The following is a 72,089-nucleotide window of genomic DNA, read 5'->3' as shown; positions in this document are numbered from 1 at the left end:
CAGATATAGAGGCACAGAAATAGTGAAATCTTAACACCGAGAGACTGAGAGGTTTAAAGACAGAAACAGAGAGTCATTCAAGTATACACATGTACACACGTATGCACACACACTCACACACCAGCCAGCATTCTAGTTCTAGGGCTAACGCTGTGAATGTGTTCTTTGAAATAACCTTTCCATGTGTTTTTTCCCCCCAGTTTTCTTTTAGAGAGAGAGAGGGTGAGAAGCATCAACTTATAGTTGCTTTCACTTTAGTTGTGCACTGATTGTTTCTCTTATGTGCCTTGACCAGGGCCAAACCAACGTCCCCTGTTCAAGCCAGTGACTTTGGGGCTCAAGCTGGTGAACTTTGGGATCGTGTGGACAATTCCCTTGTTGAAGCCAGTGACCCCACCCTGATGAGCCTTGCTCAGAGTTTGTGACTTGAGGGCTTCTAACCAGTTACCCCAGCATTCTGGGTCCATGTTTACCCACTGGGTCACCACCTATCAGGCTCACCAGCTTTTTAAAAAAGAGATATCTCCCTGTGCTATTTTTACAGAAATACTTTTAAAATTATTTACTTAAAAAATAAATACCCTGACAAACACTATGAGCTCCTCAGAGACAGTAATCAGGGCTTCCACATATAAAGTGCTTACTTACAATTATTATAAGGGTTAAATAGTGGTAAGAGAGGAGAACATCCAGATAGAGTCTGGTCACTTATATGCCAAATAAGCAACCATCAACTGCTAGATGCACTGCTTTTTTATTTCAGTTCTTCCTCTATCACTCACCTTCAGCTACTTCTTGTGACTCTCCTTAAAAAGTTCTTTATGAAAGAAGTGAGGGTGGGAGGAGGCCAGGCCATAAAAAGAATAGATTTCATTTATAATACAGATTTACAAGGAATATAAAGTGTTTTTGTTTTGTTTTATTTAGAAAATTAAATTTAACAGGGTGACATTGATCAAGAATACGTAGATTTTGGGTAAACATCACATCATTTGAACTGTTGATTATGTTGTACACCCATCACCCAAAGTCAAATCATTTTCTGTTACATTATATTTGTCCCTCTTTGTATCCTTCCCTCAACCTCTCCCCCACATCTTTCTCTTTCTAGTAACCACCACACTCTATGTCCATGAGTCTCAGTTTTGCATCATACTTCTGTGTGAAATCATACAATTTTTAGCTTTTTCTGATTTACTTATATATATGTACCACATCTTCTTTATCCAGTCCTGTATTGAGGGGCACTTTGGTTGTTTCCATGTCTTGGCTACTGTGAATAATGCTGCGATGAACATGGGGGTGCATGTGTCTTTACATACCAATGTTTTTGAGTTTTGGGGGTAGATACGCAACAGAAGGATTGCTGGGTCATATGATAGTTCTATTCTTAATTTTTTGAGGAACCACCATACTTTCTTTCATAATGGTTGTACTAATTTATATTCACACCAGCAGTGAATGAGGGTTCCTTTTTCTGCACAGCCTCTCCAACACTTGTTATTACCTATCCTGTTGATAATGCCAATCTAACAGGTGCGAAGTGGTATCTCATTGTAGTTTTGATTTCCATTTCTAGCTAGTAAAGATGAGCATTTTTTTTTTCATATATCTGCTGGTCATTTGTACTTCTTCTTGGGAAAAGTGTCTGTTCAGATAATCTCCCCATTTTTTTTTTATTGGATTGCTTGCTTGTTTGTTGCTGAGCTTTGTGAGTTCTTTATATATTTTGGATATTAACCTCTTATCAGAGCTGTTGTTTGCAAATATCATCTTCCAATTATTGGCTGCCAATTTGTTTTGGTATCAGTTTCTTTTGCTGTGCAGAAGGTTTTTAGTTTGATATAATCTGATTCATTTATTTTTGCCTTTACTTCCCTTGGCTTTGGGGTCAAATTAATAAATTGTTCTCTATGGCCAAGGTCTGTGAGTTTAGTATCTATATTTTCTTCTATGTAATTTATTGTTTTAGGTTTTATATTTAGGTCTTTGATCCATTTGGAATTAACTTTTGTACAAGGATAAAAACTGTGGTCAAGTTTCATTCTTTTGCATGTGGCTTTCCAATTCTCTAGCACCATTTATTGAAGAGGTTTTCTTTTCTGCATCATGTGTTTTTGGATCCTTTGTTGAAGATGATTTGCCCATATCTATGTGGTTTTATTTCTGAGCTCTCAATTATGTTTTATTGTTCTGTGCCACTATTTTTGTGCTAATATCATGCTGTTTTGATTATCGTGGTTCTGTAGTATATTTTGAAGTCAGGTACTGTGATGCCTCTGGATTGTTTCTCTCTGTAATATCTCAGATTGCCTGTCTTCAATGTCACCAAATTTCTCCTCTATCTGGCCTGCTCTATCACTTAAACTTGCTACCTCATATTTTAGTTCATTTATTGAGTTCTTCATCTCTGTTTGGTTCTTTTTAAAAATTTCAATCTACTTGGTAAAGTACTCTTTTTGTTTATTAATTTGTGTGTTTTCTTTTCAGCTCATTAAATTGCCTATCAGTGTTTTCTCCCACCCCACTGAGTACTTTTAGAACTTAAATTTTGAATTCTCTTCTTTTAATTCCGAGGTTTTATGTAATTGAGATTTTTTTCTGGAGATTTTTTTTATTACCTATCTGAACTATGTCTCTCTCTTGTGTATCCATGATATTTTATTTCTTCTTTATTGATGGTATTTGAGAGTTATATTTTTAAAAACTCTAACAAGAGACAAGTAAATAATGAAAAATAAAAATTGAAAAAATACAGTGAAAAAACAAAAATTCTAAAAATAATGATAAGTAGAAAAGAAAAACTACAGAAAACAAAGAGCAAAAACCAATAAAAAGGAAATAAATGAAATAAAAACCAAAACACCACAAATAATTAAGAGTAAAAAATCTAAAAACTTGAAGAAAAATGAAATTCATATGAGAAGAAAAGAAAAAGAAGAAAAGGAGAGAAAGAAAAAAGGTCAAAAAATAGTATAAAAAATAAAACATTCACAAAAATAAGAATAAAAAATATAAAGATTAAGGATGAATAAAATTCAACTGGGAAAAAGAGAAAAAAGAAAAAGGAAAAAAAGAAAAAGAAAAATTTTCTTTTTTCAGTTTTGAGAGGTTTCTCTTTTCTTTTTCCAGTTGGTATTGCTGTACTACAAGTTTTGGCTCTGTGAAATTCTTAGGCAGAACCCTGCTGAGATGTTGCTGTCATAATGATGTAGGCAGGACCACAGTTGCATTGGTTGTTGGGGTGTGTTGTGAGGGCTTTAAAGTTTCAGCTTTATGGCTTTGTGGCTTCATGGCTTTGCACATACAGCTCTAGCAATGATGATTTCAGTTCTCTGGGCACTCCTCTCCATGTCTCAACAGATCAGGGGATCAGACATGGAGCTCCTCAGCCTCTCAGGTGAGAGAGAGAGACCCCAGAGAGTCAGCTGTGGGGGGTCTGCCACTGGCACTCATTAGATCACAAGGGGAGTGAAGTGGGATCTGGGAGGCTATGGGGTTGCACTTTGGTCTTCTCTGACACTGTGCAGAGCATGGGCCATGAGTAGAGCACAGCGTGTGCACTGTGAGCCAAATATGCTGAGTGCTGCATGGGCTAGACTCCTGAAGCCAAGTGTGTGTCAAGAAAGCACACAACAAACTCCTTGTGAGCTGAGCACCATGGGTCCAGTGCATGCCGATCCAGGGAGCACTGCAAGCTGTGCATACACTAAGCACTGGCTGATCGCAAGTCAATGGACATGGGCCTACCATGGGAACTGGGTCTGACCTTGCTCTCAGTTGCAGCTGCCTTAGTTCAGCTACTTCTTCTTTGCCTCTCAATCTCTCTGCTTCTCTTGGTTCAAACGACAACAACAACAACAACAAACCCAAGCTGAATGAGCCTCCCTCTCTCAGTCCAGCAAGGAAAAAGAAAAACCTGGTCCTCTGGTCTCTCTCCTTTCCAGAGGCCACTGTGAAAGCATTTTATTTTCTGCCCCCCTCTTCAAACTATCCTACTTTCAGTCCCTTCCATGCACAGATCTTTCAGGCACAGTTGTGAACCCAGCTGGGGTTCCTTCACTGTGCTATAGTTGCTCAATTTGCTGATATTTTAAGGGGAGAGACCAGGAATATCTCTCATGCCATCACTTCTCTGACGTCACTGGAATATAACTTTTAATAAAACTTTATTTAAGGATAAAAAGATTCATTGACATATATGAAATGTGAGTCATGCATAAGTGAATAAACAATGACATGTGGCTGCTCTGGCTAAGAATATCATCATCTATAATAGAAAAAGGAAAACTTACTGTTTGCAAATAGGTTCTTATGTGTGATTTTAAAGTTTTATTACTAAGTACTTATAGGAAAAGAATGTTAGGACTCATTTTAGAAATTTTATTTCAATCAACTTTATAATTGACTAAATTTTCTTATATTTAACACAAATACTTTATTGGAATAAACAAAGAACATGTGAGCAAATGCACAAAAACCAGTAAATTCTGTAATACCCACTATAACAAACATATTATCACGTTAGTTTTTCCTAGAGGATTACCAAATCTTCATTTTAAATTATTTTGACTATAATTCTTTTCATGTAAATGAGGAATTCTCTAACTTTAAGTGATCCTTCCACCACTATCAGAACTAATATGCATCTTCTTAATGTCCTCTTCAAACATTTGGTGGCATGATTTGAGAAGGAGAAAAGCAAGTTGTCCCATATGTCCTTTAGAAATGGTATAAAATCACAATTGGAATACAGTGACCCATAATTTGTAATTTATTGCAATTTTTAATAAATGAGGAAAAGTCAAATTAGAGATTTTACCATCATCAGTAGACACATGGGACACTTCCTATGAGTTTTTAAAGCAATTACTGGTATCAAAATATGTCCCTGGGAGTCAATCCATTTTCAACTTGTATCTCGCTTGCTATGTCACCATCTTTGTTACTGTTCAGTTAATTCATGTTAATAGTCTTGGCAAAGAGGCACTGAAATGCCCTCCAACACTCACACCCTTCACACACACAAACACAGACACATATATCCTAACAATCATTGGTTCAAATTTTTACTAATTTGTGTGTTTTACATGCCATTGAGTTGGTTCTTCTCTTGACGACCCTGTTAATGAATGATGTCTACATGTCCTGTCCTCAACAAACTTGCTTAGCTCCTGTAGATTCTTGTCTGTGGTTGCTTTTATGGTGTAACTCTATCTCATATTTGTTTTTTCTCTTTTCCTGATGCTTTCTATTTTTTTTACAACATTATTGTCTTTTCCAAAGAACCTAGACTTCTCATGATGTACTGAAGTAAGATTGATTCAGTTTTGTCATTTTTGCCTTCAGCTATGTCTCAGGTTTAATTTGCTCTAGGACCTACCTGTTTATCTTTCTGACAATCCAGGGTATCTGCAGAGTTCTCCTCAAACACCATATTTCAAATGAATCAATTTATTTTTCTATCAGCTTTTTTCACTGTCCTACTTTTGAACTTGTACATAGTAGCTGGAAATAAGAGGGTGTGGATGATCTTATCCTAATTCAAGGTTCAGAATTTTTTATATTTGAAAAATATTGTATTATCTCAGACTATACTAAGTCTATTAAAGCAAGAATGGTGGTTATTATAATTTAGAAACTTTACAAACAAGAGTATCCAAATAAAAAAATTCCAGGCATCCCTTAGTCAGTCTTAAATATACAAATGCACCATTTTGTAAAAATTGAGGTTTTATTTGATTTCAAAACCTTCTCGTTTAGTTACAAAATAAGACGCAAACAGAAGTAGTAGCAGTATCAAGAGCTACCACTTTTAGGGTGTTTACCACATGTACACATACCATGTCATTTTCACACTATGCCTGTGAAGTTGGAACTACTAATTTGATTCTACAGATGAAGTCAGACCCAAGGAGGAGCAGAGCTGAATTTGAATTTAGCTCCATTTTGCTTTCAGCCTGTGCTATCACAGTTTCAGTCATGCCCTATTTACTAGAATACTTGTGTTTTAGCCAAGTTTGTTATAAAGTGCATTTTTCTGAAGAAAACTCTACTTTGCCCATGATTTGTATTATATAATTTGAGAGTTTTACCAGTATATAAGTTTTATGAAGACTAGAACCAAATTATTTTTTTACTAGCAGACACAGTACCGGGCAGATAAAAGGCATTCAATAAGTATTTGTCAAATGAATTAACTGTGGAAGAAATTGTATTGTAGATACAATAAAGGCATAGTTAAGAATTCAGAAAAAAATATTAATGTGCATTTTAAAATTAAAAGAAAGTTTTTAATAAAATTAGTATTATTCTGGGCCCTGGCCAGTTTGCTCAGCAGTAGAGTGTTGGCCTGATGTATGGAAGTCCCGGGTTCGAATCCCGGCTGGGGCACACAGGAGAAGCACCTATCTGCTTCTCCACCCCTCCCCCTCTCCTTTCTCTCTGTCTCTCTCTTCCCCTCCACCAGCCAAGGCTCTATTGTAGCAAAGTTGGCCTGGGCGCTGAGGATGGCTCCATGGTCTCACCTTAGGTGCTGGAATGGATCTGATTGCAGCGGAGCAATGCCCCAGATGAGCTGAGCATTGCCCCCATGGTGAGCATCCCGGGTGGATCCCAGTCCAGCGCATGCAGAAGTCTGTTTGCCTGCCTCCCCCTACCCCCACTTCTCACTACAAAAAAATACAAAAAAATTTAATATTATTATTTTATGCTAGTAATAAAGTATTTCTGATAATCAAATATTGTGTATTTCTTAAATTTGGATATCATGACTACCTATTTTACGATTTTCTCCCAGTATAAGGTAGTTGTGCCTGGCATGTAGCATAGTCAGTGGTCTCTAGCTTAAAGGCTATAGAAATGTTCACTGAAACCCTATGTACTCTTGTTGATCAATGTTATCCTATTAAACTTAATTTAAAGAAATAATAAAATAAAAGTGTCATCTAGAAAAAAACGGATTGAGTGATTTCAGTAAGTTTTAATCAGCTTCAATTTATTTTAACATATATATAACCTCAAATTCAGAATAAATTTCTTTACTTTTTGTTCCCATTGGAACTTGCTGACTTTTTTTTTTACTCTGGTAATATTTTATAACCTCCTCAATGACTTATGCTCTGAATTTCATCTTTTTTTATGTTGTGCCACCTTCATTTTCTGTAAGAGTCTTAAATTCATCTTTAGGGTATAGTATGGGATCTGGGCTATTATAAAGACTCAAGAAATTCTTGTGGAAAGAATAGAAAGGAAATGAGAGAGGAGAGTGAAGGAAGAAGAAAAGGAGGAGAGAAGATAAAAGAGGAAGAAAAGAGGGAGAGGGAGAGAGAGAGAGAGAAGAGAGAAAGTATATCAGTTCTTAGATTATAACAGCTAAAGTCAAGATCAATAATGCTGATTCCTTGCTTAGAGATAGAGATCTATTCCAACAACTACTAAGATGTTTACATGTTAAATAACTTCCCATGAGTCAACAAAAGTAGTCCATTAATAATTGCCACTTTTGACTAAGATCTGTGTTCTTACTGATAACTTTATAAAAATTTTATTGAACCTATGCAAATGCTTTTCATTGTTTGACATTTCCTGACAATCCATAAATTGCAGGATTAGCCAAATCATTCAGAAGACTGTTGCTACAAGAATACATTTATTAACCGGTAGTGATATCCTGCAGATTCTTCAGATTCTAGGGGATATAGTGAAATTTTTTTTTTTTCTTTTTTCTGGAGCTGGAAACGGGGAGAGACAGTCAGACAGAGTCCCGCATGCGCCCGACCAGGATCCACCTGGCACGCCCACCAGGGGCTACGCTCTGCCCACCAGGGGGCGATGCTCTGCCCCTCCGGGGGGTCGCTTTGCCATGACCAGAGCCACTCCAGCACCTGGGGCAGAGGCCAAGGAGCCATCCCCAGTGCCCGGGCCATCTTTGCTCCAATGGAGCCTCGGCTGCGGGAGGGGAAGAGAGAGACAGAGAGGAAGGAGGGGGGGGGGTGGAGAAGCAAATGGGCGCTTCTCCTATGTGCCCTGGCCGGGAATCGAACCGGGGTCCCCCGCACGCCAGGCCGACGCTCTATCGCTGAGCCAACCGGCCAGGGCCTATAGTGAATTTTTGACCAGTTCTTGTTACACTAATTTTGACTCAGTATCATAGTTTCACACTACGTGCAATTTGTTACTATTTCGTTTATGTTCACCTTAAGTACTTTTATCTTTTCAAACCTGAACTTCTGTGTTTCTTATATTGCTGATACGAGCAAATATAAGGCAGTTCCTAAGAAAAAAAATAAAAAAGGGAATAAAAGCAGATCAGAGGGTTTGTGAAAACCAGTTCTAATATTTCCCACTAGTTAGAGAATTTTTCTACTCCTCAAAGTCAATCAGACAGCAAGCATTTATTGAACATCCAAGTATAAACTGTATAAAAATCTTAAATAAGAATAATCTTTAGGATTATAGTGTACCAGCCAAATGCTTATTTTTTATGTCACTCGAAAAGGGATATATATGATGCCTTTTTGAATAGCTGATTAAAATACATAAACCAATTTACTTTTTATCTAAAATAAAATAAGTTGAATGGGTAATTACTCAAGAGCTCACCTCAGGTTTAGATTATGCAAATGTCTAGTATTCTTATTGTTATTGTCAATCAGGGTAAAAACAAAACAAGAAATGATCGAAGAATCCCTTTCTAGAAAAAAATTGAACTACTATGAACATTCTATAGTATTTTTTTATTCAAAAGTCATCTATGGAGTGCCTATTCTATTGAATAAGAATGTGAGACAGGGACATTGCAAATTTCATAAAATTGGCTGATACCCCTATGAGTATGATCATGTTTTTGAACACATCTGTTCAAAAGGTGTAATGGATTTTCCTAATAGAGGGGAAAACTGCCTTATCTCCTGCGTCAGTCCATGTCTAGTCAATCTGTTAAGCTTATTATTGATTGTTTACCAAGTACAAGATGCTTCAAACATTATGTTTTATAAATTTTTAATCCATTCCAATCAGGAATGACCTGATATTCCTAAACTAACCATGGCGTGTGATGGTGAGAGAAACATAATTTTTGGAATCACATAGATTGCATTTTAAATTCCAGCTCTGTTACTACTTAACTTCTTGGGAAAATTACTTAATTCCTCTAAGCCTCAGTTTTCTCATCAATAAAATAGAACATCCCCTTTCCTTTTTTTCCCTTCATAGGCTTAACTAAAGAATTAAAATGGCCTGACTAGGTGGTAGTGCAGTGGATAGAGTGTCGGACTGGGATGCGGAGGACCCAGGTTCGACCCGGAGCTCACCAGCTTGGACCCAAGGTTGCTGGCTTGAGCAGGAGGTCACTCTGTCTGCTGTAGCCCCACAGTCAAGGCACATATGAGAAAGCAATCAATGAACAACTAATGTGTCACAACAAAAAACTAATGATTGATGCTTCTCATCTCTCTCCGTTCTTGTCTGTCTGTCCCTATCTCTCTCTCTCTCTGTAAAAAAATAAAAAAAAATAAATAAAAAAATAAAAGACTTTCTCTGATTTCTTAAAAAAGAAATTAAAATGAAGTAAGATATGTAAAGTACATAGTCTAATATTTGCTTACTGATAACTCAACAAATGGCTATATCCTCATGGTTTATCCCTACATTTGGGGAGGGGAGGGCCAGGAGGAAAATGAAACTCAGGAGGAATAAAAGGGAGAAACTTAAGTCATTGGGAACTGCTAACATCCCTGCTCTGGCTCTGGGGTCACTGTATTTATCACATAGAGCAGTTATTCCCTAACGAACATGATAATTAAAATCCCTTAGAAATGGACCTGCACCTCCAGCTCATACTCTGATATAAAATCACATTTAGATTCTGATTTGGAAGATTGCAGGGAAAGCCCAGAAATCTTGTTTCTATAATACTCTAGATTTTGATCAATGTTGGGAACTGCTGAACTAAGGCAATATCAAAAGCCATAGAACAAGAGGGGACTGCCCAGTTCCCAAAGAACTCATGTTTCTGGGATAAATCCTTGGGACTTAAGGAATCAGAAGCATCTGTGATTTTGTTAATGGGATAGTTAATTTTGTGTCAACTTGGTTGGGACACAGTGTGCTCTCAGATATTTGGTTAAGCATTATGCTAAGATCTGGGAGGGTGTTTCTGGAGGAGATTCACATTTGTATCAGCAGAATGAGCAAAACAGTTTGCCCTGCCCAGTGTGGGTGGGCATCATCCAATCCCCTGAAGGCCTCAGTAGAACAAAAGACAGGGTGAGGGGAAATTTTCTCTGTAAACTGAGACATTGGCTTCCTGCATTTGGACTGGAACTTGTCAGTTCTTCTGGTTGTCAAACTTTCAGACTTGAATAATTGTGGGAAAGATGGCTATTATTGGCAAAGTTTGAGTTCTGAGACCTGTCTCAGAAGTTGAAGTTTGCAAGTACAGGGTTGGGAAATGTGATGGGAGTCTGGAAGGTGAATTGTCTTGACCCCTTATATAAAGAAGTTATATAAGTCAGGGCCCTGCATGACCCCTGACTTCATCTTACATGTGGATGGTGGAGATCCTTGTAGAGAAGAATGAAATCAGGAAAAACCACTGACATTTGGAGCATGGCTGAGGAAGGACCAGCAAGTTACAATGAGCACCTCATAATTTATTTAAGGAGATGATAAAGGTCTCAACTGTTCCTAGCCTGGTGCTACAGGGAGATGAGGGGTAGGATGCAGAGGAGACTCCCACTTAACTTCTCTACCCACTTAGATTACTTGCTCATCTAATAAAAGGCTACTTTACCTAATGTCTTCCTTTTCAATGAGTCTCTGAAGTACTGCTGAGATCAAACATAGCAATCACTTTACACTTTTGACAACTCTTTCCTCCGTGACCTAGAAAAGTATCACATCCCAGAATGTGCTCAGTGAAACAGATGTTCATAGGTGTTGGTTAAAAGGAGGATCTATCCTCCACCAAGTTTGAGAAACAATGGGTTAACAAAGATAAACACATTTCTTATAGCAGATTTCCCAGATCTTTTAGTAAGTTAGGGCATGTTGTAAATCGGGAAGGAACAGATAAAGTTTGAAGCCTTTCCCCAAACCTTAGACCACAGTCCCTGTATTAGTCAGGATTTTCTCAGTTTTTAAATGACAGAAATCCAGCTTCACCAGGGATAAGCCACAAAAGAAATTTATTGGCTCAGAGTACTAAGAAGCTCAAGCATGGTTGAATCCGTGGGCCTCCAATGATGTCACTAGTGTCTCTCTCCATCTCTTTGACCCAGCTTTCCTCTGGGTTGGCTTTGTTTTCAAGAAGTTTTCCTCTCTGCAGTGGTCCCTGCTTACATTATACTTGTAGTTACAAATTCCACTTTGGGAAAATCTCTGTGAGAGAACAGAACCTAAGTGAATTGTTTTTGAATTTAGAAGTGTTTAAATCATAAGCAATTAAGTTACAATTATGAGATTATAAAATATAACTTCTAAGACTCTGTTTTTTATAAAAGTTCTAGTGACAACCTCTGGTATTTGTTATGCTGATTTAAGATATCATGACACCACCTAAGGGAAATTGCTCCTCAGAAGTTAATGTGTTTGGGCACTTGATTTGCTTCCGAATTCCCTGATACTCCTGTGCCTTAAATTAGTGCTTTATAATTCATGCAGTGTTTTATTATTGCTTCCAAGGTTTATAAAAGGAAGAGGATATCCACACATTAAGGTGAACATATGATTTTTTTTTTTTTTAGTGAGACCAAGAGAGTAAGAGAGAGAGAGAAGAGAGAGAGGGACAGACAGAGAGAAAAGGAAGAGATGAGAAACATCAACTTTGTTGTTATAGCACTTTAGTTGTTTATTGATTGTTTTCTCTTAAGTCCCTTGACTGGGGGTGGGGGCTTCAGCCAAGCCAGTGACCCCTTGCTCAAGCCAGAGACCTTTGGCTCAAGTCAGCGATCATAGGGTGATGTCTATGATTCCATGCTCAAGCCAGAAGAGCCTGTACTCAAGTTGGTGATCTTGAGGTTTTGAACCTGGGTCCTCACTGTCCCAGGTTGACCCTCTATTCAATGTGCTACTACCTGGTCAGGCTGACCATATGATTTTATAAACTATATTCTATACTATATATTTAAAATAGAACCTTAAAAAAAATCTTAAGCTCTTACTCTCTACAATCTCTGACCATGAATCTATTTTTTTTTTTTTTTTTGGTATTTTTCTGAAGTGAGAAGCAGGGAGGCAGACAGACACACTCCTGCATCTGCCTGACCGGGATCCACCCGGCATGCCCACCAGGAGGCGATGCTCTACCCATCTGGGCATTGCTCCACTGTGACTGGAGCCATCCTCAGTATCTGAGACAGAGGCCATGGAGCCATCATCGGCACCCAGGCCAACTTTGCTCTAATGGATCCTTGGCTGCGGGAGGGGAACAGAGAGATAGATAGAAAGGAGAGGGGGAAGGGTGGGGAAGCAGATGGGTGCTTCTCCTATGTGCCTTGACTGGGAATCGAACCTGGGACTTCCACATGCTGGGCTGACACTCAACTGCTGAGCCAACCAGCCAGGGCCATGAACCTATTTTAATTGAACTTTGTTGGAAAGCTACAGAAGATACACCCATTTAAAAACTTTTATTAGTTCTCAACTTTAGTGTAAATTTATCACTAGACTCAAGATATATTTGACTGTGACAAACAGAATTTTTCATTAGTGTCCCAAATTGGTTCTAAATCATCAACATCACATCACCACACTGGCAGGAAATGCTGAACAGTCAAGATGCAAGAAGCTTCTCTTTAATTGGTCAAATAGTAATCATTTCCATTTTGAAATGTATAACGTTAATGACTTTATTTTTACATATGTGATATTTTGGAGGATTTTGATTTTTCTAACCTAAGGAAATTATTCCTGCAAGTTAGAAATTGAATGTCCTGGATATGCTCATTTCTCTTTATATATATTTATATATTTGTGACAGAGTCAGAGAGAGGGACAGATAGGGACAGACAGGAAGGGAGAGAGATGAAAAGCATCAATTCTTCATGTCTATGATCCTACACTCAAGCCAGCAATCCTGTCTCAGGCTGGAGAATCTGTGCTCAAGTCAGCAACCTCGGGGTTTTGAACCTGGGTCCTCCACATCCCAGTCTGATGCTCTATCCACTGTGCCACAGCTTGGTCAGGCTCTTTCTGTATATTTACTATGTCCTCATAGTCAGCTAGGAAGAAGACTGTAATGAAATTGTAACCATTTTGGATTCTTTATAACTGTTAAATTCTTTGGTTAGTTCATTCCCTGACATTACTTGATATTATCGATGATAACATCTTAAGATTCCTCAGCAGTTTCTGAATTGCCAGAGAAATCGTAGTATACCTAACAATACAATGACAACTGAATATTATATTTTTACTATTTTTAAACTATTCACATAATATACGTATGTGTACCTTCTTTGAATTATTTGATTAAGGAGATCACCCTGCAAATAATAGTGTTTCTGTAAGGCCAGTGGCCACCGCCATTGTGGCCATGCAGGTTCTCATTTGATCCAGGCAGACAGTAAAGAAACTGTGGACACAGAAAATGGTGGGCCATTCCATTTATTAAAGTCTCATAATGGTGGACAAGCAAACAAGCAGGGAAACTGCTCTGGTTCCATAACCTGGACTCATTCTCTGGACTCACCCTCTGGACTTTCAGCCCCCCCCCCCCCCCCCACACACACACACACCTTAGCAGGGTTCCTAAGCCCCTCTGTACTCTTCAGCAAAACAGTCTGGGTGGAAATACCCATTCTTCTGCAAAATATAGCAATAGCAAACAATCACCTTCCCCATGGAGGCAGGCAATCCACAATTTGCAATCTGCCTTCCTGAGGGCAAGCGCCACAGCCTTCCATTGACTATACACACAGGGCGTTGCCTCAATACAAGCGAGCAAACCTAAAAAACACTTGTTTAATTAACAGTTTCCAACAGAATTCTTTGTTTCAACCTTTGGAATGAAATGCTTCACAAGTTTTCCTCATCAAAAGATCCTTTTAGGCAATAGTGACATTGATTGACTAGTGCTCTACTCAGATGATCATTTAATACTCACACAACGACTTTATGAAAGAGGTAGCATTTTTGAAATCCTGATTTTACAGAGGAGGAACTGAGGCGTGGGAAGGTTAAGCACCTAATGTTACACAGCTTGTAAATGGCCACGCTGACCATACAATCTAATTCTGGAACCAGTGATACTGAGGACCACTGTTAATATAATGGTTGATCTTTTTACCTGTGAGCAGATTACTTGACAATTCTATGTAATAAGGCACCATAAAAAAGGGAACATCCAGATTCCTCTCTAATACAGGAAAGCCTTATATTAAGTGCATGTGCACATGCACACACACACTAAAGCCTGCCTGAGGGTTTACCACATTTTGGTTATTGCATGACCGTTTTCTTGACTTGGATTAAAAAGACTTTAACAAAGCTCCCATAAATAAGAGACCAAGTAAATAAAAATCTCATATTTATACTGTTACACTAATAAGCTTAATAACAATAATCCCCAAACATCTGCCATCATAAAATAAAAACTTCATTACCATCTCAATGCAGTCACTGCAAACCCTCAGGTTAGCCGGTACACCAGCTGTATTCTGGTGCTCCCCAACACAAAACAGCAATTCATTCCAAATTACCACTCTCTGTTAGTGACTCTTGCTCTCTGGCTCCCATCCCAAACACTCCTGCTGTTCAGGTCTATTGTTTCCTCTCACTAGAACAGCCTTTTATTTTCTGGGAAAGCTTGAAGGATTGTCTCTGAGAAAAACTAGGCTAATCTTTTAACTTCTGATTTCCCACAGCCTGTCCTCCAGCGTTCTGGGTGAACTTCGCTTTCCTTTCCCTCTATCCAGTGGCATGTAATCCAAGTTTCTATAAGATGTGTAGAATACTTTATCCAAAGAATGAACCTGAAGGAGTTAACAAAGCTGAAGCTAGACTGTGGCTTTGTAAAATGAACTACTCCAAGATTCAGATAATGAGCTTTCGTCTCTTCAGGGTAACTGTGGAGTTGAGAAAACTCCCTCTCCATTGTTCCTGCCATGGGCCTCCAAACCATCTGATTCCATATAAAATTACAGAGGACTTCCTTCTGAGAGTTTATGGCCTCAGAACAGCAGGTTAAAAACCAGACTGGTGGAAAATGAACAGTGGTTTTTGAGCCACATGTAACACATAACTGCTTATAGAAATTTTATACTACTTGAGAGATCATACTTAACAGGCAGTTTATTTTTATGCTACAAAGTACTTATCTATTTCCTTTCATCTGGAGTTTAAACTTTTTTTTTTTGCAATCCTGAATATAACTGAAGAGGGAGAATGAGGATATTTGATCTTCGCCCTACTGAAGATATATAAGATTTCATGAAAATATTGTCTTTGGATTAACTCTTTGAGGGCAGAAGCAAACCAAGAATTTATTTTTCCTAGACTATGAAAATTCAAGTTTGTTAATGATCAAAATAGGGGTCACTTAGATATTTCTTTTATTTATAATTTCTAAGCAGATGTTGGAAACAATTGGGGGAACATATGCATTTTTTTTTCATTATATTCTGTTTTGTTGTCATAACCCAGTATGTTGAACAGATGACCTCAAGTTATTTTCCTGGGGATTAGAAAGCTTTTTCAGGTCTTTATCTGGGAGCCTTTTATGAGTAGGTGGATACCCAGCTGAAGCCATGAGCTTACTTCAGAGACTGCCTTTCTCTCAGAATATGGCAGCTGATTGAAAATGAAATGAACTCTAATAGCATATTAACTTAACTCCTTGGTGGTGTCTGTTTTGACTCCATCAATAACAGAGGACCACTTCGCATGCTAACATAGAATTGAACTCCGCTGAGATGAAACGTGTCAGTTTTTCCTAACACCACTCATTCTTCCCCAAGCAGCCTGTTAAACAAATGAAACATTGCTCTTACATGGCAAATTTACAAAGGCAGAAGGTAAAAGGGTAGAAGAATCTGTCTGCAAGGTTTTTTTTTTTCACCTTATAGAGATAACGATTGGGGAAAAATTGATAACAAATATGGGAATGCATTCATATTCAGATACTAAGCTCATTAATCTTCTCAAGGGTGGCTTTTAAATCTTGGCAAGAAATTTGCCACAAAAAAGTATAGGCATTGTGATATGAAAAGTGTAAATGGGATACTCTGAAAAACAGATTTGTTTTAAATACAAAAGCTAAGGGTGAGCTAACCTATTACTTACCACTTCTATGTAATCCGCTCTTTGGCAACTGACAAACAGTTTTTGATGAATTTTTCATGACAGAAAAATAAAGTGACGTCTGTTTGTGGAGTTCAATGGCAGATCCACACATTGTGGGTTATTTTGACAATTGACTTCCTAAAAATAGATTTCGGACAAATGCAGGTATTCTTTGGCATGGTTACAGTCATCACAGAATGCCTATATGATCAATGCCTGGCACCTGAATGCTTGTTTTTAGGAGAACACAGGAATGAGTTGTAGAAATTTTGGAAACATCTAAAAAGCCCCTGGAATTCTTGGATGATGGGTTTTCATTATGAACCTGAACTCTCAGAAACAAGATTCCCTTGAAGAACTGAATACATTTATTCTGAAAGCATACCCTGAACCTTGTTTCACCATTCTAAGATGTTTTTGTTAGAACACACTATTGCACATTTACTATACTCACATTGATGGCTTGTACAGACTGGGTTCCAAATGTACCTCTCTTGAAAAGGGCTAGGAAAGTTTACCGACTCTAAACACTCGCAGTCAGGTGGCTGGCTGTGCGTGTGTCAGTGACAGTATGCGATAGGAGAGGTCATATTCTGGGAAGCAAGATAAGTTAGAACAGGAGTTTACTCACACTGTTTGATGGCTTCCATTTATTACGGGGCATGATATTCAGTATGTTGTGTAGACACTGGATAGACATAGGGGGTAGCTGGATAATTTTTTTCTGGGATAGTTAGAATACTGAATTAAAAGCTGACAATCCCTTAAAGAATACAGAACCTTCAACCAAATGCTTCAAAAGGAGAATATATATATAATTTATATATTCATTTTATTTGTATTTTTATTATACTTCACAGATGTTGTTTTATTTTATTTTATTTTACCAATTGAAGGCAAGATTCTAAACCAGCAGAAATATTACAATTCACTTTGTTGCAGTACTTACTTTATTGAGATTGTCTGGAACCGAACCTCTCTGGGCATGTCTATGTGCATGTATATATCTGTATATGTACACACGCAATGTATAAAAATTTTGTTTAGAAAATATCTATATGCTTGAACTATATTAAATATCTCCATGTGCATGATAATCATCTAGGAATAGTACCTAGTAAACCAACCTACTACATTATGTATTAATTAGAAATATGTGATTTAATTTAGAGGACAGGATACTGTTAGACAAAAATAAATAAGACATTAATCCTTTTTAAAAGAAAATACTGATTTTAATAAGCAAATAATGTTGATGTTTTATGCACAATAGGATTAGATTCAAATTTGTTATCTATAGAGTAACCTCTTATAAGTCTTTCTGTAGTTTGATGCTTGCATCAATGCTTACTTTTTTCTCTTCACATGCTGTCTTAACTTATATCCTTGGTATGGTGATGGAGACCCTCTGAAGGCTTTACTTTTTTTTTTTTTACAGAGATAGAGAGAGAGAGTCAGAGAGAGGGAAAGGTAGGGACAGACAGACAGGAACGGAGAGAGATGAGAAGCATCAATCATCAGTTTTTCATTGTGACACCTTAGTTGTTCATTGATTGCTTTCTCATATATATGTGCCTTGACCATGGGCCTTCAGCAGACCATGTAACCCCTTGCTCAAACCAGCGACCTTGGGTTCAAGCTGGTGAGCTTTTGCTCAAACCAGATGAGCTGTGCTCAAGCTGGCGACCTCGGGGTCTCAAACCTGGGTCCAACGCATCAAAGTCTGACACTCTATCCACTGTGCCACCGCTTGGTCAGGCCTGAAGGCTTTACATTTTGTCTTCTTGGTCATTGGATATCTTCAGATTGATCTGATTTTCCAAAGGCCAGGTAAGTTACTCTGTCATTAAAATGTCTTTTAAATTCTAGAGATGATTATTTTTGTGAACAAGTCCTACTGGGGGTGAGGATGACCGAGATGCAGAGACCTGACTCCAGGGACCAGGTTCAGTGATGCAGATCCGCTTTATTCAGGAAGTAAGCTAGCTTATATACATGGGTTCAGCCAATAGGATGTTATGGCAGGGCATATGGCCAAAAAAGGTCAGAGGGCTGCCCGGCTGGTGCTGAGTCATTTCTGCAATGTGGGCACGCATCCTTCCTGGGTGTGCCCAGGAGGGTTCTGGGAGCTAGAGTATTCTTACAGCATTGCGTCAGCCACAGCTGCTAGGTAAATGCTCTGTGCTCTACCTACATATTTTAATTTCAATTTTTTTTTCAACTTCTCAACTACTCATAGGTAAACTAAATGAAAGGAATTATATAAAGGAAAATGGATTAAATTTTTGTTACAGATGACTTGGAAGTTAGGGGTAAAGGCAGAACTGAAAGTGGTTGTCAGAGGAAGGGGATAATTAAAACCATTCTTTTTTATTTTTATTTTTTTTAATAAATAAATTTTTATTAATTTTAATGGGGTGACATCAATAAATCTGGGTACATATATTCAAAGAAAACATGTCCAGGTTATCTTGTCATTCAATTCTGTTGCATACCCATCACCCAAAGTCAGATTGTCCTCTGTCACCTTCTATCTAGTTTTCTTTGTGCCCCTCCCCCTCCCCTTCCCCCTCTCCCTCCTTCCCTCCCCCTGCCCCCCGTAACCTCCACACTCTTGTCCATGTCTCTTAGTCTCGTTTTTATGTCCCACCAATGTATGGAATCCTGCAGTTCTTGTTTTTTTCTGATTTACTCCATATAATGTTATCAAGATCCCACCATTTTGTTGTAAGTGATCCGATGTCATCATTTCTTATGGCTGAATAGTATATCATGGTGTGTATGTGCCACATCTTCTTCTATTTTTTTTTTACTGTGATTAAAGCCTTTAAGCAAACTCTTGGCCAATACAGCAAGAATACATAAAAGAGTAGTGTCCTTAACATGTTCACCAAGTCCAAGTTGGCCCCAACACCATGCCAAATCCCTGAAAAATGCAACCCAACCCCAGTTCAGTCTGTTAGGAGCTGTCACAAGGAGCAGGAGTCCAGGAAAAGTCCACATCCAGGAAAAGTCCGTATGGCACTAGAATTGTTGTCACAATTTTATACTTTGCAGCTAACATCCAAGTCCCAATGACTGCTGCTTCTATTGTAGCTGGTAATGTGTGGAGATGGAGCTTCTGTTCTCCTCTGCCTGGAGAGATGAGACCAGGTTGCTTTTCCCTGGAGCTCTGCTACTGTGGCTTGGTAAAGAGAACCTTGGGATACACTAAGCTGGGTGGCAAAGGTAGATTCATAATAGAAGTTGGCAAAAGGGGGAAAGACAGCTCTAAATTAGGAGTAGGTCCCAGCCTGAAATATGAGTGGGGCATTGAGGTAGGAGGAATAAAGGAAACACTATATATTAAGAAAAGCAGCAGAAAATAGGACTATCAACACCCACAACAGAGATCTTCGAGGGAAGAATAAAAAACCTGACTATTCAGGCAAGACATAGTTAAGTGGCCCTTGTGCAAATGAGATCAGTTTACCTGCTTCTTGGAAGAAATACCCTAGGCTCATTTACAGTGTCGTAGATGGGGCCAATGGCCCTGGGCATCTTCAGCCTGCAGTGGCAAACCCCAGCATTCTGGGCAAGGTTAAGTCATAGGTGGCTGGAGCAGGGCTGGAAGAGACTGAACCTTCCCTTAGAGGAGCGAGGGGGAAGCCTACCTTCCAGTGTCCCTGTTTCCTCACAGCAAAGGCATCTAAGTCTGGCAGGCTTTTAGCTCAATGACCTTCCTTTCCACTATTGAAGCAGGACCCAAATGGCATCCTATGAGACCCCTTTGGGGCGCTGGAGAACCTTGGGAGAACCTTTAAGGGTGTATCCTAAAAGCTGATAGTTCCCCTGATCTCTATTGGGCTTTTTCTGCCTCTTGGTATCTTAAAAGCCATGCTCAGAAGATCTTTCTGAGGGGTTTGAGGATCCCCATCTGCCTATATAAATCTTTTCCATATATCTGGAGCTATTTGGAAAAAGACAAAACAGTGTTATTAGCTGGATCAAATAAAGAAGGTAGTAGTTTGAAGGTGAAAAAGATTTGGCGTCTCCTGTTCATCAGCATTCAAAAGAAATTTAAAAAATTTTAAGTAAAAAGCATGATATGGTAGACCCATAGTAGTTCCAAGATATGACTCCCCCCTTTTAAATTTTTTTAAATTGACCTTAAAATATTTGCTGGGTACACTTTAATAATACCTTGACTTTAAAGATTGTAAGAAATACACATAATCTGAAAGGTTTTACAAAATACAATAAATGCTTTTGCTCCATATGCAGGAGCATTGTCAGTTAACCAGTTTAGGAAATCCAATAATAGAACAATGCATACAGAAAAACCATTCTGATTAAATTCAGCTTATTGAAATAATTCAACTAAATGGGAATGATCATTCACACCCTGGGGGAAAATTGCCATTCCATTCTGGATGGAATTCCTATTTTTGAGAACTGCAAATTTGCTAAAGTTGTGGATTCATCCAAAATTAGCTTGTAAAATGCTTGCAATAAGCACCATCTACAAACCACAGTCAAATGGCATTTTGTACAGATATTCTGTGACAGAATACCTTACATAGGTTCAAATACAATTACAAAAATGCTTTCTATTTTTTCAGGGTTTTATTTCCATGGTTTGTAAATTTAACCTTATACTCTGAGCTGATTGGAAGCAAAAAATAACAACATATATATTTCTATGTCTGGTGAGCCTCTGTATTTGAGAACCAAAGGAGTCTATTCTAAAAAATATGTGAGAATTTTGACCCTGTGAAACTTTGTAAATGTCATGGTTGGTCACTGGCTTCATAACTTATCTCAGCAAATCAAATGACACCTATCAATTAAATGCCTTTAGTGTATAAAAAACCTGTACAGTAATGATTAAATAACACAATATTTGTTTAACAAAAGAGACAAGAATAAAACTCTAGTACAGTACTTGACACTTAGTAAGATCAATAACAATTAGTTTCTTTCTTGACTTTTAATGTGATAAAGAGAAACAGAAAGAAGTTAAGTTGTATTCAAGGTAAGGCCCTGTGGATTGAGATGTTTTCAGGGTCAAGGGTGGGGTAGCACTGATCTGTGCCCTCTCTTTCAGATCCAGTGGTGAGAGAATCAAGTGGCAGTAGGTTTACAACATGACTAATTTGGCTTACAGGTATGGTGGAAGCAAAGTTGACTTCTGTCGTGGGAACTGAATCCACAATCTTATCCTCTCTAGCTTTATATTCTAATAGAGCTAAAAGACAATACAAATAAGTGATGATTTTAGAATCATGTCTAAATGTAACACTTTGACAGACAAATCTGTGTGGTTCTCTTCTTCCTAACAATTATACCTAAATGGCCCACTAGGCTTCTATTTGGCAGAATCTATTGAAAAATTACTTAGATTATTTTTACATTTATGCAGCTCAAGGTAAATCTCAACAGGGTTATAAATCACAGCAAATTTCAAGCTCACATAGCTCCTGACCTTTTAAATAGCTTCAAGGGGTCCTAGGCTCCCTTGAAGTCGGAATCCAATCCAAGTGAAAAATTCTTACTTTATTCTTGCCTTGAAGAAGATCCAAAAGCAGAGAACAGTTTCTCTGGACCTTGTTGGGATTGAGTGTACCAAGGGAAGTTTCTTGATAAACAACAATGGGATTAGTGCCCCAACAATAAAACCTTTGATTTTTTTTTTTCTCCATAGATATGATGGATTCAGACAGGGTTATAAATCATAGGAAATTTTAAGCCCACACAACTCTTGACCTTTTAAATAGCCTTAAACTGAGTTGTTCTTGACATGTTTTGGCAATAGGAGGTGGTAGAAATGATGCTCTGGAATGACACTTCTTGGAGTCCTGTGGGAAGCCCAAGCAACATGGAGAGGCCATGTGGCGGAGAACCCAGGTGCTCTAGCAACATGTGAGTGAGCCATCATGGATCCTAGCCCAGTCTGGCCTCTGGAATGACAGCCCCAGGTGACAACATATGAAGTAGAATTGCCTCGCTGAGCCCAGTTAACTTCTAGTATCTTTAGGGATAAAATAAATTGTGGTTGTTTTAAAAACTAAGTTTTAAGGTGGTTTGTTATGTACCAAAACCCTTGTAGCCATTAACACTCTCTCCAACTGTGCTTTGAGTCCAATGACACTTATTTGAAGAATGTCTTTTTAGGGAGATATCTATGTTTTTGAAATATATATTTTTTAAATGCAATTGTTTAGAGTGCATAAGAATTAGTGTTGGGGTCATGGTGGCAAAATCATGATGGACAAACCATTAAATCACTGGAAAAGGAGTGGAGCCAAATATTGTAAAGACAATGGTTCCTGCTGAGGAAGAAGCGTCTGTGTCAGGGGAGGCTGTGTCAGTGTCATCTGGTCCCTGCAACATGCCAGTACCACCTAGGGGAAGCTCTTAGAAGCAAAACTCTGCCCAGATTTGTTTGCGTTGCACGAGTGAAGCTTCATTCTTTTATTATTTTCATATTGAATTAGAAGCTCTTTTACATCTGTTGATTTTTTTGGATCATGAATTTAGCAGGAAATTAAAAGCATGAACACTTGCATGGCATAATGCTGAGTTGTGCAAGTTTGAAATAAAATTTTATCTAATTCTGTCACAGAATCTGTTTGTTTTTAAAAGCATAAGGTCTGACAAACTCATATTACTCACTTTCACATTTGTGAATGCCACCTCACTCTCTTCCTGAGATGACTGTGTGCTTACCAGTTTGATGGGCCAGTAGAAAATGTGTTTGCCAGTAGCCTGGGTCAGGTGCCAACTGCTTTGGCCTTCTTTGATTGCCATGTCCCTTCTGGAGATGACAGGTTGCCAAAGAGACAGAACAGAGTCAAGGTCAGGAGACAACAGACATAGCATCAACACTAGTAGAAATTAGCAGAATTCACTGTGGGATATGGACATTAAGTACAAGGCCAACAATTTGACCAGAACCAAGCAAGCTGGTGTAGAATTTCAGGACCCTCCATTCTCTCATTTACCCTATGGCAAAACAAAGTCTGAGGAAAGAAATTGGTTAGAAAGTGGGTAAGTTTATTTTCGTGCCCACTTAGAAGAGTAAAAGCCCAGGTTCAATTAAGGGTGCTGGCTTTTGGTATGGGGCATTGTGCCAATATTGGTGTTAAAATACTAGATGGCTAAAGAATAGGTAATACAGAGAGGTGTTAAGTGTCAAGCCCAAGGGAGTAGGCAGAGAGAAAGAATGCAGTCGATAATGAAGAGAGGGAAGCAGAGCTTGTAAAGATTCCTAAATGCAAATTGATATAAATGGTGGGAGATTTTAAAATGTTATCCATAGTCAAAACTGTAGGAAAGGAGGGAGAAATAATAAGCAAAAGAAAGATCACTGGATTAAGAATTGTGAGATCTTCACCAAAAACTTAATTCAAAAGCTAACTAGCTGAGTGACCTTTAGTAAGTCAATTCATACCAAGAAATAAATAGCAAAATGACAGGTTTAGTATGATCAAGGGATGCATGGTACGAACAACTGGCTTTGCGTGTCCACTTACTACGAGAGTACATGCTGCGATCCGTCGGGTTGAGGTTATGAGAGGACTAGACTATGTATTCAGCTTGTAAACATTGTCTCCTTTTGTTGTCATTGGAATTTTTCTATATCTAAGATCCCATTTCACTGTGACTCTATACTCTTATTTCAGTCTTAAACTTCTGAGTAGGAGTTTATTTTCATGGTTGGGTTGGCTGTCAACCTTCAGTCTATCAGAAACTTTTAGAAAACCAGGTCTCTGTGGTTACTGATGTTAGAAATGTGGGAGCAACTCTTGTTTTCACTGTGAACCCAATTTGGGGAAAAACTTGGGTGTCGAGCGAGTTCCATGTTTTTTTTTTTTTTTTAAACCACCCTTTATGAACCCAAATGAGGGCCACAGTGAGTGTGGGCCAGAGGTGGGGGTCTACAGATTTAAGAGTGGACCTCAACTCTATCTCTTGTCACTCGCAGTAAAGGGATTTTGTTGGAGGCTAACGGACTGTTAATCTTTTGCTAAAAAGCACAAATGTCTAGGACAGAGGCCTTGGTTTGTTAGAGTTCTTGAGTAGTTCCATGAAATAGACATGGAACATAGAGGGCAGTTGTCTTCTATGGATTAGAAATATATCATCCTGCATAAATCATAGCATTAGCCTTGATAGTTATTTGTCCACTGAGAGGCCAAAAAATATTTTGCCTTTCTCTCCCAAATGCTTCGTAACAGTGTTCTGGGATGCCTATCAAAATATAATAGCAGAGTCTCACTTTTCTTTTCCTGTCCATGGGGAGGAAAGAAAAATAGGCTCTGGATACAGATTCAAATTTGCTTTTATAGTTAACAAATATACCATCTGTTTCCAAATATATATTTCTGACTAAATTACTAAGTATCATCCCATTCATCACGACCATTATTACAACTCCAGTTAAACGTGCCTGCTTCATACCAGGCCCTGTGCCAAGTACCGACATACTGTAACTCATTGAATTCTCCCAAGAATGGTCTGACATTGGTATTTTAGTCCCTATTTCATATATGAGGATTCCTTAGGCTAGTTAGTAAATGTAAACTATTTAACAACCAGATCCCATAAGGTCAGTGATGGGTCTGAAGTGACGCACAGATGACTTAGTAATAACAGGTTGAATACTGGCTTTCATGTTCCACCTACTCCTTTCCTGGTTGAGATCAATTCTTTCACAAGTCTCAGTTTAAATATTACTTCCATAAAAGCATATCTATCCCCTAAGGGTCTGGCTCATGCTCCCTCTGCTCTGCCTTTATAACACTTCCTCTAAAGCTCATCACAGCTATAATAGCTTACTTAAACACATTGTGCTATCCTCAACAGGGCCATGTTCTTCTGATCAATTTTTTTATCTGACCTCTCCTTGCAAAAGTCATGAACAGAGGTATTCTTTTGTGTGGAATGTCTATCATTTATTATCCAGATCAGTTAAATTTTATATTTTTATTATGATTATAATCTAATATACATTATATATACATATGTTCAATGATGTTAGCACCAAGTAGTTGGTACTTTAATTGTCAAGGGTAAATGACATAGAATAGAGGCTAACCAAACATGTAAATCATACATGGTGTCAAGTGGATCAAACAGTGTCACCGTGTGCCGCATCAGTGATTTCTAGGTCTCATACAGAAGATACATACGGGATATATAGCACACTTTGCTATAGGACTGGAGCATGTGTGAGTCACTGTTGGTTTGAGAAAATGTCTTTCAGAATACTCATTTAATAATGCTGATCTGAATTATACTGATATTAAAGGTCTGCTTGCATTTATTTTATAATTTTAATATGTTTTATAACTGTATGAGGTAGGTGCATAGAATATTTATATATTTAGTTTGTGTTTATAAATTATGTACCATTGTAATACAATTAACTTAAGTCAACACTAGCAGTCTGGGAGAATTTTTTTCCCATTAGAAGGAAACCTTTATGTTGCTTACTTGTGAGAATCCCTGAAAGAGAGTCATTTCCATGGAGGCAGGATTTGTATTTCTCTTGTTCACAGTTGTGTCTCCACACCTGGTTGTCTGCTCACTACCCAGCACACAGTATGTCCTTAACAAATATTTGGTGAATAAATGGTAAGCTAAATCTTTCATCCTACTGATGGACTCTGTCTTTCCCTAATCTGTTCTTCTGTGTGAGTTCCATTTTATGGACTTCACAACGATTGAGCCTCGACTTATCCATCTCTCTGCTGACTGAATGCTATGCCCGGTGCTTTCTGTTTCTTACAGCACCTGTGGCAATCCCCACATGGCTGTCAGTCTTTCTGCACCAGTCCTGCAGAATCCCTAACAAGCAGAGACATGTCATTTTGTTAAATGAGTCTTCTCCAGTCTCCTTTTCATACCAGGCATTTTTAGAGCACTTTGTAATATGATCCGATTTTCCAAAAATTTCCAGAAACTTTTAGGAGCACACCTTTGCATGAACATATGTAAAATATTGTATATGATGGAAACAGAATTTACTAACATATTTCTTTGACAAGTCATTTAAACCCAAAAATCATAGATAAAACAAAGTAGTCTTAAAGTCTTTTAAGTGCATTAATATTGAGGTACATTTCAAAAATATTTTACCAGGAAACAAAATGTTAAGAGAGACACAATAAAAAAAATGCTTTCTCCTCTATTAAATTGCTAAACAAATCCACATTAAAATAATTAAATGTTTGTGTCTTTATAGAGATAAAAGAATGTAGAGACAAAAATTCAGTAAATTTGATTAAAGATCATATCCTACTTATTTCTAAGCACTTATTCTTTAAGTCATTTACTTAATTCTCACAGGATTGTTATGAGATGATACACATGAGAAACTTTTTTTCTTGAATGGAAAAGACTGTATTTATCATACATGTTTTGAAAAGAATTGGTCAAAGTCACTTGAATAGCTAGCTTGTGACCAGACCTGCTATTAATTTGTTCCTTTAAAAGTAATCCTTTGGCCTGACCAGGCGGTGGCACGGTGGATAGAGCGTTCGACTGGGATGCAGAGGACCCAGGTCCGAGACCCCGAGGTTGCCAGCTTGAGCGCGGGCTCATCTGGTTTGAGCAAAAGCCCACCAGCTTGAACCCAAGGTTGCTGGCTCCAGCAAGGGGTTACTAGATCTGCTGAAGGCCCGCGGTCAAGGCACATAAGAGAAAGCAATCAATGAACAACTAAGGTGTTGCAACACGCAATGAAAAACTAATGATTAATGCTTCTCATCTCTCTCTGTTCCTGTCTGTCTGTCCCTGTCTATCCCTCTCTCTGACTTACTCTCTGTCTCTGTAAAAAATAAAAAAAATAAAAAATAAAATAAAATTAATTCTTTGAATTACTTTATTATCACCTTCAAATAGATTTAATATTTCTACCAAGCTTGAATGACTATCACAGAGGTGGCCAGTAGGTGAAGTGTACTATGGTGCCCGCTTCACTTGGCTTTACCAGTTAGTTAGAGTATTACACATACAGTTGTGTACTTGCCCATTAGGTTACTCATTAAAATTGTTTTAAAATTAGTTTTACTGTATGAAATAATCTAGGTTATGACTATATTAAAAGTACAGATTAAAATATCAATGAAATAATGCGACAGAACATACTATCGCATATAAAGGACTTTTTCTGAAATGTGTTATTTCTTGTTCTCTGTGAATCAGGTTTGTGACAGATGGGAGATAACATGGGTCATCTGGTGGTAGGAGGCTGCCATTATAACAGACACCTGTTCTGGGGTGTTATCCTCCCCCTTTCTCTTCATAGTGGTAGAGAAATCAGTTCAAAGGAAATATCTCAAAAGAAATTAAACAATAACCACAAGAGAAATTCAGGAACAGTGAAATTCATCACTGTATTTTTCTGTGGTTCTTCTTGTACTACCTAAATCACAGCTTTGGGGCAGTGAGACCAATAAGAGCAATAGGGTCTTTTGACAAAGGAGAGTCAAGAGAATTGTGTTCCAGATCACTCTGCCTTTTACTACCAGAGATCTTAGGCAATCAATTTTTTTATACCTCAATGTTCTTAACTGTGCTTTGCGTTATACTGAGCAAATGTATACGAACTTTACAAAGCAATGTACAAACCTATCAAAGTTAAAGAATTTAATTGAAATAAGATTCCCTAGAATGTATCCCATGCTGGTAATATATTGTATATTATGAACATCAAAGACAACATAGGGTTGAGTATTTCTTGAATTTATTTGCCCCAGGAACTTTCTTATTTATTAAAATTCAGTTTAATTGTGTTCAACTGAGACTACATATCAAAGTAGCTTAAGAACGCATGGTGGGGCTTGTCTGGATCCTTCCCACACCTCCTAAAGCAAAACGGCTAGTGCAGAGCTTGGGGCGGGCAAGTCACGTCTCTTTGTTTGATATTTGCCCTAATTATGGATGGCTGCTTCAAAGCAGAGGATTTTTAAAACTCTGTGTAAGAAGAAATTACCTGGGGAGTTTATTACATACTTAGATGTCCAGTTCAGAAAAATTCTAAGTTGATATGAAATGAGGGTCCAGGAATCTGCATTTTTACATAGCATGCCAGTTGATTCTGATGCATAAGTTTATGGATTGAATACTGAGAAACATGGGCTTATAGTTCTCATTTGTGGTTACACAGCAGATTCATTCAGGGAGTGCTTACAGTCTACTTATACTCAGGCATTACCCACAGAGATTCTAATGTACTTGGCCCAGTGTCATGCTGAGCATCACCAGGTAAAAGTGCTATTCATCAAGGCTGAGAACCACTGACTGATCCAGGGGTCCCAAACATGCAAGGTGATAAGGTTCACAAGGGCATGCTATGCTGTGCAGGAGGTACCATACAGAGGTGCAAGTACTCACACGTGGCTTTTAGGGGAAAATTTATTATGATTAATAATACTAAATAAAAAATGATAAAAGTAAAATCAAAAGAATTTTGAATTTATGTAACCTAATGTAGAATAAAGATAAAGAATCAACACAACAATAAGCTACACACTATCACCAGGCAGAAAAACATCAGTCTCGGTTCTAGAGATCCATAATGCTAGTTAAAGCAATAGACTGAGAAAAAGAGAATCATGAGTATGTGCAAATCTTACCAAACCATGAAGGAACACATCCCCAGACTGGGAAGTGTGAGCCTGGGCTCCCAAGTCGGCCACCCTCAGCGCGCATCCACGAGGAAGAGTTCTCTAGAGCTTCAGGGGCGCTCTGAGACCCAAGGTTCGTGTCAATTTATAGGAAAATTTTGGCTGGAGGTTATTACGTGAAGGCCCTTCATGCATAATCTCTGAAAACAAAGATAGATCACCACACTCTGAAATTATTAACTTAGGCTGTCAATCAAGTGGTAAGACCACCCTCCCTGGCTTCAGGGGAAACTGCAAGAGGACGTCTCATCCCACTCTTGAGAAAATGACTCAGGCAACCCTACAGTCATTTTTTGTGACCCTTTTTGTTCATGTTCAATTGAGCTCAAATTTATATATATAATTTTATACACGGTTCCTCCCCACATATCTGACTAAATTACATATTGGTCGACCTGGCTCCTGGAGAGTCTGATTGAGAGGTCTCGGTGGGAGAATCCATGTTTTTAATAAGCTGGTGAGTTGATATGCATCATTAGTAAGTTTGGGAGAAAAGAGGTCAAATATCATCAATAAGTTTATCAGATGATTCACTATTATAGTATAACTTGATACAGAGTTTTCTCGGGGTGATGAGATGTAGGTTAAGGAAGATTTGATAAGAAAGAGGGAAGACCAGAGCTCTGACAGGAAAGACAAGCATGTAAGCTTGGGCATTGGGAGAGCGTTTCAGGGGCTGGCGGGTATCAAAAACCATGAAAGGAAGACCAAACAAGAATTAAGAGAGATTCTTACACATATTTTTTCCATTTTGATATTTGGGCATAACCCTGGCGCTTCAATGGAAAGAGTTTGAAATTCAGCTGAAGTAATGTAGAATGTATGATGCAATCAAACAGTTTTTACAAGTATATGGTTTTTAAATTAAAAAAAATTAAAATAAAAACATTAATAAAAATTGAAGCATTGTGTGGAGTGTCTTTTCCCTGAGAATCCGTAGTTTTCCTCAGGTGTCAAATAGCATTTATGGATGTGGGTTTAGTGTAGAACTTTGTGGTCCTCTTTACTATCTTTCATGGTTGTGAGAATTAAAGCTTTTTAAAAATTTTTATTTATTCATTTTTATTAGAGAGGAGAGAGGAGAGAAAGAGAGAGAGAGAGATAGAGGAAAGAGAGAGAGAGAAGGGGGAGGAGCAGGAAGCATCAACTCCCATATGTGCCTTGACCAGGCAAGTCCAGGGTTTTGAACCGGTGACCTCAGCATTCCAGGTTGACGCTCTATCCATTGCACCACCACAGGTCAGGCAAGAATGAAAACTTTTTATGTGTATGTGCACATCTCTTTAATTCTTTACCCTCTTAGCAAGTTTTACTATGGTTTTGGCATTTTTGTATTTTTTGACCTATTGTACCATAAACTAGATCCAATAATCAGCAATGTGCCTCTATCTGTGTAGTTCCAAAACCTTATTGAAATGGCAATAGACATTCTCTATCTTGGTATATTTGAGTCAAACATTTAATTTTTAGAAATATTTAATAATATTGATGTTAAGCTCATTTGTTTAAAGATATCTTAGTAAGCATTCTCAGAAGAATTAATAAAGTTACATTTATCTGATATGGGATTGTTTATGATAAATTCTGCATTTGTGAAGTAACAAAATGGGTAGCCAAAGTATGAAGTCGTTAAATCAGCGATTCAGTTGTGAAGATGTTTCAAATGTTCTTTTTTAACTTTGAATGATTCCACTGATTTGGCCATGTCATCCTACTGTAAGAGAGCACCTCCAATTTAAGCAGCCTTACCTGGCTTTTCCTCCCCCTTAATCTTTATCCACAGGCTGCCAGCTCCCCCCTCCCCAGTGCCCTGTTTCCCTTCCCTTCCCTTGGCTCCTAAATTTATTTTCTGATCAACTAGTGGCAAGAAATGATAGACAGTGGTGGCCCAACAAAATGCTGTGCAAAGTTCATCAGGAATGCACCTTAATAAACTGAACTGATAGTTAAGTAAATATAGGCCATGTTATGTGTTTAGTGTCAAGTATTTACTGTGAATCCAAGGAGAAGGGACCACTGAATTGAATGGAATATTTTCAGGGGAGAGGGATTCAATCACAAAAGCTGTCCTTGTTCCTGACCATGCTTTCGTCTTTGGAACTTAGACACACGCTTCCTGTTGGCCACTCTAGTCCGCATCCCCTCCCCTGCTTCTACTTCTGTCGCTCCCCCCCCCCCCCCACACACACACATACAAAGAGTGCTGTCCAAACCTTTCAAAGGGTTTGGATCAAAATGGTTCAATCTGTGACACCCTGAAGTCATAGGCTTATTAGAAAAGGATCATCTCACAGATGGCCTCTGCAGGGGCCCTGAGTGCTATTTTCATAAGTTATTTAGACCTAGTTCTATTTATATCAGTTATGTGGTCTGTGTAATGTTTGGAAAACATTAGTGGAACCTGCCAGGCCCACCATTATTAGAAATGTGAAGGGCTGGAAAATTAGGCTTTTTTTTAAAAAATTATTTTTTGGTCTCTAAGGAGTCCCCATGTGAATATTTTCCAATTTGAGGGTGGAGGAAAAGGATAAATGTAGAAAAATTTTCCTGCATAGTTTTATCCAGTCTTTGGGTCACTAATCATAATGCAGATTATATAGTAGTAATCTCCCCTGCCCCATTCCTCCAAAATTTCCAGGGTAATGCCCTCAATCAGTGCATTTTATTTTTAAGGATGGCAGTGTTAGCTTAGGTCTGTGGTTTCAGGGCAAAAAGCTGTTTTTAGAAATACTAGATTCAGCTTTTATGTTGGTTGACAGGAAATATGCTTAGAGATTTTGTTACTTCTGACAAAACAGCTGGCTACAGCTGTAGACTAATTTATATAGACAGACAAACCAGTTGAGAAAATGCCAGGTTAACAGTTGAGCCTTGTTGAAAAAGAAGGCACAAGACACTAGGAAAATTTCTCTGTCCCTCTGCTCACTGGGTGACCTTATTCCAGTCACTTTTCAGAGAACACACTGGTTTTCCTTCCCGTTACTGATCTTTTATGGCTATCCATAATTATCAAATATGGTGCACAAATTCCTTGTTGGCCTTTTACTCTGTTTTGTAAAAATTGATTTTAGAGAAAGAAGGAAAGAGAGAGAAAGAGAAACATTGACTTGTTGATCCACTTATTTATGCATTCATTAGTTGTTTCTTGTATATGCCCTGACCGGGGATAGAACCTATAACCTTGGTATATTGGGACAACACTCTAACCAACTGAACTACCTGGCCAGGGCTTACTCTGTTTTCTGTTTTCTCCATCTTTACTTACTCTTGTGCTACACAAATTATTTAAAGGCATAACACTTCAAAATTGAGAAGAGTCTTAACAATTATCTACTTCGATATGTGAACTTTAGAAAAAAAGAAAACCAGATACAAGATGTTCAGTGACTTGCCCAATGTCACACAGTTTGTGGAAGGATCAGGACTTGACACCCTGAAATGAATCCTTGTCTCACATATAAAAGCCTTTGTCACATTGAGACGGCACCGGAGTCTAATTCTGCATCCTCTCACACTGTGTCTACCTCCTGCTGGGAGCAGACACCAGAGAGAGCATGCAGAGTGAATGATAGAGGAAGGAAGGTTATAAGTAACAAGGCAATTGCCATTTACCCAACTGTAATAAGGGCTCCCTTTTCTTATCAGTCTTAAAAAAAGAACAAAGGTTTCTTTCAGTAGGAGTTGTGTATAGAACTCTGATGGCTTTGCCAATTAGAACGGGGAGGAGGCCCCAGAATTGAGTTTCCCTCATTCCTTTCCCCCTCTCCCAAATTCTAAAAATGGACTCTATGTGTATAATATGGTAATTCATATGGCTTCAATGTGGGTGTGGAGCTGATAGAAAAGTGGGAAATACAGGTCACAGAAGCGATGACATTAGGAGAAATGTAGGTCATACAAACAGAGTACATAGCTGTCTCCAGGGAATGTCGAACTGGAATGTAAGGTTCTTGGGAGTGGGGACTTTGTTCACTGCTGCATCTTTGGAATGCTGCCCTGGTACATAGTGGATGTTAACAAATATCTGTTGAGTGAATGAATGGAAGAAATGGTTCAGGTATGAGGATATTCATATAACACTCCGAAACAAACCCAAAACACACCCAGGCCATACACTCCTCTCCCACCACAACTAGTCTTCTCTTTCCTTCAATTACTCAGGTGATAATATGACAAGATGAGGATGATGATTAAGAGCATACTTTCCGTGGTCATTGAGATGCCTTCAGTTTCTCTGTCATGCTTCTCTACTTACATTTTAATTAAAATTAGAATTCCTCTACAGGGGAATTGCAGTGACAGCTGATGAGGCCCTACCTTTCATCAGTATGCTGTTACATTTTACCCTCTACTGCTCACTGAGTCTCTGACTTTCTTCCCTTTGGATCATTGTTGCATTGCTTTGATAGGAAGCTGATAATTTCCTCTATGTTCAATAGCAACAACAACAAGATAAACAGGTGATTAGATTTCCATTACGGTTTTGGTTAACATAGTAGTTAGTGCTTTGTGAAAGTATCTATGAGTATGAAGTGCAGAGAGCTCATGTGGAACAGTTCTGAAAGTAGCCAACACAGAACACCACTGCTTCAGTTGCATTTAAGAGAGTGCTAGTAAAATGAGAAGCTTAACTTTTGTTATTATTATATCAGCATTTGGGATGTTAATTGTGTATATTTAAAGCAACAGCAAAGATACTTTTCTACTGAATTAAAAACAATTTTAAACTCATAATAGTCATTATAGGTATTGCCAAAAGCCAAGAAGGGAGTAGAGACATTTAATTAGTGAGCAATAAGATGAAGAACAAGTGTACTTCGGGCTAACTTAGTTGGTTTTCACGGTATCTCCTTTGCCTCTATTATTTATCAGCCTCCTTAGAAATGTAACGTTAGTACCCATAGTATGTAATAGCATAAACTCTCCACCCCCATTTTGCAGTAGGGTTGGAAAAGCCATCTGACCTGTTCCTTCATAAAGTATTCTTGGCACCAAGACCCATAGTAACATGTTTTTAAAGGCATGAGAAGTTGAGAGTCTTTTTCTAGATCAGTAAACATAGTGAGTCAAAAATGTGATTTAAATATTCAAATAGCCATGTTAAAAATGTAAAAAGAATTAGGTAAAATTAATTTTAATAATATACAAAGTGTGGCAAATGTAGGTTTACAGTTGTGAATATGCAAAACACAGAGTTTATTCTTATATTATTGTAAAGCCAGTAGCTGCAGCCACCATCACAGCTGCCTGGCCCATGCAGGTTTGCATTTGATTTGGAGAGCCGGTAATGAAACAATGGAGCCAAAAACTGGTGGGCCATTACCTTTAATCCTAGCTTGCACCCGGTGGGCAAGTAAAAACATGCACTGGGCTCCAAAATTCAGTGCTCACAAAGCCACTGACTTATCTGAGTTTCCTAGAATCAAATGTTTCTAGCTCATTAGGCTTATTCACCTCTGTTCCCCATCTCTTTCTTTCTACACAAACTCTGCACAAACTGGCTTCTCCTTCAGCACTCTGCCATCTTGGCTACCTCTTCTCTCCTCCACGTGGCCTTACTCTGCTCTCCTACAGAACAGGCTCCTCCTAGAACGTGATCTCTCTTCCTCCCCCCCCCCTTCCTTTTAAAACCTTTTGGCATGAAAGCCCTCCCCCAACACATATTAACATAATCATATCCATCCCAAGCAATCACCTGGGCAACGGGCTTCCACATGGGCAGCACCATCTTCAACAAAGTGAGCATAGTATATTTTATCTGCCCAACAACTATTATTTATTAATTAATATGCTATTTTCTCTATGAACAATTGCAAGCCTACTTTTGTCCCCTCCTGTATTTTATTTAGTCCATGATATCTAAAATACCATAACTTCAGTATATTCTCAAAATATAAAGAAAATTATTAATGAGATGTTTTGTTTTTCTTTTTTTATACAAAGTCTTTGGAATCTGTTGTGCATTTCACACATACAGCACATCTTATGTTGGACTAATTGCAGTTCAAGTGCTCAGAGGCTATTCTTACTGCATAGTGCGATGCTGCATTGTCAAGAGTCATTATGGCTGGTGTAAATACACTGCTCACAAGAATTAGGGAATCAGGGAACGTGCAGATACTCCAGTGGTTTAAGCCTTTTGTACAGTGCATTTTCACCAATGAAATAAAAGTTGGTTTTGCACCTCATTTGCATAATCAAACAACTTTCTTTGACTTGTTTACTTTTCTGATGTTCTTGTTTAATAAAAAAAATCAAATGCTTCTTTTTTTATCGCTTCATATTCATTTTGAAATATTTCTTAATTTTTGTGAGCAGTATATTGACATTTCGGCAGAGTTATTACCCCTGTTATTCCACTTGAATTGCACAACAACTCTGGGAGTGGTTTTATAAGTGAAGAGGCCAAGTTTAGATATGATAAGAGAATTACCCAAATCCTGGTGAAGACATTTTCCTTCAGTCATACTGCCTTCCTGTTACTCATATCCAACAGAACTGCCATTTCACCTTAGGGCCTCTTTGACACAATAGGGAAAATGTCGCATTGGTATTATTGACAGATAAAGATGATTTTTATATAAGCTCATTGTCAGAACTTGTAACAGCCTTAGTTAAAAAAGATGAAATATGGGTTCTATAAGAGGAATAAATATAAATAATTTGTGAGTGTTTGGGATATATAACCCTTTAGACAAAGAGAAAGCTATGAACATAATTTTACTTATTCATAGAACATGCTGATCACACAATAACAGACACTGTGATAGATACACAAAATTAACTATGAACTAGGTTCTATGAGAGCACAGAGGAAGAAGTTCTTGTCTTTGTTTTGAAATGGAGAAAAGATACGTGAATGATATCTTTTTTTTTTTTTTTTTTACAGAGACAGAGAGTCAGAGAGAGAGATAGACAGGGACAGACAGATAGGAACAGAAAGAGATGAGAAGCATCAATCATTAGTTTTTCATTGCGTGTTGCAACACCTTAGTTGTTCATTGATTGCTTTCTCATATGTGCCCTGACCGTGGGCCTTCAGCAGACTGAGTAACCCCTTTCTGGAGCCAGCAACCTTGGGTTTAAGCTGGTGGGCTTTTTTTGCTCAAACCAGATGAGCCCGCGCTCAAGCTGGCGACCTCGGGGTCTCGAACCTGGGTCCTCTGCATTCCAGTCTGACGCTCTATCCACTGCCTGGTCAGGCATGTGAACTGTATCTTAAAGAAGGTACATTTTACTAAGACAAGGTGAGAGAAGGTTGTTTCAGGCAGAGAGAACAGCAAATAATGAGGCAAACACTTTATTTAGTGTTTATATGTTCCAGGCACTGTTCTAAGCTCTTTACAAATATAATCTAATTCTATTCTCAAAGCAACTCTATTATAAAAGCAGTAGGAAGCACTGGACAATTGTGAATATTATCTCTTTACATATTAAAGAAAGATCATCCTGATTGCTATGTATGTTATAGAGCAGAAAGAGTTCACTGGCAGAGACAATCTCTAAACACCGAGAATTGTGGTGGAGAAATATTGGCTCTTTTATTATAACTGGCGCCATGCAGAAGAATGGAAAGCTAATGCTTAAAAGTGCAAACTTGCCAATGAAGTGTAAGTTACAGAACTTAGAGTGCAAAACCACGAAGCACCCTGTGTTAGAGGTTGGGGTCGTGCTGGGAACTGATGGGTCAGAGTGCGGTAAGAATGATGAATCATTTCTTCAGGTCTTCAGGACAGCTCTGAGGTCTTTTCCAGAGTCCTTCTGTCTGGTCTCATGAGTAAGTAGCCAGGGGGTCATTCCACTTTAGGTCTCAGAAACTGAAACATAACTTAGGTCCAGATGTTAATTTTAACTTAGCCAGAGAACTGGACTCTGACAATTAGTCAGGTTCTGGCTACTGTCTTTTGCTGATTATCTTGGGGAAAAGCTAGGTCTCTAAAGGGTTAGAGAGAAAGAGAAAGAGGAAGAGAATTTCTAGATCTAGGATTTAGGACTAAATTTAATCAATATCATAAGGACCTGTGGTTTCATGTAGAGACTAGACTGAAGTGGACAAGAACGAAACTAAAGAGGCATACTGGTGTGCAGTTCTCATGGTCTAGTCGAGAGATGATGATGTTTGATAGGGAGCTTCCCGAACAATGTCTAAATTTGCTCTTTGGAGCAAGAAAAACAGAGCTACGCTGCATAGCTTAATAAAAGGGGGAAGGGAAACTGGTGGATAAAATTAATTGTAGGCTGACTAAGCTAAATTAATAAATTAGGGGAAGAATCAGATTCTAAGACTTTGAGCTTTAACCTATGTTCTAGAAAAGAGAATACACTGTTCTTTCATGTTCCCAAAAGCCCATATGAGGAAAAAAAATTAAAACCAAACCAAATACAAAACACTTATATTGGATTTTAAATGGCCTCAATAAATCTGCTAGAAATAAGGCCTGGAGTGTGGGTTGCTAAAGCATTACATTTCCCAGTCATTCATTAGCTGACTGCTGTCTTGCTCTGTCACCATCATTTTACTGAGACAGCCTCTGCCAAGATATGTACCAGTTTGGATGCTTCCTGCTGAAAGCATTAGCAGGTTTGACTTAAATGGTTTCATGAAATTCAACGGCCAGTGGTTAACTTTAGGAAAGGCTAGATCCAGTGGCCTATTAAGGTGACCAATGACCTGGCTTTCTGTCTTGAGATGGCCACCAACAGCTCCCAAGGCCATCCAATAAAATCCTAAGAGTCACTTAGACCATCTTTATGTGCCCAGCAGGGTGCTAAGGAAATGCCATCCTCTGGAACGAGGGCTGGGGTCCTTCCCACAGAATTCGCATGGCTGAGAATGTGTGAGGGGACTGATTTCTCAGAAAAAAACGTAGAATTGTCTTTCCAGAAGGCAGAAGAATGAAAACTGGTCAACAAACAGCAAATGTCTGCTAATGCCCAAATCTAAATTATACCTTTTGATCATCATGTTACTTTGTCTTTCTGCAGTGTGTGACCCCAAATTCTCTTTGAAAGAATTTCATAGCTAGATTTAATGAGACCACTCAGGCCCATTCCTGATGACCTCTATGACTTACTGCACTTATCATTCTTTGGGAGATCATCTCTCTGTCTGCCTTTTTAAAAGTTGGTATTCCCCCAGGCTCTCTTTTTACTCTATCCCCAAGTGTGTAGGCCTAACTTAAAACTCAATTATCACTGGTCTAAAGATTTTTGGTCTGGATTCTGCACATTCTTAAAAGATCCAAGTAAGACTTCAGGAGGTTAATGAACCTCTTAGAAATTGTATGCACTTAGTGAGATACCGGGAAAAAAACCAGCTTTCATAACTTTTTCAAATGGTTCATACGCAAAAGTTTAAAAACCACTTTTAGTTATATCATTGTCACCTTAAAGTATAATCTTTCTTCAGACCTCTCTCCACATCTCTGCCTCTGCCTTTCCTGCCCACTATCTTCTTCTGGATAGCCAGTAGCTACTTTAGTTCTTTTTTTGATATGCATAATGAGTACAGGACAAAGTATATTTTTCCTTATTTAGAAGCAAATTTCTGCATCCTGAAATTTAAAGTAGAATTACAAAACATGATCATATAACTGACATCAAACATTTTTTTTTTCTTATCAACTTTAAACTCTGAAGGATTTACAGAAGGCTATTTCTCTTGATCTGACACTTTAAGAGTCAGGAACAGACCAACACATGTTTTTTGTTTGTTTAATTTTAGTTTAAAAATTGACTTTTAGGTATGGGCCAGTGGCTCACTGTTTTAGTTTATTCAGGGCTAATGAATGGGCCTTGTTGTCCAGTCGTTTACAATTTAGTGAATCATACTGATTCACTTTAAACTCAATATTTGCTTCCCTAGACCTCTTTTCTTGTATTCTTTATTTCATTTAAGCAGTGAACTTGACTTTTCTGCCCAAGCTAAAAACCCAGGGGCCATCCTAGCACATTGACTATAGTATGGTCGGGGTTAGGGGATTAGTCCCTTTAGATTATTCTGTATATTACATATTTCTATTTCACATTAAAATACAATTTTATATTTTAAAAAATGTCTTACTCTTTGGTAGTACAAATTGTAAAAGTAAAGTTTGACAAACAGTTTCTTGGTGAGTAGGGATCAACCAGGAGAAGTTTTTACGTGTGTTGGGTAGAGCATGTGAAGTTTTTATGTGTGTTAAAAAGGGATCATGGATTTAAAAATGGAGAAACACTCCCCGAGGACATAGCTCTACTTCTTGAAAAGTATATGCAACTTTCCACTAAAACTTCTTCCTTCCAGATCTTTTTCAAGTTTTCTCCCATGCTTCCATGTCCATGGCTGCTGCTAGAGTCCTCAGTCGCCTGCAGTGTCATCTTGCTGGTCAGTTGTACTATTGGCAAATAGCACCCTCTCTTCTTTTGGCATCCTGCCTCACTCTTTCCTTTCCCCTTTCTCAATCCCATAGGAAACCAGAAATATTGTTTTTAACCAGAAATCTAAGTTTTATACTGGCTACTTCAGCATAAAAAACCTTTAGTATTCTCCCATTTTCTACAGGAAAATATTCACATCCTATAGCACCTCGGATTACTTTATCAGCCTTTTATAATTTGTCCTCTCCTCATCTTGCCAGCTTCTTTCATGCTCCTCTTTCCTTTCCCATTTAAAGTACAGCAGTTGGCAAAACATAGGCCAACAGTTGTGAGTATGCAAAAACATTGAGTTCACTTTTGTATGATTATTTATTAATGATTGTATTATTTATATCTTTATTATATGCAGCTTAAGTGTCTGTTTGTCGCCGATAGCTTATTGGTTGCTTGCGTAACTGTACTAGCCAATGGGGTGAAGTTGACATGGCATTTGAATAGTCCTGCCTTCTGGCATGCCACCTCACAAATTGAGGTTAAAGATTGGAGCAATTATTATGCTGTTAAGAAATCTTAACACCAGAAGGGGTCTTTGCAATGGTACAAGACTAGAGGTTCTCCAATTGAAAAATAATGTCATAATAGCTAAGTCTTTGACTGGCTCCTCTAAAGGTGAAATACATGTCATTCCAAGAATTGATTTGGCTCCATCTCAAACAGGGTTGCCATTTCAATTGAGACGTAGACAATTTCCTGTAAAACTTGCCTTTGCTGTGACCATCAATAAGTCTCAGGGCCAAACGCTTAAGCGTGTTGGCATTTTTTTACCTGAGCCCGCATTTGGACACGGTCAACTTTATGTTGCCTGTTCAAGAGTTCATGAAAGAACGGACGTAAAATTAAAAATAATTGATGGTCCTCTGCAAGGCGAGCTTAAAAATGATGGAAAGATCTACACAAGAAATGTTGTGTACAAAGAGATCTTTGACATGTGAATTAACATTTTATTATTTAAATCACCTTTATTTATTGAGCTAGCGGTGGCTCTTAAGAAATGTACCACCAGTGGTTTCCTTCATTGCACTCTACTTTAAGCAATTAAGCAAGTAGAAGGGGGAAACCCCGTGGGGCAGTAAGCAAAGGGGTGTCCTCGCCGCCTGCCCTGGGTAATTCAGTTTGAATTAGCAGACACCTTTGCACAAATCATTTTAATTACAATTTATAATATCTAAAACAGCGGTCATTTCATATGACCGCCGGGCTTTCTAGTGTATTATAACTGGAAACCTACTTTTGCCTGTCCCTGTATATTCCTGACTTTTTTTTCCCTATCTTTTCCAAGTGAGAGGAGGGAGAGAGAGGAACAGATTGTCACATGCACCTGGACCAGCATCCACCTGGCAAACCCTGTCTGGGGCTGAGGCCATGCCCATACCCATCTATTTTTAGTGCCTGAGGCGGAGACTCTACAAAGCCATTTTTAGTACCTAGGGCTGATATGCTGGAACCAATTGATCCATGTCTGCAGAAGGAGAAGTGAGAAAGAGAGGGGGAAGGGGAATGGGAAGGAGTGGAGAAACAGATGGTCTCTTGTCCTGTGTGCCCCAAGCAAGAATCAAACCCAGAACATCCACACGCTGGGCTGACACTCCATTATGTAGCCAACCAACCAGGGCTTATTTCTGAACTTTTTAGATGGCCTCCATAACTTACTTTGATTGTCTTGTTCTCTACCCATGATAGCATTTCCTACTTTTCATAATATCAGTATTAGGAATTAACTACTTTCAAACCATAGTCCTTACCAGCAGTGATCTGGCTCATATATAGAGAGAATATTATCAATTATTTCATTCAAACAAGTCCTCCCTTCTTACTCATCTTCTATCTATACAATTACTTCCTTACTGTTTCTAATCTGCATAATGAGTACAGGACAAAGTATTTTTTCTTTATTTAGAAGCAAATTTCTGCATCCTGAAATTTAAAGCAGAACTATAGAATATGACCATTTAACTGACATCAAACATTTTTTTTCTTCTCATTAATCTAAAACTCTGAAGGATTTACTGAAGTCTCCTATCTCTTGATCTGACACTTTAAGAATTAGTAACAGCCACAGAGACTACAGCTGAGAGATAAGACGCTAGAATAAAAGAACCATTAATTCACAATGGCATTAGAAAACCATAAGTGCTGAATTTAATTTGGATGAGGTTCAAAGTACAAGCAAAGTGGGAGGTAAAAGCTGTAAATAGTTTTTAGTGCCTTGGAACTCAGCTTTTTCCCTGGGAGCAGCAACAGAGGAATCACATCACTGTAGATCAGGTAATTTGTTAGCCACTCTCTTCTCCTTCATGAACCAGTAAATTTCTGCTGCTTTATTTAGAGAGGTCATATGTCTAGTGGTTGGGACTGCATCCTTGGAACCACATTCCCGGGTTTGACTACCTGTACTTCAGTCTCACTGTGAGATTTCAGGCAGATGCCTACCACTCTTGTATCTCACTTGATTTGTCTTTAAATGGGGTCACAGCATCTGCCTCCAGTGGTACTGAGAAATTTCAATAGACAATGTGTGTAAAGTCCTTAGAATGATGTTGCTCATACAAGTGCTCTATTGTTATTTTCTAATGAGAGTTATGCCTTTGTAGGGGACCTTGAGCATTATATTATTTCTCCCAAAGTTGTGACAGAAACAATAATAGTAAATCCTTATGAAGACTTCTCATGTGCCAGGCACTGTTTGGAACATTTACATATATATAGCCATTTTAGAGATGAGGAAACAGAGGCATGCAGAGGCTCAGCATTGTGTCCAAAGGGACACAACATTAAATAGGATTGTTCAGGCCCTGGCCGGTTGGCTCAGTGGTAGAGCGTCGGCCTGGTGTACAGGAGTCCCGGGTTCAATTCCCAGCCAGGGCACACAGGAGAGGCGCCCATCTGCTTCTCCACCCCTCTCCTTCCTTTCTGTCTCTCTCTTCCCCTCCTGCAGCCAAGGCTCCATTGGAGCAAAAGATGGCCCGGGCGCTGGGGATGGCTCCTTGGCCTCTGCCCCAGGCACTAGAGTGGCTCTGGTCGCAACAGAGCAATGCCCCAGATGGGCAGAGCATCGCCCCCTGGTGGGCGTGCCGGGTGGATCCCGGTTGGGCGCATGCGGGAGTCTGTCTGCCTCCCCGTTTCCAGCTTCAGAAAAATACAAATAATAATAATAATAATAATAATAATAATAATAAATAGGATTGTTCAGTCCATGCTCTGAGCCACTGCAGTGAGGAAAATGCAGGAAGTCAGTTTCAAATAAAAAGTACTACATTTTTTACCTGGTCTCACTTATTGGTCTCATTATGCCTGCTTCCTCTTCTTGACCATAATGAAATCCAGATAGCTGGACTCAAACTGGGTTGAATACTTGGCCATAGGCACAGGTTAGGATTGCTGACAAGCTGCTTGTAGGGAGAGTGCAGGTAATCTGTAGATCAGCACATACTCTCCCACCCCCAATCATAAGCACCAGAACCAAAGCCAGGCAGATAGTTCAGCTGTGTCATCAATTTGAAAGGCTAAGCGGTGGGAGGGTGCAGGTCCCCATCAGTGCGTAGTGGCAGAGGTGGGCACAGGAGCCTGGAGGAAGGCCTTGGGCAGTGCCATCATTTGTTATGTGGTGGCATCAGCAGTAAGCAGAGAGAAATCTAAAAGCGACATAGATTTGGCATGAAAAAATGTTTCTGTATTTGTGCAAAACAAAAGGCAGTCATAAAACTTTCTTATATTTTTGAGTCATGGCTCTACATTGGGTCTAAAGAAAAATGACTATTTCCTAATCTTCACAAGGACAAAATTCAGACAAAAAAATGAAAAAATTATATATGTACAAAAATTCTCATTGTGGCATTATTCAGCAAAATAAAGAATTGGAAATTGCCTCAATGTTTAACAACAGTGGATATGATAAATAAAATAAGAAAGTGTTGTAAAGTACCGTACCTTACTTCTACGGGTTTACCTAGAGACACCAAGTCCAAATGAATTTTTGAGGAGGTTTATTGATTAAGCCGGCTGCACATGACTAACACGGGGTATAGCTGACCCAAACTGTGCAGTGTTGAATATAACTCTGAGGCTGGTTATATACCCTTGACCATGTACAGGTTGAGAGGAGCATGATACAATCATGAACAAGCTTATAACATTTATCTAGAGCAGTGATAGTCAACCTGGTCCCTACCGCCCACTAGTGGGCGTTCCAGCTTTCATGGTGGGCAGTAGCGGAGTGTGAAGCCAGTATCCACGGCCACCATCACAGCCGCCTGGCCCATGCAGGTTCACATTGGATTCAGACAGTTGGTAAAGAAACAACGAAGCCAAAAATTGGTGGGCCATCATTTTTAATCCTAGCTTGCACCTGGTGGGCAAGTAAAAACACACTGGGCTCCAAAAACCACTCATTCAGTGCTCACAAAGCTACTGACTTATCTGAGTTTCCTAGAATCAAAGGTTTCTAGCTCACCAGACTTATTCACCTCTGTTCCCCATCTCCTCTCTGCACAAACTGGCTTCTCCTTTAACAACCGCCACCTTGGCTGCCTCTCCTGGCCTCCTCCATGTGGCCTTTCTCTGCTCTCTGCTTTCTGCTCTCTCCTCTAATGCTAATCTCAGGAACCGAGAGATCAAGCTCCTGGTCTGCCCCACTCCATAGTGCAGAAATCAAAACCTTTAACCCAATATACAAAATAGGGAAGTCTCTAATACAAGGTCACTTATCTGAGGCATGATGGGATTGTACCACCCCACATCAAAAAGGGTAGGAAAGGCTTAGTCCTAAAACCAAGCCTCAGGCTACAAGGATCTTGCCTGCCCACAGCCTGCCCCCAACACACATTAATATCACCTGGGCAATGGCTTCCATGTGGGCAGCGCCATCTTTAACAAAGTGAGCATAATATATTTTATCTGCCCAACACGGAGCAACCAAAATATAAATAAAAAGATAGGTTTAACTATAGTAAGTTGTTTTATAAAGACTTATTTTGCCAAACTTAGTGAAAATCCTACACAAAGCACTTGGTAAGTAATTATTATTATTATATGGTTTATTTTTTTTTCTTTTTTTCTTTTTTTTTTTTTTCTGAAGCTGGAAACGGGAAGAGACAGTCAGACAGACTCCCACATGCGCCCGACCAGGATCCACCTGGCACGCCCACCAGGGGGTGACGCTCTGCCCACCAGGGGGCGATGCTCTGTCCCTCCGGGGCATTGCTCTGTCGCGACCAGAGCCACTCTAGCGTCTGGGGCAGAGGCCAAGGAGCCATCCCCAGCGCCCGGGCCATCTTTGCTCCAATGGAGCCTCGGCTGAGGGAGGGGAAGAGAGAGACAGAGAGGAAGGAGAGGGGGAGGGGTGGAGAAGCAGATGGGCGCTTCTCCTGTGTGCCCTGGCTGGGAATCGAACCCGGGACTTCTGCACGCCAGGCCGACGCTCTACCACTGAGCCAACCGGCCAGGGCCTATTATATGCTTTAACTTGCTGTAACTCTGCTTTATAAATTTTATAAGGTAAAGTTACTTCTCTACTTTTATAAATCACCATTTCTGTGGAACTGGTGGGTGGTTAGAAAATTTTACTACTAACAGAGATACAAAAGTGGGCGGTAGGTATAAAAAGATTGACTACCCCTGGTCTAGAGGATCTATAAAAGACATTAAAACTTTCAAGGTAACACAATAGTGATGTCGTTTTATATATCAAAGACATTCACAAATCTTTTAGTGTCTATCTCCACTCCTTTGCCTAGAGGTATATGTTACTCTCAGGATTCCAGGAAGGAAGGGAAAGTTAAAATCAGTGTAGGGTGGTATGTAAATTTTGTCTCTTATTGAAAGAGAAATTTCTTTAGATAACCTTTATCCTTTCAGAGAACTATAGTTAAACTAAATGATCCAGTCATCCTTGTAAATCAGGAAACTCCCAAACCCTAATCCCTCCAATCTCTAAAGAAAGGATAAGGCAAGAAGCTTTGACTTTTTCTCCTAAAATACTAATATTAATTTTTGCAATTCTTTGATACTTTACCACAAAAGTACTACCTAATTTAATATTATGCAGGCATAAAAGTAGTAATTATAAAGACTATGAAATATCAGAGAAGCATAGTTAAAATATTTTAAGTGAAAGAAGCAGAGTGTAAAATTGCATCTTACATGGCTATATCTATATAAAATTCTGTAGGTAAACAGGGATTGGAAGGGAACACACAGATAGGTAGAACATGAATTTGGTTGAAGCTATGAATAATTTCTTCTTATTTTGACCTATGCTTTTATTAGGATAATATAGGGAGGTGTTAGGTAAAATTCCAAGTAGAATATACAAGTGTGAAGGAAGCACAGGGGTGAAAGAGAAAGCAGCATGAGGTATGGGTCAAATAAATTTGCAAGTATGATGTATATGTTTGCTCACTTACAGTTTGCATTGGGTGTGGGGGACAGGCTGTAAGCAGGCAGGGTCCTTATAACCTAAGGCTTAGTTTTAAGACTAAGCCTTTCCCACCCTTTTAATCCTAAAATCTTCTCAACACTAAGCTTTTCCCCACACCCTTGACTGTTGCACGATGTTGGGTGGTGCACTCTTATGAGGAATCCCATTTATGCCTCAGATAAGTGACTTTGTATCAGAGACTTCCTTATTTGTATATTGACTTAAAGGTTTTGATTTCTACACTATAAAATGATGCAGACTGGGGGCTCACTCTCTCGGTTCCTGAAATTAGCATTGCAAGGAGAAGCAGCCAAGATGGCAGAGTGCTGAAGAAGAAGCCAGTTTGTGCAGAGAGAAGGTGTTGGTCAAATAAGTTTTTAAATATGACATATATGTTCACTTGCTTTTGGTGTGGGAGACAGGCTGTAAGCTGGCAAAGTCATTATAGCCTAAGGCTTAGTTTTAAGACTAAGCTCTTCCCCACACCCCTGACTGATTGCATGATGTGGGGTGGTACACTCTCATGAGGAATCCCATTATGCCTCAGATAACTGACTTTGTATCAGAGCCTTCCTTGTTTGTATATTGGATTAAAGGTTTTGATTTCTATAATATGAAATGGGGCAGACTGGGAGCTTGCTTTCTCTCAGTTCCTGAGATTAGCATTAGAGGGGAGAGCAGAGAAAGGCCACGTGGAGGAGAGGAGAAGCAGCCAAGATTGTGGGAGTAACCAGTTTGTGCAGAGAGAAGGAGATGGGGAACAGAGGTAAATAGGCTGGTGAGGTAGAAAACTTTGATTCTAAAAAACTTGGATAAGTCAGTGGCCTTGGGAGCCCTGAGTGGAAAGGGAAATGTTTTCCCACTGTGTGTATTTCTTGCCCACTGGGTGCAAGCTAGGATAAAGATGATGGCCCACTAATTCTTGGCTCTATTGTTTCATTACCGTCTGTTTGAATGAAATGCAAACCTGAATGGGCCAGGCTGCTGTGATGGTGGCCATGGCTATTAGCTTTACAGAAAGAGATGGGGAACAGAGGTGAATAAGGCTGATGAGTTAAAAACCTTTGATGCTAGGAAACTCAGATAAGTCAGAGGCTTTGGGAACCCTGAATGGAAAATGAAGTGTTTTCCCCCTGTTTGTACTTTCTCACCCGCCAGGTGTGAATGTGGACAAGGCCCACTGTGGGTGAGGACGACGGAGATGCAGAGACCTGTCTCCAGGGACCAGGTTCAGTGATGCAGATCCGCTTTATTAAGGAAGTAAGCTAGCTTATATACGTGGGTTCAGCCAATAAGATGTTACAGCATGTCCTTCACAGCCAATGGCTGAAAAGATCAGGGAGCTACCTAGCTGGTGCTGAGTCATTTCCATATAGCGGGTGAGCTCCCTTCCTGGGTGTAAAGCCAGTGGCCAGAGCCACTATCGCAGCAGCTGCCTGGCCCATGCAGGTTCGCATGGGATTCGGACAGTCGGTAAAGAAACAGCGGAGCCGGAGATGACGTCACAGTAATGGCGGGGTAGGAAGCGATACCGATAAATCTCCCCCAAAACTCAACAAGATCTTCAACCAGAAACAGAAAAACCTATACTTGGAGCTTCCAGATGCTTCGCAATACACCCAAAGGTATGATTGAGTGAAAAATTGGCTAAATATATAACCAAACCCCGAAGGAATTAGGGAGTAAGAAATGCTCAGCCTTTCTCATTAACCTAAACAGGGCGGCTTTCTCTGGTAACTGTGAATATAGAAACTGAGGTGGGCAAAGGGGGTGAATACATCCAGGCCGCGAAACAAACGGCCGAACCAGGCTGTGGCACGGAGATCCAAGCAGAGGAAAATCTGATCCTGTGGCAACCCTGGCAATACAAGCTAACACTCGCGCCAAACCCAAACAAAGAAAGACAAGCGGCGCGGCCATTTTACCCGGTCTCCTGGCTGGTGCGCAGTTAGTGGGCGAGAGATTTCTTCCTAGGCCCCGGGAGTCAGTGCCCGTGTTGCCTCACGGAGAGGCAGGGTCAGAGGCCTTTCTGTGGGCCGAGGGCAGAGTCTCTGGGCAGCCCCAGCGCCCTGGGAAAGCCACGCATGGGAGGGAGTGAGAACTAATTCCAACGGTGGAGATTTTCCGTACTGGAGGGTGTTTCACTCAGAGGGAAAGCGGCCGGCCTCATATCCTGGTTTGCGCGCGCAGATAAGGAGTGAGCGATTCCTCCGAGTGCCTCGGCAGTGCGCGCCCGTGTCATCGCATAGAGGAGCAGAGTCAGGGGCCTTTGTGTGGGCCAAAGCGGAATCTCGGGCCGCCCCAGCGCCTTGCAAAAGCCGCGCACGGGGACAGAGCGAGACTCAATTCCAACGCTGCAACTTTTCCCTGCGGTTGGGGGTTTCACTCAGAGCGTGAGACTGCTGGCCGGATATCCTGGTCTGCGCGCAGCCAGTGAGTGAGAGTTTCCTCCAAGCGCCCCGGAAGTGGGCACCCGCTTGTGTTACCGGACAGAGTGGCAGAGCCAGAGCTCTTTGAATGGCCGGAAAGCCCACCTGATTATGCTAGCAGCTCTGACTGACTGAGCCTTACCCAGAGCCCTGTGCTGAGTGGAAATAGAGTGGGGAGTTGCCAGCTCTTTGAGCCTCTTACTATCCAGGCAGAGGCAGCAGCAACCCCATAGCTGGATTATCAGGCTACTAATTGAGGAAGGAAAGACTAGGAGAAAGGCTCTAGGAACACGGACTCTCTCACTGTCGGAGCCTATAAATGCTAATAGCCTAGACTGCCAACGAGACTAAAGCACAATACATGACATTGCCATAGAGACTTATCAACTGCAAATCTCCACCTGAGCGTGGCAAAGGGGCAAAACCCGGGGTACAGAGTCACCGACCAGGAAGAGGGAGAGAAAAGAAAAAGCAAGAAGATAACCTCTCAAAATCAAGAATAATCTGCAGACTTTATAACCTATCCCATTTTATTATATTTGTTCGTTTGTTTCTCTTATCTTCATTCTTGATACTTTTTTTTTCCTCCTCCAATTTGGCCGATTAACTCTCTACCGATCTTACTCTCTCCTCTCCTTGAACTACACTACCCATAAGTGTTACATCTCCCATTATCTTTTCTCTTCTCTTCCTTTCTCTCTATGAGGGTTGCACTCCAAAACCCTTAACTCTCTCTCTCTCTCTCCTTTCTTTTTTCTTCTTTTAGTGGTTCCCTCTTTTTTTTCTCTCTCTCTCTTTCTTTTCTCCCTCTATATTAGTTTCTTCCTTTCTCCTTTACATCTCCTCTCACTCAAACCTCAATAACAAACAAATTATCTTATCTGGGACTCAAACTTATGTTTGTGGCATTCTGGGGGGTTTTTACTTCACCTTTTTAACTCACTAGCAGTGCTCCCATCCCTGGCTCTCCATATTATCTAGTTCTTGTTCCACTAAATACAATAGTAATTTTTTAATTCGTCCCCCCGTTTTTCTGTTTTCCTCTTAATCCTCTCATCATAACTCTTAGACAACCAACACCTAAAAGCAAATCATTTTATTCTTGACCCAAATTTTTTCCTTATTTGCTTTTTGTGGGTCCATACGCTCTTTTTTTTTTCTTCTTCTTTTTTTTTTTTTTTGTTTGCCCCTTTATTACTTTTCCCCAATTCAGGCCCTCCATCACAGGCATTGTTTGTTATAATTCACAGTCCACCACAAGATTTTATCAAGAAAGAGGGGAGAGGAGAGGAGAGGAAAAAAGGAGGGGGGGAATAATTTCCTTTTTTTTTTTTTTTTTTTTTTTTAAATTTTTATTTTATTTTATTTTTCTTTATTTCATTATTAATTTTTTTTTTAAAAAAAAACAACTTTTTTCGATTTTTTTAATTATTTTTTTAAACTTTTTATTCTTTATTAAATCTCATTAATACTATCAACAAAACCACCCTCAGATGCCATTAAGGAAGAGAAAATCGAATATCATGGATACAAAAGAAAGAGAGGTAACACAGCTAGATGAGGAAAAATCTATGGAGAAAAAATTTAATATATTGGAAACCTTGGAGCTAAATGACAGAGAATTCAAGATAGAAATCCTAAAAATCCTCCGAGATATACAAGAAAACACAGAAAGGCAATTTAGGGAGCTCAGAAAACAACTCAATGAACACAAAGAATATATGTCCAAGGAAATTGAAACTATAAAAACAAATCAAACAGAGATGAAAAACTCAATTCACGAGCTGAAAAACGAAGTAACAAGCTTAGCTAATAGAACAGGTCAGATAGAAGAGAGGATTAGTGAAATAGAAGACAAGCAACTTGAGGCACAACAGAGAGAAGAAGAAAGAGACTCAAAAATTAAAAAAAATGAGGTAGCCCTACAAGAATTATCTGACTCCATCAAAAAGAATAACATAAGAATAATAGGTATATCAGAGGGAGAAGAGAGAGAAAATGGAATGGAGAACATACTCAAACAAATAATAGATGAGAACTTCCCAAGCCTGTGGAAAGAACTAAAGCCTCAAGTTCAAGAAGCAAACAGAACTCCAAGTTTTCTTAACCCCAACAAACCTACTCCAAGGCATATCATAATGAAATTGACACAAACCAACAGCAAAGAAAAAATTCTCAAGGCAGCCAGGGAAAAGAAGAATACAACATATAAAGGAAGGCCCATTAGATTATCATCAGATTTCTCAGCAGAAACTCTACAAGCTGGAAGAGAATGGACCCCAATATTTAAAGTCCTGAAAGAGAGGAACTTTCAGCCACGAATACTATACCCATCAAAGCTATCCTTCAAATATGAAGGAGAAATAAAAACATTCACAGATACAGAAAAGATGAGGGAATTTATCATCAGAAAACCCCCACTCCAGGAATTACTAAAGGGGGTTCTCCAATCAGATACAAAGAACAAAAAAAAACAGAGCCACAAGTAAAAGCTCCAAGAAGAACACAATAAAACCAAATTTAAACTGTGACAACAACAAAAAGAAAGAGGGGGAGAAGATGGAGATTAACAGTAGCAAAGGACGATGGAGTGCAAAAGTACTCACAAAATAGTTCGCTACAATGAACAGGGTAGGGACCCTTTTCATTATTCAAAGGTAACCACCATTGAAAAAACCACCACAGAAGCACATGAGATAAAAAAGATAGCAACAGTGGAAAGATGTATGGAATACAACCAAATAAAAACAAAAGATAGAAAAACAAAAGAGAAGGATCAAACAAGACACAAAACTAACAGAAAGCAAGATATAAAATGGCAATAGGGAACCCACAAGTATCAATAATTACACTAAATGTAAACAGATTAAACTCACCAATAAAAAGGCACAGAGTAGCAGAATGGATTAAAAAAGAAAATCCAACTGTATGCTGCCTACAGGAAACTCATCTAAGTAACAAGGATAAAAACAAATTCAAAGTGAAAGGCTGGAAAACAATACTCCAAGCAAATAACATCCAAAAAAAAGCAGGTGTAGCAATACTCATATCGGATAATGCTGACTACAAGACAGGAAAAGTACTCAGAGACAAAAATGGCCATTTCATAATGGCTAAGGGGACACTGAATCAAGAAGACATAACAATTCTTAATATATATGCACCAAACCAAGGAGCACCAAAATATATAAGACAGCTACTTATTGATCTTAAAACAAAAACTGACAAAAACACAATCATACTTGGAGACCTCAATACACCGCTGACGGCTCTAGATCGGTCATCCAAACAGAGAATCAACAAAGACATAGTGGCCTTAAACAAAACACTAGAGCACCTGGATATGATAGACATCTACAGGACATTTCATCCCAAAGTCACTGAGTATACATTTTTCTCCAGTGTACATGGATCATTCTCAAGAATTGACCATATGTTGGGCCACAAAAACAACATCAGCAAATTCAGAAAAATTGAAGTTGTACCAAGCATATTTTCTGATCATAAAGCCTTGAAACTAGAATTCAACTGCAAAAAAGAGGAAAAAAATCCCACAAAAATGTGGAAACTAAACAACATACTTTTAAAAAATGAATGGGTCAAAGAAGAAATAAGTGCAGAGATCAAAAGATATATACAGAGTAATGAAAATGACAATACGACATATCAGAATCTATGGGATGCAGCAAAAGCAGTGATAAGAGGGAAGTTCATATCACTTCAGGCACATATGAACAAACAAGAGAGAGCCCAAGTGAACCACTTAACTTCCCACCTTAAGGAACTAGAAAAAGAAGAACAAAGACAACCCAAAACCAGCCGAAGAAAGGAGATAATAAAAATCAGAGCAGAAATAAATGAATTAGAGAACAGAAAAACTATAGAAAAAATTAATAGAACAAGGAGCTGGTTCTTTGAAAAGATCAACAAAATTGACAAACCCTTGGCAAGACTTACCAAGGAAAAAAGAGAAAGAACTCATATAAACAAAATCCAAAATGAAAGAGGAGAAATCACCACGGACATCGTAGATATACAAAGAATTATTGTAGAATACTATGAAAAACTTTATGCCACTAAATTCAACAACCTAGAAGAAATGGATAAATTCCTAGAAAAATACAACCTTCCTAGACTGAGTCAAGAAGAAGCAGAAAGCCTAAACAGACCTATTAGTAGAGAAGAAATAGAAAAAACCATTAAAAACCTCCCCAAAAATAAAAGTCCAGGCCCTGACGGCTATACCAGCGAATTTTATCAAACATTCAAAGAAGACTTGGTTCCTATTCTACTCAAAGTCTTCCAAAAAATTGAAGAAGAAGCAATACTTCCAAACACATTTTACGAAGCCAACATAACCCTCATACCAAAACCAGGCAAGGATGGCACAAAAAAAGAAAACTACAGACCAATATCTCTAATGAATACAGATGCTAAAATACTAAACAAAATACTAGCAAATCGAATACAACAACATATTAAAAAAATAATACATCATGATCAAGTGGGATTCATCCCAGAATCTCAAGGATGGTTCAACATACGTAAAACGGTTAATGTAATACACCATATCAACAAAACAAAGAACAAAAACCACATGATCTTATCAATAGACGCAGAAAAGGCTTTCGATAAAATACAACACAATTTTATGTTTAAGACTCTCAACAAAATGGGTATAGAAGGAAAATATCTCAACATGATAAAGGCCATATATGATAAACCATCAGCTAACATCATATTAAATGGCACTAAACTGAAGGCTTTCCCCCTTAAATCAGGAACAAGACAGGGTTGTCCACTCTCTCCACTCTTATTTAATGTGGTACTAGAGGTTCTAGCCAGAGCAATCAGACAAGACAAAGAAATAAAAGGCATCCATATCGGAAAAGAAGAAGTAAAGGTATCACTTTTTGCAGATGATATGATACTATACATCGAAAACCCCAAAGAATCCACAAAAAGACTACTAGAAACAATAAGCCAATACAGTAAGGTCGCAGGATACAAAATTAACATACAGAAGTCAATAGCCTTTCTATATGCCAACAATGAAACAACTGAGAGGGAACTCAAAAGAACAATCCCCTTCACGATTGCAACAAAAAAAATAAAATACTTAGGAATAAACATAACAAAGAATGTAAAGGACTTATATAATGAAAACTATAAACCATTGTTAAGGGAAATCGAAAAAGATATAATGAGATGGAAGAATATACCTTGTTCTTGGCTAGGATGAATAAATATAATCAAGATGGCTATATTACCCAAAGCAATATACAAATTTAATGCAATTCCCATCAAACTTCCAATGACATTTTTTAAAGAAATAGAGCAAAAAATCATCAGATTTATATGGAACTATAAAAAACCCCGAATAGCCAAAGCAATCCTAAAGAAAAAGAATGAAGCTGGGGGCATTTCAATACCTGACTTCAAACTCTATTATAGGGCCACGACAATCAAAACAGCATGGTATTGGCAGAAAAATAGACACTCAGACCAATGGAACAGAATAGAAAGTCCAGAAATAAAACCACATATATATAGTCAAATAATTTTTGATAAAGGGGCCAACAACACACAATGGAGAAAAGAAAGCCTCTTCAATAAATGGTGCTGGGAAAACTGGAAAGCCACATGCAAAAGAATGAAACTGGACTACAGTCTCTCCCCCTGTACAAAAATTAACTCAAAATGGATCAAAGATCTAAACAGAAGACCTGAAACAATTAAGTACATAGAAGAAGACATAGGTACTCAACTCAGGGACCTGGGTTTTAAAGAGCATTTTATGAATTTGATTCCAATGGCAAGAGAAGTGAAGGCAAAAATTAATGAATGGGACTACATCAGTCTAAGAAGTTTTTGCTCAGCAAGAGAAACTGATAACAAAATAAACAGAAAGCCAACTAAATGGGAAATGATTTTTTCAAACGACAGCTCAGATAAGGGCCTAATATCCAAAATATACAAAGAACTCATAAAACTCAACAACAAACAAACAAACAATCCAATAAAAAAATGGGAAGAGGATATGAATAGACACTTCTCCCAGGAAGAAATACAAATGGCCAACAGATATATGAAAAGATGCTCATCTTCTTTAGCTATTAGAGAAATGCAAATCAAAACGGCAATGAGATACCACCTCACACCTGTTCGATTAGCTGTTATTAGCAAGTCAGGTAACAGCAAATGTTGGAGAGGCTGTGGAGAAAAAGGAACCCTCATACACTGTTGGTGGGAATGTAAAGTAGTACAACCATTATGGAAGAAAGTATGGTGGTTCCTCAAAAAACTGAAAATAGAACTACCTTATGACCCAGCAATCCCTCTACTGGGTATATATCCCAAAAACTCAGAAACATTGATACGTAAAGACACATGCAGCCCCATGTTTATTGCAGCATTGTTCACAGTGGCCAGGACATGGAAACAACCAAAAAGCCCATCAATAGATGACTGGATAAAGAAGATGTGGCACATATACACTATGGAATACTACTCAGCCATAAGAAATGATGACATCGGAACATTTACAGCAAAATGGTGGGATCTTGATAACATGATACGAAGCGAAATAAGTAAATCAGAAAAAAACAGGAACTGTATTATTCCATACGTAGGTGGGACATAATAGTGAAACTAAGAGACATTTATAAGAGTGTGGTGGTTACGGGGGGGGAGGGGGGAATGGGAGAGGGATAGGGGGTGGGGAGGGGCACAAAGAAAACAAGATAGAAGGTGACAGAGGACAATCTGACTTTGGGTGGTGGGTATGCAACATAATTGAACGACAAGATAACCTGGACTTGTTATCTTTGAATATATGTATCCTGATTTATTGATGTCACCCCATTAAAAAAATAAAATTATATATAAAAAAAAAAAAAAAAAAAAAAAAAAAGAAACAGCGGAGCCAAAAGCTGATGGGCCATAGCCTTTAATCCTACCTTGCACCCGGCGGGCAAGTAAAAATACACACTGGGCTCCAAAACCCAGTCACACTCAGTGCTCACAAAGCCACTGACTTATCCGAGTTTTCTAGAATCAAAGGTTTCTAGCTCACCAACCTTTAATCTCCTCAGTTCCCCATTTCCTTCCTTATCCCAGATACAAACTCTACACAAACTGGCATCTCACTCAGCACTCCGCCATCTTGGCTGCTTTTCCTGGCCTACTCCACGTGGCCTCCTTTAGCTGCTGGCTCTACTCTCTCCGCTCTCTCATGCTAACCTCAGGAACCAAGAGCCGAGTCCCGTTCTGCCTCCCTTTTATAGTGTAGAAATCCAAACTCTTAATCCATTATATATAATAGGGAAGTCTCTAATACAAAGTCACTTCTCTGAGGCATGATAGGATTGTACCACCTCACACCAAAAAGGGTGGGAAAGGCTTAATCCCAAAACCAAGCCTCAGGCTACAACGATTCTCAACACACATTAATATCACCTGGGCAACGGCCTCTTTAACAAAGTGAGCATAATACATTTTATCTGCCCAACACTGGGTGTACCCAGGAGGGTTCTGGGAGCTGGAGTATTCTCACAGCATTGCGTCAGCCACAGCTACTAGGTAAATGCTCTATGCTCTACCTACATCTCCCCCTTCTCTTTTAATCAGTTGAACCTGCTTGATGACTGCTTGTTGCTATTGTAGCTCCTGAATGCTACGCATTATGCAACAGAACCCTAATAGAACTAAAACAACTATAATACCTATTATACTATATGCTAATAGATTAGCTGGATTAAACAATGAGGCAAGCTTCTGTAATGTTTGACTAGTTAAGAAATAGAACGGAGGTCTTAAACAGGGGATTTCTCCTAGAGGTCAGGATGTCATTTCCCTCCCATTGTGTTACAGAGATCTTCCAGGTGCCATTAAACACAGTTCCATTTTGATTGTAAAAAGTTGACGTAGGTCCATGCACACCCCCTTCCCACAAAGGTCCCAGTGTTCAAACACAAAACGGATGGCTTGCCATGGGCTGCATACTGCATATGGTTGCATTCCATCTCTCAGCTTCCGATGCCAAACTCCGAGGTTGATGATCTGCGCATCCGGGCCAGAGGCAATGTGGCAGTCTCTCCAGGGAATTCCTTCTCTCAGAGTGTTCTTAGATGTTTGTCATACAGGAATGGGAAAAGAGGAGGACTTGTAGGCCAAGTATTGAGCCTTGTTGGTAGTACCATTTTCAGCAAAGTTCCCGTAGTATGATTTTGAAGGAGGACCCACCCCTCTGAGGGGATGATATTATTATTCAGAGTAAACTTAAGTAGCATTGGGTCACTGAGGTTACCCCATATACTGCTGTTCCACTATTGGGATTCCCAGCCACTATTGTCACAAGGGAGACTAAGGGAGCAGTTACTGGAATATACTGCTGGAAACTGTGGACTATTAACTTCAACAGGCATAATTATGCCAGGGTGGGGAACAGCTGCCCAGACATTATGATAGCATACATAAGCAGGAACAGAGTACCAGGGCCTGAAGGCCTGCCAGGGGTCACTCTCTGGGCCTGCCCCGCCAAAGCCTCTACATCCCCCCAGGTGATGGGGTGCACATGCTGGCCAAGAGGTCTTCTTCTGGAGCAGAGGACCTCCTCCCTTCAGGCGTAGTTGGTGTGGAGGAGGCCAGGGCTGTGGCTTTGGATGGGTGAAGACTGAACCACTTAGTGGGTGCCCAAGAAACCCTGTCAAGCAGGTTGGGGGGTTCCTGGGATCCAAATTGGTTGAAAAATGCAAGCATAATCTCTCTCTTGTGTTAGAAGAGGGTGTGGTCCCCACCACTATGCCATGGCTGGGTCCTTCCAGTGTCATTTCAGAGAGAGGGGACAGGAAGAGAGAGAGCGAGAGATACAGAAAAATAGACAAGACAGACAGACAAATGAGGGGGGGGAACACGTGTCGGAGTTAAAGCTGGGGTTGAAAATGGTGTCTGAGAGGCTGGGGTGGGGCACTGAGCCCTGGCAGAAAATGCGGAAGTAGCGACTTCTGCTTCTTCGAGTGGTGGAGCTGATAACACGTTTTCTAATATATCTAGTTTTGTTTCTGCATGCATGCTCGGCTGCAAGTCCATCAAACTCGGTGGCCCAACCCTTTTCTTCCTCTACAGGGGGAGGCGAATATGGAGGTAGGGGTTTCTCTGAAAGAGGAGTAGCCTGTAGGACCTTAGAAACTTACAGAGGGTCCCCAGCAGGAGCACCAGTCACGCAGGCATGTATCGCTAGCAGGGCAGGAATGAAGCCGAGAGGGAAAGTTTGTCCTTCATGTACTTCGGCCGAACGAACATGCCAGAAAGTTCAGGCCCAAGTATCAGGGTCCCAAAGAGGCACGTCCTGGAGCCAAGAGTTGAAACCTGAGAGGATTTCCCAGTAGGTACAAAGATCCTTTTCACTAACTTTAACTTGCCTACTCTGCAATAGGGCATAGAGGGCTCGAGCTTTCAGGGCTTGGGAGTAAGGGAAAAGGTTTCCCATTGCAGAGGGTCAATCACCCATCCTTTGAGTGCCGGCTGGGTCCCTGTTTGAGGCACCAGAATGTAAACAAGGCCCACCGGGGGTGAGGATGATGGAGACACAGAGACCCGACTCTGGGGACCAGGTTCAGTGACGCAGATTCACTTTATTAAGGAAATAAGCTAGCTTATATACATAGGTTCAGCCAATAGAATGTTACAGCATGTCCTTCACAGTCAATGGCTGAAAAGGTCAAGGAGCTGAATGGCTGGCGCTGAGTCATTTCCATATAGCGGGCGAGCTCCCTTCCTGGGTGTGCCTAGGAGGGTTCTGGGAGCTGGAGTATTCTCACAGCATTGCGTCAGCCACAGCCACTAGGTAAATGCTCTGCACTCTACCTACATGCGAACAGGATTAAAGGTAATGGCCCACCAGTTCTTGGCTCCATTGTTTTATTACCGTCTGTCCGAATCAAATGTGAACCTGCATGGGCCAGGTGGCTGTGATGGTTTCCGTGGCTACTGGATTTACACACCCTCTACCTGGAATGTAGTCCCCATTTTCTTGTATGTCTTTATTAACCTCTCACACTTGATTAATAGTTTGTTTGACTGTAGGATTTCAGGTTAGACACTTTTTCCCCTTAAAACTTTGGAAGTGTTGCTTCAAAGTCTCCCTTTTAAAGATGCAGTTGAGAAGTCTACTGTAAGGCCAGGAGCCACAGCCAGGGCCACTATCACAGCAGCCTTCTGGCCTATGCAGGTTCACATTGGATTCGGACAGTCGGTAAAGAAACAACGGAGCCAAAAACTGGTGGGCCATAGTCTTTAATTCTAGCTTGCACCCGGCGGGCAAGTAAAACATACACTGGGCTCCAAAACCCACTCACATTCAGTGCTCACAAAGCTACTGATTTATCCGAGTTTCCTAGAATCAAAGGTTTCTAGCTCACCAGCCTTATTCTCCTCAGTTCCTGTAAAGCCAGCAGCCAAGGCCAGGGCCACTATCACAGCCGCCTGGCCCATGCAGGTTCGCATTGGATTCGGACAGTCGGTAAAGAAACAGCGGAGCCAAAAGCTGATGGGCCATAGCCTTTAATCCTACCTTGCACCCGGCGGGCAAGTAAAAACATACACTGGGCTCCAAAACCCAGTCACACTCAGTGCTCACAAAGCCACTGACTTATCCGAGTTTCCTAGAATCAAAGGTTTCTAGCTCACCAGACTTATTCTCCTCAGTTCCCCATCTTCTTCCTTATCCCAGATACAAACTCTACACAAACTGGCATCTCACTCAGCACTCCGCCATCTTGGCTGCTTCTCCTGGCCTCCTCCACGTGGCCTCCTTCCGCTGCTGGCTCTACTCTCTCCTCTCTCTCATGCTAACCTCAGGAACCAAGAGTCAAGTCCCGTTCTGCCCCCATTTTATAGTGTAGCTTCACAACCTTTAATCCAATATACAAAATAGGGTAGTCTCTAATACTTCTCTGAGGCATGATTGGATTGTACCGCCCTACAGCAAAAGGGTGGGAAAGGCTTAATCCCAAAACCAAGCCCCAGGTTACAACGATCTCCAACACACATTAATATCACCTGGGCGATGGCCTCTTTAACAAAGTGAGCATAATACATTTTATCTGCCCAACAGTTCCCCATCTCCTTCCTTATCCCAGATACAAACTCTACACAAACTGGCATCTCACTCAGCACTCCGCCATCTTGGCTGCTTCTCCTGGCCTCCTCCACGTGGCCTTTCTCTTTTCTCCTCTGCTCTCTGTTGCTAATCTCAGGAACCAAGAGCCAAGTCCCGTTCTGCCCCCATTTTATAGTGTAGCTTCACAACCTTTAATCCAATATACAAAATAGGGAAGTCTCTAATACAAAGTCACTTCTCTGAGGCATGATTGGATTGTACCGCCCCACATCAAAAAGGGTGGGAAAGGCTTAATCCCAAAACCAAGCCCCAGGCTACAACAATCCTGCCTGCCCCCAACACACATTAATATCACCTGGGCAACGGCCTCCTTGTGTCATCTTTAACAAAGTGAGCATAATACATTTTATCTGCCCAACATCTACCATTTTGATTTCTGATTCTTTTGATATGACCTGATTTGATTTTTTTTCTCTCTCTCTTTGGAAACTTTTAGGGTGATCAGAACTATATCCTGGTGTTGGTTTGTTTCATTCATTTTTCTGGAGATAGGGTGGGCTCTTTTAATCAAGGAACTCATTTCTGTTAGAGGTGAGGAATTTTCTTTTACAATTTCTTCCCCTAATTTTCTCTAGTCATTCTTTCTTGTGTGGTAAGGTGCCAGAGAACTGTAAAACTCAGTATTGGCAACGCCATTTTAAAGAGGAAAAGTCAGGCTTTCTGTCCCAACCTTTCTTTGGAAAATAAAGGGAGAAGGACATGAAAGTCTCATGATTTACAAGGACAACTGGGTCATTTTAGTTTTAGTTCTCTGAAAGGATTAAGGTTATCTGAAGAACTTCCTTTCTTTTTCAATAAGAGATAGAATTTACATACCACCCTACACTAATTTTAGCTCTCCCCTCTTCCTGGAATCCTGAGATTAACGTGTACCTCTAGGCAAAGGAGGAAAGATAGACACTAAAAGGTTTATGAATGTATTTTAATATGTAAAGTGACATCACCATTGTGTTACCTTGAAAGTTTTAATGTTTTTTAAAATCCCCTAGACAAATGTTATAATCTTGTTAATGATTGTGTCATGCTGTCATGCTCCCCCCAACCTGTGTGTGGTAAAAGGGTATATAACCAGCCTCTGAGATACATTTGGAACTGCACGATTTGGGTCAGATATGCCTCATGTCAGTCATATGCAGTCAACATATTAATAAATCTCTTCTTTTTAATAAAACCCTTCAAAATTTATCTGGACTTGGTGTCTCTATGTAAACCCGCAGAATTGAGGTACAGTGCTTTACAACACTTGAACTCCTACTTTTACATGTCAGGTCTCACGATCTGCTGCCCTAATCTTGTCCTTATTTTCTTATTTCTCTGCTCTTTGGTATTTTATTTTCTAAATTTCCTCAATGTACTTTCTAAACATCTACTGACTCTAAAATGCTTTTTAAAAAATCATATTTTAAATTTCCAAGAGCTCTTTACAATGATCTTAATACTTCATTAAAAAAACCCCTTTGTTCTTAATTTATGGATGGAATATCTCTCTGAGACTATTAAGGACCATTTTATTTCTGTTTATTTATTTTAGTTTTACCTCATGTTTCCTGCATTATCTTGGTTACCTCCAGATCCTTTTTTTTTCTTTCTCTTATTTATCTGTTTTGGTTTCTCTGTTGCATGTCAGAAATTATCCAAGAATATCTGTTGTGCTTTAAATGTGTATTCCTACCTTAGAGTGAGACACTATAAAAAACTGATTTGAGCCTCTATGATTGTGTGTTTGTGGGTGTGTGTTCAGGGAAGGGAGTTTGTGGTTGTTGAACTGGGAGCTTCCCTGCAGGGCAATCAGACCTTTCCAGTGTTTAGGAAAAACCTAGCCATAATGCGCTATTTTTTATTCTGGAAATAAGTTCTGTGCTGGAGAAAAAAGGAGATATCCTGGTGGTATAATCCTGGCTTTCAGCAAAACAGGTGGTGATGAAAGTGAGGAGTTTAGGGGATCTCATCATTTTTAATGTGGAATTCTCCTGAAGTCAGTGTGATGTCTGATTCTCACGTGCAGCTTTCTGATTCTTAAGCAGTGACTGATACTTCCTTTCCTGAACTTTCCAGGGTTGTGACCTACTTGCTGCTATTCTCCTTCATGAGCACTTCCATTTCTCTTTTCTTTGATTTGTAATTCAGCTAACTCCTATCTATTCTCTCGTCATTTTTCAAACTTTTGCTGATAAATCTTATCCACTGTGGTCTGCACTTCCTTTCTCTTTGTTACTGTGTTTTTTACTTAAAAAAAACTCTATTGTCATTCCAAATGGATATGTGTAGAGATAGTAATAAGTATGTATATTTAATTTGCTATGTTCCATCAACCCTTTTTTTGATCTCTGTTTTAGACCATGGTCAAGTCTGATATAGGCCTGATGATGTAGTTAGGAGGTACATAATCGTAGTCTAGAAAGAATTTATTGTATGGCAAATGGGTAGACCCATGGCAGTGATCAAGTCCTTTCTGCAGCCTAAAGGTTTTAACATTCTGAGAGCCTGGGGTTCTGGCTCTTCCGACCCTGACTTTCTCCTCAGCCAGCTCAGTGAACTTTAGGGGTACTTTTTATGGAACAAACAATGCATTGGGAGTAGTCTCTACTCATTTGTGCTTTTAATTTAGTGCATATTGTTGTACTGCCAGTTTGAAATTTGGGTAGCTAACCAGTAGAAAAGCAACCTTAAATTGAGTACCTATTATCTTTTATCTTTTTGGCTCTGACCTAACTTAACCTTCTATCCTGAGAGAACATATGGACCCTTTCTGCTTTGATATGCTCTGTTCTAAAACTGCTAATATTTACCACATTTATTAGTGTTTGTTGGGCAGATAAAATATATTATGCCCACTTTGTTAAAGATGGTGCTGCCCACATGGAAGGCCTTCACCCAGGTGATGATATTAGTTGCTCTTCTTGCTTGGGATAGGCATGATTATGTTAATATGTGTTGGGGAAGGGCTTTTACGCCAAAAGCTTTTAAAGGGAAGAGAGTTCATGTTGTTCCAGGAGACCAGGAGAATAGTGATTACGTTCTAGGAGAAGCCCATGCTGTAGGAAAGCAGAGAAAGGCAAGGTAGAGGAGGCCAGGAGAAGCAGCCAAGATGGCAGAATACTAAAGGAGAAGTCAGTTTGTGCAGAGTTTGTGCAGAGAGAATGAGATTGGAAACAGGTGAATAAGGCTAGTGAGCTAGAAATTTTGATTCTAGGAAACTCGGATAAGTCAGTAGCTTTGTGAGCACTGAATGAGTGGGTTTTGGAGCCCAGTGTGTGTTTTTACTTGCCTGCCAGGTGCAAGCTAGGATTAAAGGTAATGGCCCACCAGTTCTTGGCTCCGTTGTTTCATTACCGTCTGTCTGAATTTAATGCGAACCTGCACGGGCCAGACGGCTGTGATGGTGGTCATGGCTACTGGCTTTACAGTGTTCTTTCTCTGTCCACCAGAGTGCAATCTCCTTGAGAACAGGCTAAATGTGACATCTCTGGCACATGATAGATGCTCAGTGTTTATTTGTGTTATGAATGAAGACAGAGATCAATGACATGTCAGGTGAAAAACAGAAATTTAGCTCAGTTCTAGGTATCTGAAATGACTTACAGGAAAATCAATATTGATGATTCTTATTAGAAAAACAAATAAAATTTGAAGATTAAACAACTTTCTTCGATTTCTTTCTTACATTAAGAATGAAATCTCCATTCCTGTTTTTTTGGGGCAGGGTATTGTTACTATATTGTGTTGATTTATTTTATTCTCCTAGGTGTTACAGTTGGCTATCCATTTGCTTGTGTAAGATTATAAGCTTCTCTGCCTTGCCATATATAATGCAGAAATAACCTGTTTGCTCTGAATCATTTTACTACTAGAAATGATCAACTGAAATTTTAACTTATTGAACAGACTCTTATTTTGTACACTACTATATTCCTTCCCTTACCTCCCACCAAGAATCTTTCAATGGTCCCAAATTACAAAATCTTGGCATATATGTTGGTAATATATCAATATGTTCCATAAAAATTAATAAATGGTCTCCACCAAGCAGTCAATAATTTGAATAATTTTAGGATTATTATCCTGACACATATTCTCAGATCTACAGAGAATTAATTTTCTTTTCTTTTTTTCCTAAGTGAGAGGAAGGGAGATAGTGAGACAGAATCCCACATGCACCCCAACTGAGGTTCACCTGGCAATGCCATCTGGGGCTGATGCTCAAATAAAATGAGCTATCCTTAGCACCTAAGCTGACACTTGGACCAATGTGCTATCCTTAGCACCTGTGGCCACACTCAGAGCAACCAAGCCACTGGCTGCAAGAGAGAAAGAGAGAGAGAAGAAGGAGAGAAATCAATTGTTTCTTCTCTTGTGTGCCTCGACCGGGAATTGAACCTGGGATATCCATATGCTGGGTTGACACTCTATCTACTGAACCACTGGCAGGGACCAGAATTAATTTTCTATTTAGTTTAGAACAATGTCATGGAGAAGCCCAATTTTTCCTTATACTTCCTTCTTAAAAGGAGGGAACAAATTGTATAAAGCTGTTGGTGCTGATTCCTTAAAAATGCTGAATGACAAGGAGAATGTATTGACTCTAGAGTGGAGTCACTAGAATAAAGTGATTCATTATCTTCGATGATTAACCTATATATACAAAAACTCAGCCAAATGGGTGACATAATTCAACTCTGAATATAGTGTAGCCGACTCCATATGGCATAAACACAGTATAGTGGCTTGGACAGATGTTTCTGAAACAATGTTACTAAGTTTTTTCAAACATTTAGAAAGCATATTTATTTTAATCACTATAATCATAACAGAAATCTGTGTAGGTGCTTAAAATAATACAGATGCCACCTATATGATATAAGTCACTGAACAGTGAAAATGATTTCCCAAATTGCAAATTGGATAGTGGATACATTTTATGCTGAAAATGTGGGTCACTTTTTATACCAAGAAATGATTTAATGGTGACAATAAAAAAATTAAACTTTAAATATAAGATCTAAGGTTTAATTAGATTTCTGAAAATAGCTAGCAGCACAATTAGTTTTTTTTTTTCTTTTTTTGTATTTTTCTGAAGCCAGAAACGGGGAGGCAGTAAGACAGACTCCCGCATATGCCCGACCGGGATCCACTCGGCACGCCCACCAGGGGGCGATGCTCTGCGCATCCGGGGCGTCACTCTGTTGCGACCAGAGCCACTCTAGCGCCTGAGGAAGAGGCCACAGAGCCATCCTCAGCGCCCGGGCCAACTTTGCTCCAATGGAGCCTCGGCTGCGGGAGGGGAAGAGAGAGACAGAGAGGAAGGAGAAGGGGAAGGGTGGAGAAGTAGATGGGCGCTTCTCCTGTGAGCCCTGGCCGGGAATCAAACCCAGGACTCCTGCATGCCAGGCCGACGCTCTACCACTGAGCCAACCGGCCAGGGCCAACAGCACAATTTTTAAAGTATATATATGAGTAAATTTATTTATACATATATGAATTGTTGATCAGGATATGAGCTGCTCTGAAAAAAAAAATGAAACGGGAACAAATATTACTAATCTGAAGTGATCCACACATTGAATACTTAAATTTAAGTCTCCTGGGAGTTGTAGTATCTAAAGATTTACAACAACCCAGGTCAGGTTTCTGTAGGGGGCTTAGGAATAGATCAAGTGAGAACACAAGGCTGCCATGGACCCACAGCTTTGAATGTCATTCAGGTGCTGGGCTCAGCATGTGTGCTCTCACCTGTGAAACTTTTTCTTTTTTCTCAAGGCTGTGTTCCCTCTTGTACCTAACCATAGCTTGTTAACACACTTCCCAGATCCTTACCTATTTGGTGGGTTTACATTGGATTATATGGTAAGCCCCTGAAATCTTTAAGTACTCAAGAGGACAGATCTAATTTCTTTGCTGGGTGGTCAAAAGATGGCAGAATTATTTTTTTTTCATTGAAGATACAAGAGTAATTTGAATGAATACAAAGTAAGGACAAAGTTGTATTTTCAGGGGGAAATTTAGCCAGATCAAATGCAATAGTTTTTGAGTTATTTTAATCCTGAATTATATATATTAAAAAATAGTTTTATTTATTTATTTATTTATTCATTTTAGAGAGGAGAGAGAGAGAAAGAAAGAGAGACAGAGAGAAAGGGGAAGGTGCAGGAAGCATCAACTCCCATATGTGCCTTGACCAGACAAGTTCAGGGTTTTTAACCAGTGACCTCAGCATTCCAGATTGACGCTTTATCTGCTGCACCACCACAGGTCAGAAAAATAGTTTTGATTTCTCCTATAAGACTGTGATTTTTGAGCTGTGAAAATTGATAGAAAATAAGGTTGTTTTATAACTTTCAGTTCCCTAATAGTAAAGATCGACAAAATATTCTGCCTTCATCTTCCCTAACATGTCCCAGCATTGGCCTCCTTTCTTGCTTTTAGTACTACTTCACTTAGTCTCTCTTCCTCTCCTCCTTGTCTCTTTCAAGATCTAAATATGGTCATTAGCCATGGTTCCATTTCCAGTTATTTCTCCCTAGTTTGTTGACCTTTGTTCATCTTTTCTACTCCTTTACCTTTACCACCGCCCCATTAATGACGACTCAAATATTATTTCTATGCTTTCAAAAGTTCCAGACATCTATTTCCACTGACTGCTGAATATCCTTATCTCTACATCTACTTTTAAAATTCAGAACTATTTCCTTATAAATTCATCGTCTTGTTAAAAGTCACTATCTTTTTCAGTCATCTTTGACTGTGTTCTCCCCTTCAGCCCATCTACCTATCCTTTTGATCTCCACAGTCATTCCCATGTCTTCTAATTTTTAATTTTTTTTATTGATTTAAGATACTGTAGATAGATAGATAGATAGATAGATATAAATCAATTTGTGGTTCCACTTATTTATGTGTTGATTCATTATTTTTTTTTTTTTCAGAGACAGAGAGAGAGTCAGAGAGAGGGATAGACAGAGATAGACAGATAGGAACGGAGAGATGAGAAACATTAATCAGTTTTTCATTGTACATTGTGACACCTTAGTTGTTCATTGATTGCTTTCTCATATGTGCCTTGACTGTGGGCCTTCAGCAGACCAAGTAACCCCTTGCTCGAGCCAGTGACCTTGGGTCCAAGCTGGTGAGCTTTTGCTCAAACCAGATGAGCCCAAGCTCAAGCTGGCAATTTCAGGGTCTCAAACCTGGGTCCTCGGCATCCCAGTCCAACACTCTATCCACTGTGCCACAGCCTGGTCAGGCTATGTGTTGATTCTTTTTTTTTTTTTTTTGTATTTTTCTGAAGCTGGAAACGGGGAGGCAGTCAGACAGACTCCCGCATGGCCTGAACGGGATCCACCCAGCATGCCCACCAGGGGGCGATGCTCTGCCCATCCGGGGTGTTGCTCTGTTGCGACCAGAACCACTCTAGTGCCTGAGGCAGAGGCCATGGAGCCATCCTCAGTGCCTGGGCCATCTTTGCTCCAATGGAGCCTTGGCTGCGGGAGGGTAAGAGAGAGACAGAGAGGAAGGAGAGGGGGAGGGGTGGAGAAGCAGATGGGCGCTTCTCCTGTGTGCCCTGACTGGAACTCAAACCCGGGACTTCTGCATGCCAGGCCAATGCTCTACCACTGAGCCAATCGGCCAGGGCTATGTGTTGATTCTTATATGTGCCCTTACTGGGGATTGAACCTACAACCTTGGTTTATCTGGATGGTGCTCTAACCAACTGATATACTTGGCCAGGGCTGTCTTTTAATTTTTTAAATCATTATTATCCTCATTTACTATTTGGTTACCAGTAGTACAGTTAATATAGGAAAGATAGAATAAAAGCTTCTTTACCATTATTTATCTCCATCATTGCCTTTTACTTAGATTATTCCAGTAGAATTCCAACTGACCTTCCTGCTACCATTCTTTTGCTTCTCCAGTTTACACTCTTTATAAATACCAGATTATTATTCTTCATGCACAGGTCTGACCAACTGCTATTCAATTATATCCAAAGCAGTTAAGGCATTCCTTATAACCAGGCCTTCTGTAGGTCTAGTAAACTTTATGATCAGAAATGAGGATAAAGACTTCTCAAGATCCTAAGCATTTAAAAAAGAGATTTTAAATTATGATAATTAAGACAATACCAAACAAAAGGTATAGTCTTGCAACTGTTTTGTACTCTAACTTTTACTGAAGAAACAAGTAAACAAACAAAATCTCTTCTTATTGTCAAGGCCCTTTAACTGGCAGCTACAAATACTGACATATGATCTTCTATAATCAAATTCACATGGTCTATGCTGTAGACATTTAGAGAAGTACACAACTATTCTGTACAGAAGTTATCAGGAGACATTTCATTGAAAATTCAATATTGTAATTGAGTCTAGAAAGTTGTATAGCCAGATAATAGAAGGACAGGCATTCCAAGAAGTTCATGGATAAGTTCTAAACCTAGAATAAACATACTTGATGTGTTTTGGAAGAGAAGAAAGCACTAAAGGGAAATTTTTGACCAAAGCTAAATATATCAATTTAAGACTCATGTTCTAATAGGTTTTATAGAGTTGGTTAGGAAAGGTCAAATAATAAACAATCTCTGATGCTGGAGTTAGACCTTGATTAGAAAGGATATATATATATATATATATATATATATATATATATATATATATGAAGAATATAAATTTTTAAGCAAGTACATGAAATGACATTAAAAGTTTTCTAAAAGACTTTTTTGGTGTATCAAAACTTATTTCAGAGTTTTGTGTATAAGAAATTTTACTGCTAAAATTTGTTGGAAGCTGTAAATCTGTATGAATATAAATGTCTAAATTTGAGGGAATGACATGATAAGGATAAACACTAGAGACCATAAAAGAAAATAAATGCCAAAACTTGATAATTGATTATTAGGGGTGGTGTAGAAATAAAGTCTAGAGTATAAATCTAAGGTTTAAGCTTTTGAATAATACAAAAATGTGGTGGGAGAGATTGGAGCTGAACAGAAAGAAGGTAGGTGGGAGTGTGCCTTAGTTTGATTTTCAGACACCTGGAATGAAAGCAGCATGTTCTGGTGAAAATGCCCTGTTGGCATTCTATTTCCTGGAAATAAATACAAAACTAATGTGTGATTGAAAAATTAGTGTTGGAGGTACAAACTTTGTGCAGATTAGGTAGAGATGAGAATTTAAGCATTAGGTGGAAGTGGATTTATTCCTAAGAATGAATATATGAATATATAGAGATAGCTGAAGGTGAAAAATTGAGCCCTATTGGGTTCATATCAAAAATTTGTAAAGAACTTATATAACTCAATATCAAAAAACTAAATAATCCAATTAAGAAATGGACAAAGAGGGGGACAGATGGTGAGAGAGGTAGTTTTGAGTTGGGGTGGTGAATACTCAGTGCAATATACTGACAATGTATTGTAGAATTGTACTCCTGAAACCTGTATAATTTTATTAACCAATGTCTCCCCAATAAGTTCAATAAAAATGAAAAAAACAATAGGCAAAGGACCTAAATATACTCTTCTCCAAAGAGAAAATAGAGGTGGCTAATAAACATATAAAAAGATGTTCAACATCACTAATCATCAGAGAAATGTGAATTAAAATCACAATGAGATATCAGCTCACACCTGTCAGAATAACTATCATCAGTAAACAAACTTGGCAAAGATGTGGAGAAAAGGGAACCCTTGTGAACTGATGGTAGAAATGTGATTGGTGCAGCCACTGTGGAAAGCAGTATGGCATTTCCTCAAAAAAAACTAAAAATGGAACTGCCTTATGACCCAGTGATTATACTGGTGGGAATATAGCCAAAGAAACCTGAAACATTGATCCAAAAGAATATATGCACCCACCTGTTCATTGCAGTGTTATTTATAGTAGACAAACTATGGAAGCAACCCAAGTGCCCATCAATGGGTTAGTGGATGAAAAAGGTCTGGTATGTATATACAATGTGATAGTAGTTAAACATAAAGAAAGAGTGAAATCTTACCATTTGCAACAACATAGATGGACCTAGAGGGTGTTATACTAAGTGAAATAAGTCAGCCAGAGAAAGACAAATACCATATAATTTCACTTACATGTGAAATCTTAAGAACAATATAGATGAACAAACAAAACAGAAACAGACTCAAAGATGCAGAGAACTGATTGATGGCTGTGGAGAGGAAGGTAGGGGGACTGGGTGAAAGAAGTGAAGGGATTGAGAAGTGCAGATTGGTAGTTACAAAGCCATCACCAGGATGTAAATTACAGCATAGGAAATATAGTCAATAATATTGTGATAGTTATGTATGGCACCAGTTGGGTACTGAAAAATATTGACGGAACTTTGTGAAACATATGATTATCTAAACATTATGCTGTACACCTGCAACTAATAGAAAATAATATTGAATATAAAAAGTAAAAGTAAAATGTCAAAAACAAAAAAGAGAAAAAAAATTGAACCCTATTAACAGCCCACTTGAGTTAGTTTAGGCTTAGTGATTTCATTCCATTAGAATGGTAATTGGAGGTTACAAGCTAATTCACCAAGACATAGACTGTTTTGTTAGTTTAATACTACCATAAGCCAGGAAATATAACCTTCTTCTCCATTGTTTTCTCTTTATGCTTTGGCTCTTTAGAATTTCCTCATTCCTCTTTTGGGCAATGTGGAATGTGAAAGGCGGAAAGGGTTAGGGATATCTGTATTTCCTCTTTCTCCATGTCCTTATCCCCATAGTCTGTTCTCTACACAGTTGGATCTGAAATAAATTCTCATTGTATTCATATGTCGAAACTTGAGGTTCCATTGTGTTAGGGTAGTATATGACTTCAGTGGATGAGCTAACCATCTTTTTTTTTGTGTGTGGGGGGGTTCTAATCTGATGACTGAAAATAGCAGCTCTGTTTCTGTTTCCCAGGGACCCAGTGAGGACTAATGAGAAAAACTCAGGAAGGCCCAAGGGATGCATGTCTATGGATATTTAACAGTATATATACTCAGGCAGTTTATTGTCTTTAGTTCCAGTTAAAGCAGCCTACTGGGGATAAGCTCAAAGTCAATGGAAGCTGGTGTTCATACGAAGTAACTCTTGATGCTGCAAAGGAATATACTTTTGAAAGGCTCTCAGAAACTTAGATATGAGTATGGTGACGATAATGAAGCTAATGATTGCAAATACTTATTCCATGTGTTAGAAATCTGTCTCCCTGATGATATCATTGCTCGCATACTAATTCTAAATTTTAATTAGAACATGCTGCTTCTTTAAATTGGATGGAGATAATAGTCTGATAAGACAACACATATCCCAACTGTCTTCATTTCATACTGTCTTGGTTACAATCACTGTGTCACTGGCTTTTGTCTCTTCTTGTTCCAAACCATATTGATTTTCAAGAGGAAAATTTCCCAGGTAGCTCTTAGATTCAAAGAGAAACTGCCAAATAATAAGACGCCTGTTGTAACTTCTATTGTAATTATAGCACAATCCTCTGGAAAAGGTTGTACCATATTTGAGAATACAGTGACCCACAGGGAGATTTAAAAAAATTAAAACACTCTGATATAACAAAGCCCTTTCAATCTGTAATCAGTGGCCATTTAAAAAGAACAAGTACACAATTTAGATTGTCACTCAAGGACTAAAATGCCAAGGAGATAATTTTAGATCTGTTATATCTCCCTGTAAATTATATAATAATAACTTTTAAAACTTTGATGCAGAATATATTTTTTATTTCTCTGGGATAAGAACACAGTGAATCAAGAATTATAGTTATTGAAAAGTACAGAAAAAACTTAACATGTAGAGTAACATCTATGTTTTGGTCCTTTCATTCAAATGTCCTTTTCTGCTAAAGACATTTCTAGTTCTGAAGGAGGCATTATAGGGAAGTAGAAAGAGTGTGAGCTTAGAAGGTTTTTTTTGTGTGTGTGTGTGTGCGTGACAGAGACAGAGTCAGAAAGAGGGACAGACAGACAGGGAGAGAGATGAGAAACATCAATTCTTTGTTGTGGCTCCTTAGTTGTTCATTGATTGCTTTCTCATATGTGCCTTTACTGGGGGGCTATAGCAGACCAAGTGACCCCTTGCTTGAGCCAGCAACCTTGGGCTCAAGCTGGTGAGCTTTGCTCAAACCAGATGATCCCGTGCTCAAGCCGGTGACCTCAGGGTCTCGAACCTGGGTCCTCCACATCCCAGTCTGGCATTCTATCCACTGCCCCACCGCCTGGTCTGGCTAGAAGTTAATCTTGGATTTAAATTCCCATTTAGCTACTTTCAGGTTTTGTGGTCTTGAACAAAATATTTAATCTTATTTTTATTTCTGGATCTGTAAAATGAGGAATAAAATGTGCTTATCACTTGGTAGGTACTTAGTAAAAAGGGAGTATTCCTTTGCTTAGAGATATGAAAGTTCATATCACATTGCTGTAAAATTTCTTCTTTTACTAACATTGTTTTAGAGCCTCAGCTAGTGAACCCAGCCCAGTATAGCAGAGCTAAATAAAGAGTCAGTGTTTGTTTTGTTTGAACAGCTGTAACATCACATAGAAAATAGATTTTTTGGTTATTTTTTGGTGAGTTGGTCTTGAAGAAAGATACTGGAAAAATATGAACTGGTAAAAAGGCTCACCATGTGGGGCTATTTGGTTTTCAAGCTGGTTTCTGATTTATCCAAATTATTGTAAGA

This window comes from Saccopteryx leptura, chromosome 2 (assembly GCF_036850995.1).
Source record: "Saccopteryx leptura isolate mSacLep1 chromosome 2, mSacLep1_pri_phased_curated, whole genome shotgun sequence".
Classification (NCBI taxonomy): domain Eukaryota; kingdom Metazoa; phylum Chordata; class Mammalia; order Chiroptera; family Emballonuridae; genus Saccopteryx; species Saccopteryx leptura.
Note: the sequence above shows the minus strand (reverse complement) of the source record.